Consider the following 72,089-nt stretch of genomic DNA (forward strand, 5'->3'; position numbering starts at 1 on the left):
AAATGCTCTTTTATTAGTCTGCTCTGATAATTACCCTTGGAGAGAATTCCCAGACTATAAAGGCAAGTTTGTTTTACAGAATAGTAATAGTAAAGTGTTAATAACCCTCGAACAATAGCCTGCCATGCAAACCATTTGACCACAAATCCCTTCTTTTACTTCACTGCATCGTCTCTCCTCATGTTTGATGCAGAACAGCATTTTTGATCTTTAACAAAAATATTCCTTATTTTTCAGATGTTGACAGTTCCTACATAGGTCTGTTTATTTGTGATGATGATGGTGATGATGGAAATAAGGATGGTAATCATGATAATCTCAAGTTTAAAGTTTAAAAAGAAGAAGATTAAGATGATAAAGGCGAGGCCAAAGAAAAAAGTATGAAGGTGAAAGGCGGTGAGGATGAAAATGACAATGATGAGTGTTAATGGTGACAGTGAAGATCAACATCATGTTGGAGCAGAGGATGAGAAAGAAAGAGGAGACTAACGATGATAAATGTGATGATGAATGACGATGATGATGAATGATGTATAATTGCATGTAAAGAAAGGTAAAACAAAAAAAAGATAATTATAGCGTTTATTTAAATCTGGTATGCAGGATCATGATGGTGATGATGACCATAGATAGATAGATACTGGCATGATAATGATGATGTGTGGAAATGATTACGTTGATTACAATGAGGAGGAGGATGGTGGTGAATTGCATGATCACCAGTGTTGGGTAGTAACTGATTACATCCAATTGAGATTACTTAATGATATTACAAAAAATAAGTAACACTAATCAGCCAGATTACATTTGAAAAATGAGTTATCCGTATTCAGTATCTGACTCCAAAAAATGAAAATAAGGATGATAAAGTTGAATGAGGTAAAGATAATGGTGATGGTGGTGATGATAACGCGCACAGCTGATCGAAGTGATAGTTTGAGCGCAAATAAAAATGATGATGATGATGATGATGATGATGATGATGATGATGGGTGATTATTGGAGGATTGAAGATAGCAGAGGTGATCAGGATGATTTCATCATGGATGAAGACCATTCTAACTCCGCGTGGCCGCACTTGTACCGGTGGTGGGAGTGTCCGCGAGGAGGGTAGAGCCGCTCCACTCCGTACGCGCGCGCAGACAGGAGCAGCTCTCAGATGTTTTCATTCTCAACTTAAAGGGTCGCGAGAGGAGGACGTTGACGAGCCGGACACGAGGAAGAAAAAAAAAAGTCTGCTCTTTAATTTGTATGAGATTTTTAAAAAAATTAAATAAAATCTCCTCTCGGTGTAATGTCAGCTTGTCGTGCCGCTTTGGTGCTCCTGTGCGCGGTGTTGGCGGTGACTCGCGCCCGCAGGAGTTCACCGGAGCAGGAGGATGTTCAGGAGAAAATCAACAGCGCCAGATGCTCGTCCAGGTGCCTCACTCTGCACATGACTCAACTAACCGCTGCCTTCAGACACCTCCAGGTACCTACAACCACTTTGTCCATTATTTAATAGTGTTTACCGACCTGAGGTCAAATGTGACCTCCAGTCAGCGGTCGACATGACCGCCAGAGTATACAAAATAAATTAGAAGTCATAAAATAAAAAGACAGGTAGACCATGACTGAGGATTTTGATAAAACTCTTTCTTTACGTGCATTACTGCTTTTTTTTCTGTAGTTTTACAGGCCAGTTTCAATTGTTAAAAACACTACACTGCAACTATATCATCCTTTAACTATCTATCTGGTACATATAGTTCAGTGGGATCAGTGTTGGGCTGGAAAATTGTGTGTGTCATACCTATTAGCCACTTTACAACACCCTTATTTTGCTGAATTCTTTCTGTTTTATTATTGTAACTAATATATTTGCTTCAAACAGTGGCTTATCCCCTTAAAATGTTTCACTGAAAGATACTGAAGTGTGTGAATTTACAGAAGCGGGGATAAGGATGAGCATTTGAAATCAGGTGTGGTCAATAGCCAAACTGGTAAATAAAACAGAAGGATGGAAGTTTAGAAATTACTTTCTCACGCTACACCAATATAATGATCTCTTAGTGAAATTTCAGTTTACACAAATGGTTGTGTCTGTTTGCAACGACGCATGTTACCACAGACGTTAACGTCAACTTTAAATTGCATCATTAAACTTTATTAAAACTTTCAAACATAATAAAAAAATATTCTTGTCCTCTGATTTAAAAAGTTCATCATTCATAGTTCAGTCGCCCTTGTCAATAACTGTGTCGCCTGCTGGAAAAACATAATGTGCAGTCATTCTAAATGTTTTAATAAAGCTTGCCATTCTTTCCTATTTTAGGGTCTTTACACAAACACTCGATGCAATGTTGTGAGGTGTTTCTAGATCAGCTAAGAGGTGTTGTTATGCACAAGAGGAGAAAAGCACAGTGCAATGGAGCACTTACTGCCTAAATAATTAATCAAAGGGAACTGCATGATCTCGCCTGAGAACAGTGAGTTGCTTCCAACATGGTTTTCATCAGGAAGTTTTCAGATTGGATTGCCCCGTGTCAGTACTCAGAAGGCCAAAGGTACCATGAAAGAAGTTAGATTTATAATAGTTGACAAAATTACTCATCTCAGTGAAATCGCTGGCCCATGTTCTGTGGCCTTTGTAGTGTGGAATGTGAGATTAACGGGGACATTAGGACGTTACCAAGTTCGAAAAGCCACTTATCGTTAACGGCTTCAACATGTGCATGCTGTGTAGTGGGTGGGAAAGTCATTAACCGCAGAGTTTAGCCCCAGTGGCTCTGAGGTGTGTAGAAGAAAGTGTGTGTACGTACAGTGTATGTGTGCGTGAGTGTGTATGAGTTTGCATATGTTCACGTATAAAACGAAAGGTTTGGTCTGGTCCTCGTCCATCTAGAATAGACTCCAGGCACCTGTGCATTGGGTAATGAGGGTGGCCCCTGGATGACTCTCTGGCAGTGTGTGTGTGTGTGTGTGTGTGTGTGTGTGTGTGTGTGTGTGTGGGGTTTCTGGAAAGAAGGTGTGAGAAAGGGAACATTTGGTTTAAACTTTATGAAGTGGAGTGCAGTAGTCAGATGCTGAGCATCAAACAGCAGCAATGGAAATGAGACCAACTGACTGGGAGGTAGCAAACAGGGCAGACATGCATTTCCTACGTGGGATTCATTTTTATTTAACGCAGTGTTTTTTTCGTTTATGATACAACTCTCTTCTGACTTTGTTTTCTGTTATAACTACATCATCAGTTGACGTCCATGGTGTTTTTAGACTTTCAGGATTTCATATCTTTGCTTCCTGATGTCTTCAAACATCTTTTACTGGTTTCAGAATCCAAAAGGGGGAAAAAAAAACATTTAAACATCTCACTTTATTTGGTGTACTGTACAACAAATTGTCCCTCTCAAGATTTAGTGTCATATTCCATAAAATCATGCATAATCCACTATAAGAATTTGATTGTTTCAGGAAGTTTTAACACTTTGAACATCTTGAAAGAGGCAGATACAATAAGAAGACAGTCAGTTCTTAAACAAAATGTTTAAGTAACTCACTTCATTCCTCCATTATTTTAAGAAAAATGGATGATATGAACAATGTTTCCTTTATTGTATTTAAAATGAGCATTTTCTAGTTGATTGGCAGAAAATGAATCAGTACCTAATTTGATCCTTCACTCTGTATTATATCATTGTTAAATTAATATCTATCTCGTTGGGTTCTGGAGAAGATTCCTTTGGAAAGCTGTCGTTTGTGACATTTAGTAGACAAAAACGATAGACTGAGAATTTAGTAGCTCAATCATCCTTAGTCGCAGCCCAAATCCAAATGTTTATGAGAAAAAGAACTCGGCACTGACGTCATTATTGATTAGCAGGACGGTGACAAACAGGAAAGGACAATGTTGACATGTGACTCGGGGAAACTTTTCAGGATATAAAGGGGCACTGAAAACTTTGCGTGTTACACCAAATTAAAAAGAGCCTCTAAACTTTGAGCAAACAAGGAAACAAGTTTCCTCTCAGCCACATCCTGGGGAACAGCATCACTCCCTGAACCTATTATAGGACAGTGTAGCAGAACACAGGGTGATTAACGGGTGGGGAGAGAGACTGTTAGCACATTCATTCATTTAAAGAACATTACATTTAAGACAAAAGAAAAAAGCCTTTTGATAACATCTCCAGTAACTATAACATCAGTCAGGGCAAATAGAGCTTTACTCATCCTACTCTGTCACCACACTCAGACACAAACACACACATTGCTTCCTCTGGCTTCATGTGGGTGAACCCTGTGTTTTTGGCTCTTTCTCTCTCTCAGTGTGTGTGTGGCTAGTGTGTAGCCACTAGAATGTGAGTCACCAGTTTTCTATTTACACCTCTTTTTCTGCTGCTTCTCTGGGTTTTCCACTACTTTCCCTTGTATGGTGTAATAGTGTAATTATAGCTCTTTGTGTGTGTGTGTGTGTGTGTGTGTGTGTGTGTGTGTATATATATATATATGCTGGTATGTTGTCATATTCCCAAATTCCTCCTTGATGTAAACTCCTAAAAATAAGGAAAAAACTCCCCCTCGAGAGCTGGATCTTTTTGCACATACGTAGTAGATCAGATTAGACTGTGTCTCTTAAACACTCACAGGTCTGTGGTGCTGATGAGTGGATGGTTCATGGTACGAGCCAGGTCTAAGGGCCAGTGAGATGTTGAAAGAGCCGCCTGTGCATTGATGTTTATGTGTGTGTGTCCCAGCTGCTCTGCGGTAGGTAAGTCTAATCAGCCCAAAGGTCGGTCAGCCAACCAGTCACGCTCTGAAAAAGACCAGAGACAACGGTCAGGTCAGGTTGCACAGAGACAGACAGGGGGGGGAGAGATAAAGGCAGGTAGATGGACGCGGTCAAGCTTGAAGACAGGCAGGGGGAGATGGAAAGATGGGCGAGCAGGCAAGGTAGACACACAGACAGGTGTGACAAACATACATGAAGACAGACATCCTGAAAAAACGATACACAGGCTAAAAAGTGGACTGACGTGCAGGCAGACAGGTAAGCAGGGAGACAGGCAGAGAGACAAAGGCTTGTTTGATTCAACTCAGAGATAAAGCTTCTACCTCTTTCTGCGGCTTTGTGACTGCCCTGTCATTTGATCAGTAGAACCAGGGGATAGATGGTGATAAAACTGTGGCGGTGTAGGAGTGACTCTCACCTGAAACCAGGACAAGAAATTCCAAGACAGTAAATCACAGCTGGAATGGCAATGCACTGAGCGGCATCGCTTTGTTCTCTAAGCTTGAGAAAGAGAGACCGATAGAAAGACTCTTTTGCCACATCAAAACCGTCACAGCATATTATATCTGATACTCGGGCAATTAAATCCATTCTTCTTCTCTGAACCCTGAATATGAAGCCGCTGCCACTAGCACAAACACTGGAAACATGGGAAAACAGTTCGCCTGCCTCTGTCCAAACAACTATCCAATGTGTTGTTTAATTCGTGCAAAGATCTGATATCACAAATGACAGAGTTTCGCAGAGAGTTACAGTATATCTTGGAGTATTTGTTGGTCATAGGGGTGGGCGATCAGTCCCGAAACTCATATAATACTCATATAATTGCAATCATGATCAGTGTTTCAAATTCCATAGCCAGATTTGAAACAGCCTATGAATTTCCCTATTTGCACCATTGAAACACTCTTGCATCAAAGCTGCTACACAGGTTTCAAAATAGTGATTAAGATCAAATTAAAATTAACGTTAAAGATAACATAATCACAAAATAAGTTAAATACCCACAATTCAATTACATTCTTTCCAATATGGCACCCAGGGAGGAGCCACGTGAAGTCATTTGTCCAAAGAGCATGGCCGTCTAGTTACATCACCCTATTGGTTTGTTCATACAGCATCCGCTAGTTAATGAGGTCATGTTAAGTTTGGAAACAGAAGTAAGGGCACATTAAATATCACAATCTCTACGATTTACCGGAAAAGTACATTGCAGACGCCTTAGATCACACTCTATAAATTTGTCAGATTGCCCACCACTAATTGGTCAGGCCCAGTAACTGCCCGCAGTGATTGCCGGGCAATTGGTTTACAGTCTAAGCAAAGTTAGCTGGCTCCTGCCAAGAGATTCATATTTATCATACATAGATACGTGAGTGGGATCAATTTTCTCATCTAACTCTCAGCAAGTAAACGAATGATTTTATTTCCAAAAATGTTGAACTTAGAACTCATTTAGAGTATTTTCTTATCGTTTCATTGTCGTTGCTGCTGTAACCGAACCGAAACAGAAAGACACATGCCGATGTAATAGTCGGATGAGGCAAGGTTCAGAACCGTATAACAACCACTTTGTTGTGACCCTTGTTGTTTACAGGATGTGGGGCACCACAAACACTAACGTTGACACATGTGCACAGAAACACACACACACACACACACACACACACACACACACACACACACACACACACACACACACACACACAGATACACACTAATTAGGGGCTTCTGTCGGGAATGTTCAGACCTCAACACAGGCTTTTTTGGAAGAACTTTATATTCTGTTGAGTGGAAGTTAGTCATGATACTCTCGCCACACACACACACACACGCATGCAAACAACGCATACACACATCGTAGCTGCGTTTGCTTCTGGTCATCTGGGTATGATTAGGAGAGTTAATGCCTCGTGTTAAATAGACTTTCTACTGCGCCTCACCGCAAACACTGACCACAACAAACACACACATAATATGTACACACACACACACACACACACACACACACACTCTTTTTCCCACTCTGTCTCTCTCTCACACACACTCACTTTTTATCGCTGCATCTGGCAGAAGTGTGATTTATATCTCGCTCTCTTTCAAACACTGAAGGGTGTGTGCAGCTGTGAGCGTGCGTGTTGACCGTGCACATGTTTCTGTGTGTCGGTGTGTGTTTGTGTCCGTGCTTCTTTCCTGCTGTTGCATCCAGTAATATCAGGTTGTTTTTCTTCAGCGCTGATTACTGTGGACTCAGCAGTCATCAGAGACATGTGGAAGTCCTTTAGTGCAAGTGTTTCTCACTCCCTGGGTCAGTTCTGTTTCTGACAGGTCTCTCGTGTCTCAGGCTCAGACAAATTTCTCTTGCGGATCCCAGGATAGAAAAAAGAAAGTTTAAGACCCTGTGTTAGTGTTGGTATGAAATCCAGCCATGTGGAAATCTATCATTAAAATGAAGTGGGATTTTGGCACTTTTCTTTATTCTTAGTCATATATCATAAAATCCGGTGTGATATTTCATGCATGTGAGCAATAGTGTGAGGATTTTTTGGTGCACGGACCGTAAAATGCACTAAAGCCTTTGGACCAAGATGTTTTGTACGTCTTTGATGTCGATTTTGATGCGTACAACTTCATCCATAGCCAAAAGTATAATGCCACAATAAGTGCATTTGCATTTTAACTTCCACTATAGATGAAAAGCCACATATCAAAAGTTGGCTTCCCATTAATAAAATAACTCTTATAACCGACCAAATTCCAGCCAGATGAACAGCAGTCGCCAAAATTTATTGAGTCCGGTTTTACAACTAGTATCCACCACTCCCTGCCAGTCTCCTCCCTGCACCAATTAACTAATATTTATTTCCATCTTTCACCCTCTTTTGTCTGTCTCCCTCTGCTCTTTTCAACTTCCTCCCTCCCTCCCATTTCCTCTCAGTCTCCCACATCCAACTTCTTTTCTCTTCTTCCAGCCACCTTCTTCCAATCCTCCTTTCCTTTCCCCGAATTCTTTAACATGTGCAGCTGTTTTGCCGCAGACAGACACACACACACACACACACACACACACACACACAAAATCTGAGACCCTACGAAACCCCACTTTGACCACCGTTTAATAGCCATGCGGCACACAGGCCCATCTAAACTGCCTTGATTGGCTCTGACAGCAAATATGTCCCATGAAATTGTCTTGCGTGTGCGTATGTGTACATCCTTGTGTATGTGCATTAATGTGTGTGTTGCGGAGGGATCTGAGTAGTGACAGGAAAAAGGGGGATGTTATGGCGAGGAAGACAAGAAAAAGAAAGAGAGCGTGAAAGAGATTAAGAGAGGGGATGAAGATGTGAGGCCAGCAGGGGGGAAAGAAGCTTTATATCTCCTCAGTGAAAATCTGGAGATGTTTAACTGGCCTCTACACTGTCCTTCAGTTCTTTGAATGGAGCATCTACAGTATATCATCACCATCATGTCCTCTCCTGTCATCTTTACAGGAGTAGGCAGCAATGTGGAGAAACTGAGAGGGAGACATAAAGAATGACAGAGTGGGCAAAAGAGGCTAATCTGGATTAGTAACAGCAGGAGGAGGAAGAGGAAATGTAAAAGGTGTGTGTGTCTGTATATTGTCCTCTTCTGCTCGTCTGTAAGAGACGAAAGAAAGGTCGAACGGTGGCTGGTGGCATTAACCGTCCTTCTGCTCGATGATGTTCATCCCATTGAGTATGCTGAGTGAGCAAAATTGACGGAATTAAAAATCATAATATTTTTGACTAGATACCTTGGATACTGAATAATAGATGTCAGCAATAGAATGATATATGGGAATCTTTAAGAAATAATCAGGACTTCAATGTGAATTTGATTGTGATTAATGTGGAAATGATCCATCTGGTGTCATATCACTCAGCTAAAGCAGTATAATTTGGAAAATGACCTCACTTAACTGTCACACGAGACAATATTTAAGCTATAAGAGGAATATTTAAATGACTAAACTCAATGATAACCAAGATTAACAAACATGTTTATGTATTTCTGTCACATTTTCATAATTCCTCCGTTCCACAGCTGTGCATAGCCGCAACATTTTTCAAAGAGGTAGGTGCATTGTTGTCTACTCAGAGCAGCATGAATAGACAAGATTGCAGTACAGCTGTAAGACTTTCTCACACATGCACTCGTCATTACTGGTTCACCCTGCTCACCCTCCATATAAAACCCAACCAGTTCAAGTAACTTTAGAAAGACATTCTGGTAAATGCGGGGAATTTGTAACATAATCCAAAGTACTAAAGGCAATAAATTAAATCACTCCATCACTGAAAACCTCCAGGAATTCACTGAACATCACAAATGTGTATTGAAATAGTATCTGAAGATGGAATTTGCTTCACCGCTGTGCCCCGGGGTGCCAATTCTACAGCACCAACACAGCTTAGAGGAACCCTGTGGAGGTTTTTGAGCACTACGAGTGCTATGGAGCAATTTTTTTTATGATTGGATCCCCGTTTTTATTTGTCTGCACACGCACACATGCAACCCAGCCAGTGTTTTCACCTTATTTTACTGCTATGTGCCGCAAAAAAGCAAGCAACTCTCCAACGAAGGCAGTGAAGAAGAAACTGCCTGCAAGTTAACATGGATGAAAATGATGCAAGTTTCTGGATTCCCCCGTCAGGATCAAAATAACTTATGAGAAAACATAGACACAACACATTTTTTGTGTGAAATAGGAACTAACTCCACAAGGCACCTTTAATTGTATGATGGCAGACCTTTTAAGCCCCAGGGTCCCTCAGTTGGGGGACCCTAACCCTAACCCTCTCTGCTCTATTCATTTTGGGTATGGCAGAGGCCTAAAAAAGAGGCAAGGGGCTTAAACCTGTCAAAGCTTCGCACAGAAATAAATATTTTATGTCTTTGAATGTCTGCGAAAGTTTATCTTTGGAGAAACAACAATGGATCCAGAATACAGTGAAGGATTGCCCCGGGCTACATCAACTGCTTAGAGGCGTTTAATGTTTAAGAGAGTTAGGAACCTCCTCCATTTGTGTGAGTTACACTGCTATTATAAGACCTGTATCCATGGAGACATGGTCATTTATGATGCAATCACTAGCACTACCTGGGCGGTGTCAGTTTTGCATCATCAGACAGGAGGAAAGAGAACAGAGGCGTGCAGAGGAGGAAGTTGTTTGTCTGTCTCTGCAGTGGTACCATGACACCCGTTCGTCTGTTTCACCTCCTCTGTTCCGCTCTCTATCCGTCCTTCCCTGCTGACTTGTTACCAATCTATTCATCAGAGATTCAGCCATTACTTTAATGCTCTACTGCTCTCTACTCTGTCTCATCTGTCTCCACAGGAGGCTGTATTAGCAGTAGCCTCAGCATTATCCCTTTATACAGCTAACACAGATTACTGTTAAGCCACAGGTGTCCACCCCCATAAATACTCATTCAGTCCTAAAGACATATTGGAAAGTGCAAGAAGTGCACTTGTATTTCTTCCATGATCACGTCCAACAATCATTTCACAGACAGAATTTCTGTTGTCAACTGAGTGAGTTTGTTGTGGCATTTGTTCAGAACTTGATCTGATTTTGGTTGGTCTCCTCTCTCGAAAACTAACCACCTCCTCACTGCTGCCAACAGCTGTACGACCGAGGCAATAGTAAGCAGCTGTAGCAGTGGACGTGGAGACAGGGGGTGAGAGTATGAGAGGAATGAGGCGAACAAAATTTGTGGAGAACTTGGAGCTCTGACCATTTTCACACATATGCTCAATGGCCAGTCTCTGCGGAAGTCAGGCATGACTGATGGTTTGTCAGATTTGGAAATTTACAAAGATTGTAAGGCAGCCCTCCCTAACTTACAGTCTGAAAGAAGCTTTTAACTGTACTATTCGACGAGCACTTCTTTCAAAGTACGTCACGGCCTTAATCTTGCCCCCATTTCAGTAGAAACCCCTGGCTGTTCTAGTGAAATTCTTTTAGCTTCTACGCACAGCATCTCCACAGGGTTTTAAAGGGAAATAAGTCCTCAACTTCATACTTCAAAGTCCAATTTAACTTCTTTAGCAGCTATTTCATCAAAGTTGTCATTATGCATCTGTTTTGAATGTTAAGAGTGAACAAGTCTATTCAGCATCTTCTGTACCGTGAAAGCCCTTAACCCCTAATCTCTAACCTTTAACCTCTGCACTGTTACCCCAACTCTAACCCCTTAACCCTCATTATACCAGGAGCACAAAGGCTATTTAAAAGAGTAGAAGGAGCCCTGAAAAGTGTGTGTATGTGTGTGGAAAGAGATGAGCTTGGTTCAGTCTAAATACAGCAAACTCAGGAGACGGTTTAGGAGTCGTTAAGAGGGCTTATCCCACACAGACACAGACACACACACACACACACACACACACACACACACACACACTAGAGGCTTACATACTCCCTAGAGGCACACATGTACACACACACACACACACAACAACAGAGAGATACACAAATGCACACACACCAGTATTCTAATAGTTGTTTTGATGTTGGAGGATGGCATCATGATTGTGCTGATGATGACAAAGCAGTTCAGACGGAAGAGCAGCAGTTTTGCCACACTGACTGACTGTGTTACCGAGTTGAAAACAGCTGACAGGGTTTTCCATCTATATTTAAACCATTAAAATGATCCATAATCTAAATCCAAAAACTGTGAATAAAAAATTAAATAAAAGCTTAATTACCCAAAGGTACTGTAGGGACTCAAAAAGGTGCTGCAGGGGGATTTGGGCAACAAGTGGTAACATCCACAACAGGATTTATGGGAAGGAGTGGTGAAATGACTAATCAATTAATCGATTAAAAAATAATATACCTTGTTTTCTGTCATTAATCTTGCCAAAACACTAAACTATATATATTTTCATTGTCTCAAAAGCTTTGTTTGGGTTCAACAAAACAAGCAAATTGGAGATTTTACATTTTTTAGTCAATAATCACATACATTACATCACATAATCACACACAACATAATGAAAATAATATGTTGTATCCTAATGGAAGTTGTGAACTTAATATCTTCACCACTGCCATTAGCGATGTTACTGTAATGTGACTTTAAGGTGTTTCATTTGGTTGAAAGACAAAATTCAAAAAGCTGAAGAGACCTAAGGACCAGGGGTTGGTTTGGTTAATCTGTATTTCTGTCCCTGTGGTCATGAGATGACGTCTCCCTCTGTCACAGTGGTTATAGCAGCCATGTTTACTGGTGGTCTTGAGTCACTTAGCCGTAACTGTACACACACACGCACACACACACACAAACATACATTTCACCAAGTGACGTGGTCTCTGTCTGGTTCAAGCAACCACAAACACAGTGTGCTAAGTCATTTTGCACCCTGAGGATAATTAAGTAAATAAGAGAAAGGTTGAGTGTGCCTGTCTGCAGTCAAGTTTACTCTGGTTATGCAATTTGGCCAGTGACCTTCATTAACAATATTTAGATTTCTGTCTCCTTTTTACGTTAGACAGGAGTCTCGCATGAAATGCGTCAAACGCAGGTTGTCTGTGAATGATTTATTTCTCTCTCTGTGTTTGTTTTAATCCTCATCCTCTCTGTCTTTTCCAGAGTGACCAAGTTCTGGTTTGGTGTGAAAACCACAGACGCTGCTCACAGGTAAACACACACAAACTTGGACTGCTGCACTTCCAAAGACATTATAATGACTTGCATAGAATTCCCTGAAGGCTTACCCAAACATTATTCACTTTGCGCCTCACCCCAACCCTAAACCTACCCTTAAGCCAGTCATAACCCTAATGTTAACCCTAAAACCAAGCCTTTGCTGCAGTAAATACCAGAGGTTGAACTCCTGGTTAAAGTAAATCTCACTTGGTGACTCTGGCCCATTGAATACAACATGGATGTACAAGGGTGGTGAGCCTGTGAGTGTTCTTGTACTTTTTGCTGCACTAGCAACTCCTACGGTTAGTTGTGGTGGAACTGAGGAGGATGGCATGAAACCTGCATGTTACAGCTTCTTAGTGAAAACAAAACAACAGTGAATATAGCAGTGACGAGGACTGCAGTGCACTGGTCCCCGCAAATCCACCCAAAAAAACAGGGCAAAGTCTTACAGCATGTATAAAATAAGTTGTTGATCTTGATCTTGGGGGACTAGATTTCTGCCCTCAGTAAAAGTACTCCTACCTGAATTAGTGATTTAACAAAACTTTTCCAACACTACAGCAGACTACCAGAAAAGCAAGAAGGTGTTGGAGGCAAAAACAGCAATAAAAAAAGATTAAAATATAAAAATATACAGTTATCGCATTTGCACCAAATTATCTAAGCTAGAATTCAAATATTAGCCAAGTATTATCGAAGCTAGAAGTGCACCGACCGATGCACTGTTGTTCTTTTTTCGTCGACTTGTGATTTTAATTTTATGTTGTGGCATAGAGCTCTGGTGGTGAACTAAACATCATATAATGATCATCATACAGTGTACAAGAATCATGTTTCAGCTCAGTATTATACCAGGGCTATGGAAAATATGTGTTTATTTGGCTGGCACAAAATGGTATAACAGGATACCTCAAACAATAATCAATGAAGCAACGTAATTTTCTGCACTCTGCTACTTTATCAGCTAATTGTCACTGATGTATTGGTCCAAATTGCAGCTCAAACTGACAACAAGTTAAAAAGTGCAATAACATACAACAAAGTATCCTGCTGAAACAACAACAGTGCAATAAAAAGAAGAACATCACTCTCGCAGAGAGTCTTTCGCTTGCTTTCCTTGTGTATGGAATCTTTACACCCACCGCACGGCTTGTAATAGCTAAGGTTGTGTTTTTAGTTAAAATAACGTCCTCCCCTATATCCCCATTATCCATCCACCCTGGAGCAAAAATTATCCCCTGTTTATTCACTTAACACTCCCTGCCAGGAGGCTTCACTGTGTGTGTGTGTGTGTGTGTGTGTGCACTAATTCATTGTTTGATTGAAGAGGAGTTTCCATGTGGTGTATTTTTAGCTGCCAGTCTGTCCACTCTGCAGCAGTTCAGGCTTGTTCCAGCGTCCTGGACGGTACTGTGGGTGTTTTAGACGGCTGGGCCCATCTGAGACACACAGACAGTGGGTGGATTAGACAAAAAAAAAAAGGTCTCCATATTTTTATGCAAATTATCGTGTTTTGAACCACTAAGGCCAAAAAGCGGAAATGTGATTTGAGGAAAATATCTTTAGAATTGAGAAAAAAAGAAAAGGGGAAAAAGAAGGAAATTCATATTTAGATCACTAAACAGTGAAGCTGTGCTAAAAACTGGTCTGTAAAATATCTGTCCACCACGACCTTTTACTTATTGACCTTAACTTACTCAATATTAATGACTTCTTGAAAGATTCTGTCTGGTTTCTTATTGATGGTTTTTCTGAACTCTCTGTTCAGGTTCAGACTTATTTAAAAGCTCCATCCCAGCTGAAAGCACACCTGAATCGTATTTTACTTCTTGCAGCATTTCCAAGCTTTGCCACAAATTCACATGTCAGTCGGATAAAAGAAAAGCAAGAAACCGGCATGAGAGTGAGAGCTTTTTTTCTGTATAGCACATATATCAGTAATGTGTGCATGTTGAGGTCAGCCAGGGTTAATGTCAACAACAGCCAAGGGCATGCCCCCCCCTAAAACTCCCACCGACAGACTGTTGCAGGGGATACCACACTGAGCAAAACATCAGACATCAACTTTCAGCTTTATCTAACCCCCCTCACCACCTCGAACTAAAACACAAACACACACAGCTCCTTTGACCTTCCCCAAACTTATCTATATCCTTCTTTCCTCCCCCTCTCCCTCCCTTTGTTTCTATTCCTGATGTTTAAAGTTCAACAGAGAAACAGAGGGAAAGAGAACAGAAAATATTTTCAAGTTTAATACCATGTCTAAACTATACTACCCTGGCATTGTCTCTTTGCTGTTGTACATATGTGAATGCAGTGTGGCACTATGCTGTAACCGACATCCAACAACAGTCTCTGAAAGTGGCCAGTGGGGGCTGACGCTGTGTAAACCACAATTTTCCTCTCAGACAGCCTGATACTGCGCAGACATGCACAGTGTCTCTTCATGCTTGTTTGAATTGCAAAGTTATTAATTCTTACCGTTTTACAGTCTGTTGAAAGTGGCTACAGCCCAATTTGTAAAAGTCACCACGGCAGGCCAACAACAATAAATTAGAACATAGAGGCACATATCCCAGTCCTGAGCAATAATTGCCAAGATTAATCAAAATAATGAATTATACAGCGGAGGAAGTCCAACACTGTTTAATGCTCCCAAGGTGTGTATATTTGTTAAGAGGATATGTGGGAGATGTTTAAGCAATTTTTTTTTTTTATTGATTATGCACTTCGGGAGCATTAAACAATGAGCACAGTCCACTTTATTATTGTTTCATTAGGCTAACAAATATTCCCAGGTTCTCTTCTGTGTTCTATTAAATCTACATTTGTTCTAGTAACACATTCTTTTATCTGGAGCACAGCTCCCAACAACAGGTTATAATGAACTGCAGAGAGCTAGATGGGGATATTGTTTGAAATATTTTAGCAGCTCTGGGAAATATCAGTCAGCTTTGTTCACCATATTAAAATATCTCAACAGCTCTTAAATGGATTGCCATCAAACTGTCTTAAGATATTCACTTTTCACAGAAGATATATCCAACACCTGTTTGTTAGATTGCCATGAAATTTTGTATTCATATTCACGTTCCCCTCAGGATGGATCGCAGTAGTTTAAGTGTTCTCCTGACTTTTCATCGTGGTCATCGTCAGGTCAAAATATAATTTTTTTCTTTGGTTTATGATACTTGTCATATGTGCCTTGTATTTTGTGCTAATTGGCAAATGTGCTAAATTAAGATGGTGAACATAGTAAACATTATACATGCTAAACATAAGCATCTTAGCGTAGATATTGATGACATTGGTGTTGTATCTCGTGCGTCAGTACAGCCTCACAGCATGGCTGTAGACTCCTGATACGTTTTTAGAAATATAAACAAAAGCAAGAGTTCTCCATGTTTTATAATATTAAATATTGTCTAATCAGAAGCAGTCAAAAAAATTACCTTTGTATAAAAGACTGACTGTCTAAGACTGACTTTGATTTAGATTTAATCTGATTAATAATGAATGAATGAATAAACAAATCTGGCCAGACGTTCAATGTCAGCTGTGAGTGCTTGACAGTTTTGTGAATTGGTGCACCAGGTACCATTAGTTTGAAATATTTTTAAGGTGTAATACCCAACTCTTTTCTCCGCAGAGAGAAAAAGAACGAGATAGTCAGTGGGTCATCTGTTGAAGGAAAAACAGTCGTCTGCACAGTTTGATTTTCAGACTTTTTCTCTGGGGAGCTACATTCTTCTTATGTTTATAAACCCAATTTTAGAGCTATTAGTAAGGCAAATCTAACAAAATGTGACTTGGTCTCGATCTACATTCCACTGCAGGATCTCATAAAGCCTTTTGGCAGTAAAACATACTCAATAACTTTTGACTCTTTGCAGAATAATTTGGGGACTGATATTACTTTTCCCTTAAACTTCTTTTTGGGTCCTTACACAGACTTGGAGCAGTGATGAACTAGGTTGTTCTCGCTGAATTTTAACATGTGTAACACAGTTAATCTGTCCGCTCGCAGTCACACACCCACACACAAAGTGGTGCGCTGTGAAACGAGGGAATTCGTTTAATTTCCCATGTCATCTGTAAGTGGTAGGAAACACAAGTATGTATTGTAGTTTTTGTTTAGAAATGTCATTCCCTATTCTTTAATCATCTTCAGTCTCAGAGTCCCAGGAGCATTAAATAAAAGCATACAAGCAACCAAACAAACATAAAATTATAAATGTATAGGGGGCGGTAAAGTGCATCTGGAGGACACTTGTGAAATCTTTGATTGCAGGATATTCTGGCTTGTCTCACTGACTGTGGTGCTTTATCTGTGCTTTTCTTACATCAGGGCCGGGAATTTCTCCATTAAAGACACACACACACACACACACACACACACACACACACACGCACGCATCAAGCAGATGTTGCCCCAACACATATGGTTTGGGTCACATCATCAGTGGACTCTCTCTCTTGTGGAAACACACATGGGAGTTCACTAAAACTGAACTACAGCCCTCACTCAATTCCTCCATCTGTCCATCTCCTCCTTCTTTTATCTCTTTCCGTCCCTCTCGCTCTCTCACACACACATGCAGAGGAGACATAATAATGTGTACCAGGTGTGTGTGCGTCAGCGGGATGTCCACCAACAAACAGGTCTGATGCAGAACAAAAGAGCAGAGCTATCAAGTCACTGTTACTCTTCCTCTTATCATCCCCTCTTTCATGCATCATTCCTCATAACTTGCTCTTAAGAGGTTCAAATGACTTGTAATAGTTGTAATAGTTCTGTATACTTAGGCTGTGGCTCAGGAGGTAGAGTGGGTTGTCCACTAATTGCAGGCTTGGTGGTTCGATCCTTGACTCTTCCTGTCCACATGTGAATTTTATCCTGATGAGTTATTACTGTTTGATGCATGCAACGTAGAGGCTGTGTGTGCATAATGGGCACAGGGATAATTGTTTTTCCCACTTCCCCTTAATCCTCTTTATAAATATCTGTATAAAAATATTTATTTTTTTTAGACATCTCCTCCATCAATTTTCCATCACTTAGATGTTTCGTAGCAGCACAAGGCTAAGCACAGTAATGCAAATGTCCTCATGTCCTCCCCACTCCAGCTTCTCCTGGTGGTAAAGCAATCTCAGGCCAGGTAGGAAATGTAGTCCCTCCATCAACCTCCTTGTGCACATGCTTGGTATATATCCACAGGGGTACAGGTGGTGTCTTTAAGCACGAGGGCGGATAAGCTGTAAAGAAAACTTCTTTTTAGCTGCTTGTATCCACAATCTCATTCTTTCAATCTCTACATAGGTGGGGTCGGAGCATATATCAGCGGGTAAATTAAGAACTTTGTCTTCGGGCTCAGTTCTACCTCCACCGCAACATCACACCAACCCTCCTTTGAACACATGCTCCATCATACACACATTTTCCACTGCGTCATGATCTCAACTTGAAGGTGCTGACTCTCACCTCATTTGTTTCTAAAAAAATCAAGCAGTTTAAACAATCAGGCAGTCATCTCTGTGTGCCAGTCTGAAGCCCCCTCACTCTCCTCCTTCGATTTTAAAGCATCTCAGTCACTATCGCTCCATTTGGACAACCCAGTGCAACAGCTGCAAACAACAGCTTGCTAGACATACATATCAGTTTTAATTTGTTTTATTTCGTCTCCTTTTCCCACACTCATTTCTATTCCTTCTGCTGTTCATTTTTATTTTGATGTGTGGTTTAGATGTCTCATTTGCTTAAGATTAAGTGCCAATTCTGTTAAAATATTGTTAGAAATGTCAGATAATGCAGAATTATTTCAGGTTTTCAAATCTGTACCTGATTGAGCGTTTGGTTTTTGGGTTCCACCTTCTAGAAAGTTAATGAACCAGCTTATCCTACAAAACCTTTGCCTGTTTCTCGCAATAAATCTCATGTAGGTGAGGTAGTTTGAACGATTCCTGCCACCATCACATACATTTCTTTATTTCTTTATTCCTTCAGTTCTCCGTCCAAAATAAAGTCATCAGTCTAGCATCTTTTATTAATTTTATTTTAGACGGAACGAAAGCACAGAAAGAAAATGATTAGAGGAAACACAGAGAGAGAGAGAGAGAAGGAGGAGAGAGGGAGCTCTGACAGGATTTTGTCTGAGGCCGTTGTGGGCACATGTGGTTTGAGAGGTGAGGAAGCTAACCACTGAACTATCTCAAAGCATTTGTCTTTTTGACCGTCGTCCGTTCTCTTTTTCTTTTTCCTCTGTTCTCTTTCCTCCCGCCTTTCCTCTCCTCCCACAAGCTGCCACCTTAAGTTAGCTCTGGTTGTTCTACATGTTTTTCCAAAGGTCTGGCAAAAGTCTAACATGCTTTTCAAAGGGATATTTGGAATTTGTTCCGCTACTTTTCACTTAAGTACCACAAAGCCTGAAATGTGTGTTTCTGTGTGAGTGTGTACATACAGTGTATATTGGTGTGTGCGCGAGTATTCCAAATGTAAAACAAGCATGTTCATGCCCTCTGAAATGTTCTGTTACACCTCATTTAGCATTACAAGTACAGTTGCATATAGTTTAGGCTGTAAAAATGTAATAATATTAAAATATAATTTGAAGAAAATCAACTAATTGTAATCCCATATGTGTAGATTTAAAAAAAAAAAGATTTCTACAAAGTCAGTGCTTGTCTTCTTTGCTCTCTCTCTCTCTCTGTATGTACTGTATTTTAGACAGTATTACAGTAAATGTGGCAAATTACAACTACTGAATAATCAATAAATCATCACTTATAATATACCTTTAACCTTGAGTCAGTATGTGACATTAACCTCTGAACCACGTGTTACAGTGTGAGCCACTGTTAGATTTTGCAGGAAATCTGCTCGATTACTTTCCAGGAGAAAACATCAAGAGGATGTGATTTTTCATTTTAAACACGTGTTTCAGGTTCTTAAATTAGCTAATGGAAGATGAGAAATGCTGATGGAGAATCACTTCTAAGTTTTTTTCTTTGTGTGTGTGTGTGTGTTTAAGAAAGTGAATATGAGAATATCTTAGTGAAGAAACTTCCTTTAGTGCAGCAAAATTTACTTGAAATTCAGTCTCAACACGAGAGCCGCTTACTATTGCCACACAGTAATACCAGTATTCTGAGACTGAGGCGTGACTGAGTCATAGCTATAATTTTACAACTCATATTTTCCACAATTAATAATAGTAATATATAATACATCAGGGAATCTAACTGATAGAAAAATGTTTAAAATGCTACTAGGGCTGGGTGTTTTACCAGAATAGCTTTTTGGTGCTGACTGAAATATGTCTAAAATCTTCAAGCACAGAAGGCTCAGATAGTTTTTGATATATCTACACACAGTTTCACAATTATTGCACTATTTTTATTGTGGCACCTTGTGTATACCCGGTAATTTACTTTGACTTCCTTTGTTAAATAGACACAGGATTATGAAGAAAAACAGTATTGCTAAATAAAAAAGTATTGTTTTAATATTGGTACTGGCACTGGGGTTGATTTTGGCCACAAAACTAAAGCAATAGTACAAACCCAGTCCTAATACCTAATCCTAACCGCTACACATATGTACTGTGGGGTATAGAAAATAAAATAAACCCTGAACAACTGATGACAAGCTGAACACATAAATTAACATAAATACTTTTTCACATTGCACCCACTGAACTGATGACCGTGTATGGAGAGTGAGCACATCTGGTCTGTTGCTCTCTTTCTTTGTCTCTCTACCTTTTCTCTGGACCTGTTTCACTATTTGTCTTTCATCTCTTCTCTCCTTTTCAACTGACACTCACTTCTTTCCCCCCTCTATCCACTCCGAAACCACATCTCTCCTCCCCTCCCTCTCCCATTTCCTCTCCTCCCTCTCGCTGAGTGTGGCTGTCATCCCTCTATTGTGGCAGGTGAGGCCATAAAACAGCAGGAGAGTCCAGAGGAGGGCTGAGAGACAAGGTGTGTGTGTGCGTGCATGTGTGCATGTGTGTGCGTGTGTATGTGTGTGTGTGTGTGTGTGTGTGTGTGTGTGATTAATTATTATACAGATATCTGAGGAGCTCCTATGCAAACTGTGCGCTCACACACACACACACACACACACACACATACATGGTCATTAATCTAGGATCTGTTGTTACAGTGTGTTAAACAGTAACATCTCTGACCTCTGACCTCTGCTGTGTCTACTGCTCTCTCTCTCACACACATAACTCATCATGTCACCTTCAAGGCCAAAAGTGTCTGTTAGTCTCTCAGCTCCTCTTACACAAATAAAGTACAGTGGATGTACTTTTCAGTGATTTACAACAGCCAAGTGATATTTGAGAGTGTAAGGTGTGTACCACGTACATACCACAAGCATTTTCAGCTTAAATCCATTAGCCTCCCTTTTTCGCCCCTGTCTTCTCTTTCCCTATGTAAAATAATAAATACTCACATTTATTACTGGAGATGAACAGTGTGTAGGATTTAGTGGGATCTAGTGGTATAGTTGCAGATTGCAACCTCCTTAGGTCACCCTTGTCTTTTTTTGGCGTGAAGGAGAAACTACAGCTGTCTAATGTGTGAAAAACGTCAGTCCAACATTTGTTTTTGGACTTGTGGCATCTGTAGATGTAAAAGGCTCACTTGAAGGTAATAAAACACTTTCCATTTCTACCATAATCCATAAATAGAGCCCAAAAATCTTACACACTGGACCTTGAAATAGTAAAAATACTGTCACATAGTAAAAGTTTTACATAAAAAAATGTAGTAAGTAAAAGTATGAATTATTTGACTATTACTAGCAAATATACTCAAAACATCAAACTTTAATAAAGTACATTTTATTTCAATGTTGTAGCTGCCCAAGGTGGAGCTCATTTTAATTCATTAATAATGCAATCTTTTGCATTGTATGTAAATAATGCCTAACTATAGCTGTCACATAAATGTGGTGTAAAAAGCGTAAAAAGACTTTCCCCCTAAAATATGGTGAAAAACAGTATAAAGTAGCAGAAAAGAGTAATAGTAAATAGTAAATGTGCTTATTTACTTTCCACCACTGATGTGTAATACAATAAAATCAAACTTTATTGTCCACCATGGTGGAAATCTGTCTGTGACTTCAGCCACAACTAGTCTGTAAAAGCAGCATAAAAATGTAATAAGCAGACACAGAGACTGAGACGGCATGTAAAATGTAAAACATTAACTTCATCCAAACATAGATAACATCTGTGTGCACCTACACTGACTGTAGACTAAAGAGAAAGTGCAGTTTCAAGATTAAAAACTGTAGTGGAGAAATACGTCTTCTGTAAAATAGTACAGGAAGAAGAATTATATCATTGCTAGGATTCATTGTTATTTCAAATACGATGGAGGTTATCTAGTATCCAGTAGAGACTGACGGGAAAAGGACCCAGACCGGTGACAATGCGATTACATGGTCAGCATCCTAAATCTCTATCTCAGAGCGATACCGCACATGCTTTTTATTAAAATACATCTCAGTCCTAATGGAGTACAACTCTCTCACCTGATTATGATTATGTTGACCCCCTGAGCTACACTGCTTTTATGTTTACAGATAAGATGCACATACCAGGACGTTAAATTTAATGTTAGCACAGTTTCTACTATTGCTTTTAACCTTGAAATACCTCTGGACTGCAGCCAACAATAAACTTCAATGGCTATGGAAGTTTTAGCCTTAGAGGAGTGGAAGATAAGTCAGGGAGAGCAGGTGAAGAAGAAGGAGAGGTATTGAGCTGAGGCAAGGAAGGAGGTAGAGGAAGATAGTACATAGATGAGAGGTCACGGAGGTGAAGAAGAGGAGTGATAATGTGAAGACAGGAGGCAAAAAGAACAGAGGATTATGGAACAGGATGGGAGGGGGAGAAAGGAGTAAGGGAGGATGAAGGACGAGCAAGAGGAGAGGAATGAAAAATTAAACATGTCTGTAACTGATCAAAGTGGCAGAAAAGGAGGAGAAGGGGGGAGTACAAGAGAAGGCCGGGTTTGGATGTAAGATGCAGTGTGTGTGTGTGTGTGTGTGTGTGAGGTGTTTTTGGGGAGATTTTGACAACCCGAACAGCACGTGGTCGAGTGAAGAGACCCACGAGCGCTCCTTGAAAAAACACATCACACTTCAAGATCTGGTTACAATACTATGAGTGTATGTGTATGTGTGTCTTGTATTATCTCCGTGTCTCCTCATACCCAGACTCCTTGAGGAATGCATAATTAACAGAGGAGAAAAATGGGGAGGGGGGGAGAAAGGGAAAATAACTTAAAGTACTTCACTCAAATTGGATCTTTTATGGGCCAAAGCTTCAAAGGTGGCTGTAAAATGGCTTATTCATGGAGAACAATGTTTGTGGTCAGCTTGGCAGTTTTAATGGATTCAAATGTCGTATGGATTAGAAGTCCAAAGAAATTTCTAATCCATGTGCTACGGGTGTTCCAAACAGTTGCTAAAATATTCGTGTTGATCAATGAGCTGGGGATAAGCAGTTTAACATGCGTGGAGTGGTCATTTTAACAGTATTGTAAATACCAGGGCCACCCAGACTTGTGGGGATGCCTAAACAGGCATGTGTCAAAACACCTGCAATTATTTTTTCCAATGAAAGACCACACACTCACAGACTTGACACATTGATGTGCATCAGCTCTCCTGAAAAGCAGCAATTGCGGAAAAAAACAGACTGACACATTTCATCTTCAGACTTCTTCCTCTGCCTGTATGACATGTCCTGTCATCTGGTGTGCTACTCTTGACAAATGATACGATGTGTGGGGGCTGCAGCTGATGATTGTTTTCATCATGATTATTTTCTCAATTAGAGGTCCAGTGTGTCCAGATTGAGGTGGCTCTTTTTATAGAATGTGGCGGAAATTGAACAGAAAATGAATAACTATGTCTTCATTAGTGTATAATCAATTCAAAAATAAGCATCCTCATGTGTTTGTTACCATAAAATTAGCTTTTTATATCTAGAGTCACGGAGTCCAACATGTTGAACCACCATGTTTCTACAGGAGCTCAGAACAGACTTTTTAAAGATTTCTTTTTGGCCTTTTTGAGCTTTATTTGACAGAGACAGCTTAAAGAGTGACAGGGACACCCAGAACAGACATTTTTAAAGAAAAAATGATTATAGGGATTATCAAAATAGTTGCTAATTAATTTTCTGTAGATTGACCAATCAATGAATCAATTGTTGTGGCTCTAGATGTGTGCTGCACTTCCATTTAACTCCTAAATATGGGCATCATTTAAGCATAATCTACTAATAATTCACTAATTAAAACAATACTCCACATGAAACTGTTGTATGCACTTCTATGTCATTAGCACATTTCTAACTTATGACATTAACATGTTACAGAACATAAATGTATCACTGAGTGGCTTTTACAATGTGCAGATTAATGCATTGTCCTGCTCGCAAACACAATTAAGATATGCCTGGAAAAGTAAAAAAAAAAAAAAAAAAACTTGAGATCATAGAAAATAATTGCTCATGTCATGACTGTTTGGAGCATAGTGAACATATGGACGATCTTTTATACAGTCACCATTGGAATCCATAGTAACCTAAGTCAATCTAAGCTGACCACAGCCTTTGTTCCCTGTGGAGAGGCAAACTGCAACCTTTTTACAGCCACATTTCAGGCCTAAAGAGCAGGTTTTAATACTCAGTGGAGAGGTTTGGGGTGTGGAGTATCACTTTAAGTTAACCCAAACTTTTTCTTCCATGACTTAAATGAAATGAACCGACTGCACAACATTAAACAGCTATCATGCTCAGAGGTTAAGAAACCAGCACATGTGGCTTCACCGGCTTTGGTTTGGTTTGCTGTATGATTCCGGATGAGAATTTACTGTGTCGTATTTGTCCTATTTTCTACATGGAATGAAAGTTTACGTAGTGTTAAATGCAGTGCTCAAGTGTGACCATAACGCTAAAAGCCCACACATTTGAAATAGTCACAGTCATCAGTCTGCTAATGAGCTTCCTTAAAACAGATTTCATCCAACAGTAGCCATTTATTTGTACAAAGATGACGTTTTTATGGCTTTCTGTTGATTCTGTTTGTTCCCCTGGAATCAGTGAGATGGAATAAATTGGGGAAATGATTGAGGCCAGGCACGCTGGGGAGCTGAGGAAGACAGACAGACAGACAGACAGACAGAGGGAGTGAGAGAGGAAGGGGGAGGAGGTTGGGGGTGAAACCGCAGTTTTTATATGTTGTCTGGTTTTAATTTGGTAAGAGCCATCATTCACCAGTTCACTGAGGTGGCAAACCAGATGAGTGTGAGCATGTGTGCTTGAGGAGTGTGCGTTTCCTTTGTGTTCCCTACCTGCTAAAACACTGAGAGCTCCATCTCTGCAAAAGCTGAAATGCTCTGACATTTTGTCAGTCATGCATGTTTGTACTATTTTTCTTCAAACTGAGGCTATTTGAAGGAATACTCAGACATTTTGGGAAATACGCTTATTTTCACTTCTGGCTTCAAGTTTAAAACAGTGGTTCTAAGTTTTATGCCTTTATACTCCCCAATATACATTTTATTTATCAGTCATTAACAATGATAGGGGAAGCAACTAATAAAAAGGATCCAAGTTTAATTTTAGTAAAAATAAAGGTCAGCAAATAGTATTAAAAATCAGTTTTTCTTACGCAAGTCATATTCAACTTAATGTCACTTCATATTTTTCCCATGGTCATCCATGGTCCCCCTGCAGCAGCGATATGTCCCACCAGTGGGGCTGGTTTAGAAGATCGACACCGCTCTTGTAAATTAATTAACTAATTAACATTTTATATCTTGTTTGTTTAAAAGTGTACAAAGTGAAGAAGAGACTTCAGGAAGTTTTTGCTTTCAGCCAAGAAAAAACGGCAAACAACTTTTTTTTTTGTACGTATTAAACAAACACGGTATAAAGTGTTAATTTTTCAGCTTAGTTTTCTCCTGTTTCCAGTCTTTATGCTAAGCTAAGCTAACCAGCTGCAGGCTTTAGCTTCATGTTGAACAGACAAACATGAGAGTGGTATTGATCATCTCATCTATTTAACTCTCCACCAAAGAAAGTAAATAAACATATGTATATCCCAAAAATCTTATGTTGGTGTGCCTAAAGCTTCATATTCTGTTTATTTCTCTTTGTTTATGTGTAGTGTCTTCAACCATGCAAGGATCTGTGGGAAACCAGGAAGGTGCTTTCTCAAAAGTCCTGTGAGGTAAGACAGAAGGAGAGTGTATATGATGTGTGTGTGTGTGTGTGTGTGTGTGTGTGTGTGTGTGTGTGTAGGTCACAACACCCTCGGTGGCAGTGTCACTCCTGCACCAGAAACTTGCTTTTGTTGGCAGCATGAAGCAGTTTCTTTTTTTTTTTTTTGACTGTGTATACCCCGAATGAGCATTCCTGTGTGTATTTATGCAAGCTATATGTGTGTGATATGAATAACATGTTTGTGAGCTTTTTTTCATGTATACACACGAATAAGCGCATCAGTTATGTGTGTATTTTGTGTGTGTGGCCCTAAATGATTATTTGTAAAGCCAGTCGCTGTGGCCTTCAGATTAGTTTTTCATCACAATAGCTGAAGCATGTTACTGGCTGGATGGATGACTGGCTGGCTGGTTAGGAACACAGGGTAATTCAGAGCTATTAGCTAAAGCTCGTGTTTACATTTTGCTGATCCGCAGCCGTGTGCACAGACACACACGGAGACACGCACATATATAGTTATGCACCCCCCCGATCACAGCGGCTGCCTTCAAAGATTCAGCAGGAGTTTACCAAAGGAAACACTTTCACCTCTGCTGTGTGTTTTCCTGCCCTCATGTGTGTGTTTCTAAATTACATATTATTTCCGCTGTGTGTCATCTGCAGTAATAACACTTCCCTCCTTGTTCTTTCTCTCAGAAGCAGACAGAGTGTGTGACGAGCAGGGAGTTTCTGACCTCTCTGAGGTCGTCTCGTCAGGGTGACTGCCCTCCGCCTCAACGAGCCACCGGGTTTGCTGCAGCCTGCGTGGAGAGCTGCTCGTCAGACCAGCATTGTCCCTCCCCTAGGAAATGCTGCTCTAATGGCTGTGGACACACTTGCCAAGCCCCAGCCAATCTATATAAAGGTAAAGCTGTTTGGGACTTGTTTGTGGGCTCTATTATAAGTGGCTGCTACACTTATGGAAGGCGTGTTTGATTGTTTCACTCAGCATAACACTGTGTTGATTAAAAGTATTGGTGCTGTTGTCATTGGCCACCCCTGCTTATTACACATAACTCTGAACATGCTTTTAGTTGCTCTTTTGGGAGGGATGCAGTTCCAATATTTGATGACATCTAGCTCTTGTTCCTTTGGTGTTCAAATGTACTTATTGTGAGTCTGTTTGCTTAAAAGTGTCTGCCAGATGAAATGTAATTTAATGTAATAAAGATCCTTAAATACTGCCTGCTTGACTGCATCTGAAGTCTCAGGCGGCCCCGCCGTGGTTAAAAGCTCCAGCTCAAGTCTGTGTGGATCCAGTCAGGAGTACAAACTGTCTCAGACGCCTGTGTGGTGAAGATTCGGCAGCCATGATAATTAAACACAAAGATAATATTGTTTGAGTGATTTATATTTTTGCATGAGCAAGTTTTGGTATTTTTTCCATATATAATAGAAAAATGCAAACCTTAAATCATGTCATCTTTAGTCAGTAACGATTGCTGCCTGGTTATTGTCATCATCCTGATCAACTGATTTAACAAATATAAAAGCAATATAACTATATACGTATGGTATGACTACTTACTATATGGTGGTAGACAGGTGAAATCATGTTTACTTATATATGCCCAAATCACAAATTACAAAACTGCAGTCAAGTTACAATAAATACCCTTCTATACGCAGACCATCAATCTATCAATAATCTATAATAATTTCATAATAATAATCCAATAATCTTGTTTCCTTCCAGGTGTTCCTCTGAAGCCTCGCAGAGAGATGAGCTTCGTGGAGGATTCAGAGGGCAATGTGAAGGTGGCGTGGGTGTCGAAGTTCAATGTCAGCGTGGAGCCCATCGTTTACATGCTCCAGTCCCGCTGGAATGTTGGGATTCATCCCAGTGAAGACCACGCCTCCCCTTGGACTACTGTCGCCATGGTAACTACAGTAACCTGCAGCTGCTCACTGTCTTTATTGGAGGTTAAGAAAGTTTGAGATATTGAAACATTATTAGGGGATAATAGCTGTGGAGATGTAGGGAACTGATATGAAAAAAATGGAACAACATTGCATATATATTCTGTCTAACTAACAACTTTGAGTCACTGCTGAAGCCATAAAAATGGCTCCCTGTGCCTTTAACAGTGGAACAACGCCACAAAGTTTGTAACATATCTTTACCTCATAACTCTCAATTTGCCTCGAATGATGAAACTTCTCAGCTATGGAGATGGATGTTAGACTCTGTTTCCACCTCATCCGTCTGCTGCCTTGCTGTCTAAACCTCTCCACCCCAGCCAGTCTCCCATTCTGCCAGGGTAAACCGTATGTCTGTGTGTGTGTGTGTGTGTGTGTGTGTGTGTGTGTGTGTGTGTGTGTGTGTGTGTGTGTGTGTGTGACAGAGCGAGTGTGTGTGTGTGTCAGAGCGAGTGTGTGTGCACACTGTACGTCCGTGTGTGTGTGTGTGTGTGTGCCTGTGTGAGGTTAGGTAAATAAGCAGAGCTTAAAAAGGAACCACAGGCAGCCACAGTCGTTCCACAGGCTGACTCTGAATGACTGAACGCTCATTATAGACTTAAATAGATGGCAGCTCGTGTCTGTGAGTGTGTGCATGTGTGTGTGTGTGTGTGTGTGTGTGTGTGTGTGTGTGTGTGTGTGTGTGTGTGTGTGTGTGTGTGTGTGTGTGTGTGTGTGTGTGTGTGTGTGTGTGTGCCTGTGGATGAGTAGATTTTAAGCAGTGATTACATTTGCACTGTCAGGGAGACAAAACATATGAATCTTTAGCAATTTTAACCATAATTTTGGCAAATCGTTTAATTTCACTATTATCAGATGGAATTCCAATCCGACTGTGCTCATCTGGCTTTCCAGCTCATTAACTTGTGAAACTTATATGTGTAAAAGTACACGGGACTTTATGTCATGCTTTTGAAAGAAGATATAGTATGGATTTGTGAGAGATGACAGAACAATTGTGCCCAAAGTTAGCTTAGTTTGAAGTTTCTATTTTGAATAAGACAAAAAAAAACCATAATAACCGATTTTAGTATTGAGAACTTAATATTAGTCTTAAAAGAACAGTTTGACATTTTGGGAAGCATTACATGAGAAGATTAAGAACACTCTCATATCTGTACACTAAGTATGAAGCTACCATCAGCCTGTTAGCTTAGGTTTGCACAAAGACAGGAAACACAGCATGGCTGTTGAAACAGTCCAGCACACAACCCGACATAAAACCACAACATGTCGTTTTTACATTTCTGTTCTTGTACAGTCGAAATAAATAGGGTTAGAACTCAGTCAGCTTTAGAGATGTAATTGGATTTAGTTCCTGCTGGACAGAGCCAGGCTAATTGTTTCCCCCTGTTTCCAGTTTTTATGCTAAGCTAAGCTAATCAGCTCCTGGCTGTAGCCAGGACAGATAACAGGCATGAGAGTAGTATCAAAGTGAATATGTGTACGTCCTATATTCCTTGAAATATTAGGATAGATAAACGATGATAGGGGGAAAAAAAACCCTGTATATTCTGTTTATATTCATCTTTGTAGCTCAGTAAGGATGAGTATCAGTTTGTTTTTAAAATGGGAAACATTATTTAAAATCTGTTTCACCTGTGACCACACCAGCTTCACTGATAGGTGTGGTTGGGTGTGGTCAGAAGCATGCTTTGTTGCATATGTAACCCCAGTCACCTGTGCATCAGTAAACTGAGAAGTTAAATCACTGTGGGTCAACAAAAAAAAAACATTTCAAAGCTTGTCTTTCTTTGTTTCCAACATGTAAAAGAAATTAACGCTAAACCTATATACAAACTCAGTGGTTAAGTAACAACACAAATGAAATTGTGAAAGGACGTATATACTTATTTATTCCTAGACTCCATAGATTTAATTTACTACGAATATATCTCATAACCATCATCATGGTCCTTCCTTTTTAGTATAAAGTTACTCTTTTGTTACTCTATTATCAGTCGTATATAATAATATCTGTGATTTTAAAACTCCTTCTCTGTCTGTCATGTGTTTGTGCTTTTAGACCCTTTCTGAAGATGTTGTACTGTCCGATTTGAGACCTCAGCGCTGGTACCAGTTCAGAGTAGCAGCCATCAACAGCCACGGCAGCAGAGGCTTCACCACACCCAGCAAACACTACATCTCCAGTAAAGGTAGTGCAAACACAGCCTAAACACACACTCTCATTTTCTTTAGAGAACTGTTATGACTGTCCCGCAGAGACTGATGAGTCCTCCTGCATGTTTCCGTAACCTGTGAATTTTGATATTCTGTCATGAGACACTGAGCAAAACACGGAGTCTTGCGTTCCATTTGTGTCATTTTATGAGAGATATTACACCACTCTGAGGAAAAGTCAGAAACTCGGGAACTTCCTGTGCTTCCCTGTTCTTTCTCTCTCCTTCACTCAGAGTTGATGGATAAGGTACACACGGCAGGAAAAGTATCAGGCAGTCCATAAAACACAGACAGGAAAGGAAAATAGGAAAATACACTACTACACATGCACATATTCACGCATACTGTACAGACACACACATGTACTGTACGCATACTCAGTTGGTTTAGTGCCAGAGTGAAATCCCTGGAGTGGGTCAGTGAGACAGGGTGAGAGTAAGACAGTCTCACACACACACACACACACTGTAGGAGGTCCTCGCGCTAATGCTTAGCAGACTTAGGTCATATTGGTGTTGTGCCAGGATTGGCTAGTGATATGAGTCCCCTGCCAGGATTGGCTAGACATGTTTGTATGTGAATAATGACTTTGGGTTGGACTGAGCTTTGGAAAAGGGTTCTTTATCAATTGAGCACTTATGGGAGATTATGAAGAGGTGTCTGAGATAGCATTTTCCACCTCCTTCAAAATAGTTGAATTCCTCATGCCTCCAACCTGTTAAAGGAATATTTGGATCCATTATATATGAAGCTGTAATTATACATGTACAAATTTATGTATGACCAAACTCTGCTGAAGCAGTCAGCTTTCTTGACACACAAGCACCAACATTTTTGACATTTGGGAGGTGTCCACATCTGTGACATAAAGTTCATAACTTATGCAGAAATTCTGCAAAAGCATAATCCAGTTTAAGGCTATAGCCAGCAAAGTGTGAAAATTACAATTTTACAAGGGATTACATGGGTAATTTGATGCCTGGAAGCAGTAACTTCCTGAATTCTCCTCTGGTTGCTTGTTTTGTATGGATTGAGTTTCCTGTCAGCGGATTTTGATCGATTCGTTGTGCTAAACTAAGATAACTAGCTCCTGGCTACCAAATAAGCAACTGCACAAAAATCTCAAAATGAAGCATTTACACTTCAGTTTTATTTATGCTGGAGAGAAATGGCATTGGTATTGATCTAATCATCTCACTAATCTGCAAGAAAGCAAAATGTCGCTGAAGATGTATGCGCACCCATTTGTATGTGTAGCTATGTATTTTAGGGCCCGGGTTAAAGAGGTTAAAGGTTAAAGACATACTTAAAACATTATGTATACCATGTGATCGGAGTCAGACTCTTGTGTTTTCAGTTCACTGCTCTGATTAGTCAGGGGCTGGAGGTTAGGGGTCACAAATCAGGAAGCTGGCAGATGTCAGGATGGTTGAAGTTCCTCCACTGTGACCTGATGCTAACCAGAGAGAGAATTTGAATTTGAAAATATCCTTTTCCTGTTCATTTATATGTTAGGTTTGCACAGGACGTGCCAGCAGTAATTACAAGGGAATGTCTGGAACAGAAATCTCGGTGTCTTCATCTCATGAAACAATGGACTGAAATCAGCTGATTGAGAGAGACACACAGAGTGAAAGGGGGCCTCAGAGAAGAACGTGTATTTTGGTTCTGAGCTGACAATTACCGCTGGCAATGAAAAACACACTGCTTATTCCAAAGAAAAACCACACATGCACACATAAACAGGCCAGGTCCTGTAGCCCTAATGTGCTGTCCTAACTTTGATCTCTGCATTTGGGTCAGCCAAGCACAGCCCGGGGCCTGTGGGAGGCCTGCCATGGGGGATGTAGTTCTAATCAGATGCATTTTGTAGTTTTAATCAAATACAGGGTTGGGGTTTGTGGTTCTAATGAGATACAGAACCAGTGTTGAAAGACCAGTAACCTCGGGATTTAATCTAGGAGGCAAACAGTGACTTAGTGGTGGTCGCCTTTGGTCTGTGTTGTGGTAGCTACTGAAATGGAGGCTTCAAGCTTCTCCAGTATCACTCACCTTTGATGCTGTGAATCTAATTGGCTTTTGTAGACTTGAATGAGACTAAGAGGAAATTAGCCTTTCCCCCCCAGAATGGCTTCTATATTTTCTCCCCTGCAGCACATTAAAATCAAGTGTAATGTGACAATTCGGTCAAGCTGGTGAATGGCCTCTACTTTATGGGATTTATGATCTTAAGTTCAATGCTCTGTTACTACTGGGATAGTACATAAGCAACAACATGATCTTCAGACGGGTTTTGCCACTCTGGTTACAGTATTGTTTTGGTGGAGGATGTTGCCTAAGAGGAAGACATGCAGGTACCACTTAGGGCTGAAAAAGTACCCACACCTCTTATTTTAATGCAATTTCTTGCTTGACAGCATGTTTCTCTGACCCTCTCTCTCTGCAGACCCCTCACCTCCAGAACCTCCGATGAATGTGAGAGTGAGCAACCAGACTCTAGACTGGATGAGTTCGCAACTCTCGACCCAATTCACAGAAAGGTATCCCAATAGATGAAAGATAATTAAATAGATGAATTTGCTATTTTCCTTGCTGGGTTTGTTGCTATGCACCCTTTCAGGACTACAGAATGCCAATGTGGGCAATCAGTCATAAAATGTGGTCAAGTGGATAGTCATTGCCTGTCTGATGCAAATTACAGTTCATCGTTGTTCAATCATATATTCCAGCGTGTTTTCTATTTGCGTCCTGCAATGCTAAACAAGGTCATATAAAGTTCAGACCGTGTCTTGGATCAGCAGCAATATTCCAATGAAACTTTTAATAACAGAGGTGAGGATTTAAATTGTAGCTTCTGTTTAACATGATGATAGAAATATCTGAGGCTATACTTCAAATACATGAAGCATTTAAGCCAGCATTTAAAGAAGATGACAAACAAGTATTGCATCTATTTAAATGCCACTCAAGTCAAAAAACATTTACTGCTAAACTTGACATATAAGGAAGTAGCTTTCTTTCTAGTTTATTATCAGAAATGTGTTGACATCCATGTTGTAAGGTTGTTTGACCTGTTGTTTTGTCTCCTTAGGTCGAGGGGAAATGGCTTCACAGTGGCGGTCTTATTAAGCTGGGAGCCCCCCAGAGAGGGAGACCTGCCGGTCCACAACTACAGAGTTACCTGGATGTCTCGACGTTCACACACAGCACACAAACAGACACACACACCACTGCATGCACACACACATACAGTGCAGAGTAACCTGCACACACGTACTACACACTCACGCACGGCAGAACAGGGTAAAAAGGAGAGCAACAGCAGAGTGACTCAAGGGGTAAGGAAACATTTTTAAACTTAATTTAGATTAAATTAATTAAATTGATCCTGTCCTCAAATGATGATCATTGCATACTGTATAAAATGATGGATAAAAAAAGGTATTTTCTTGAGTGAATGACTAAAATTGCTAAATTTTTAATTCATCCTTTTTTCTTTCTTTTTTTTTTTACCTATTTGTGTAGTGTTTGTACATCAAACATCAAATGCAAACATTAACACATTTACTATATGCACATACTGTCCCATTCATCACGTTGTCACGTTAAATGTCACGTTTAGTTCATGAAAACCTAAATGCAGATGTGAATGTGAACTAAAGGAAACTTTAATAACTTTCTGATCTGGTAAACGCAAAATAACAAAAGACGGCTGATGAGTTCAGGCAAAAAACAAACAAAATCCAACAATCCAAGATCCAAATCCAAACAACGGAAGTCCAACAAACAAATATCCAGAACTGAGACTGGGAGCAGAAGTAGGAACATGAGGAGAAGCACCAAGACAGAACAAAGGACTGGGGAAACAGACATAGAACTGGCAAAAAAGCACCAAGGAACCCAGAGACTAAAAACACAAGTCAAGATAGGACAACAAGACACAGCGGAAAACTAATCAGGGAGGAACAGATAACCAGAACTGGTGGGAAATACAAAGGCAGGAAGCAACACAAAACATGGAGATGGTGAATTGCAAAATAAAACAGCACACACTAAACAAGAAACTCAAAACCATGACACTAAATTGTACTGTGATCTTTGCACATTATTTTTTTTGTTTCATTTTAAAATAAGGGTCCCTGCTCTTGCCCCCTCACTGTGGGGCATTCTTGCTGACAGTGTGCTTAGTCTTAACAGTTCAGGGCATCAGGGCTGTTTTTGCAGTGCCTGGGCTTGTCCTGAAGTCAGTTCTGGTTTTAAAGTTCCAATTGATGGCGTTACTGGTGGCTGCTTGCTTTTGCTCCCTTTGCTTTTGAAACTGGGGAGAGAGCAGGGATGACATGCTGCAACTGAGCACTGAACCTTTGTACATGGGGCACATGCTCTGCTAGAGCTACAAGGGTGGCTCCTGTAAATTAAGTTTTAACCTAAAAGTAACAGTTCAACCCTCTGGGAAATGTGCTGAATGTTTTTCTTGCTGAGTTAAATTGATGGCACTATCATGTCTGTATGATAAATATGAAGCTACATCCAGGAGACAGCTTATCTTAAAGACTGGCTGCAAGAAAATTTATCTGGCTCTGTCAAAAACCAAAGAAATCACCATAACATGACCTCTAAAGCTTACTAATTAAGAAATTGTATCTCATTTCTAAATATGTACAAAAACTGAAGTGTAAAAATGACATGTTGTGGTTTTACGGGGGATTATGTGCAGGACTATTTCTTGGCCAGGAGCAGTGACTTTGTGGAGTCTCCACTAATTTCCTGGCAACCTCACCGCAACAACAAGACTTAAGGCCAAGAACAAAAAAAATCTCATCTAATTCTTGGCAAGAAAGTTGATAAGTGAATAATATTTAACAAAATGTTGAACTGATTCTTTGACCTTTAAAACCAACTTTTAACCTTAAAGCAGTCCCTTGAAGTGAATATCAGAAAAAAAAGGTCTATGAAACAAACACCTCAGTTTCTAGGTTTAAACACCACACACACCACTTGCATAAGATCTATTGCTGCACCTGAGAGATTTTACTAGGTCTGTAAACCTATTCACCACACACACACAGATGCGTATACATTCCTCATTGTACCCTGGTTGTGATTACTGCAGTCATTTTTACAGGCCTCTGTAGTTCTCAAACAAAACAGGTTCCTGTAAACAGCTACTGTATGCAGATAAGGGTGTAGACTCATAACTCATTTAATATCTTAATGGCAAGTTGTGTGTGTTTGAGGTACAGCGTTGCAGAAGTGAAGAGGAAACAACACAACCCATAGGCAATCATTCATAATATTAGATGTTAAATGATAACTTTAAATTAAAGAATGCCCTGTAATTAGGGAAGTAGGAGGAGACGTACTAGAACTAATCAGACATCTCAGTTAGGGTTGTGGATTTATCTAATGAGTAAATAAGGCTCTTTCCTGCATACGTGTTAAACTTGGCTACTTAAAACTTACACCAACTAAAGTTGATGACGCTTTTTAAAGATAACTCAGGTTTTCTAGGTTTGGTTTTTTGATGTTACAGATTAGGTTTTAGATTAGGTTTAGACACATTCACCCTGAGAAAAACCCTGACTGTTTGGCATGCTTTCCCATTACTTCTGCAGACATGTTGTGCACATGCTCCTCAGACAGACGTACCATTATCTTCATGGGACATAACTTTGTTAGAGTGCAGGCTTTACAGCGGTGAAATCACATGACAACTTAGCCATATAGATTGATTGACAACAGAAAGAAGTGGCTTTCCTGCATTCGGATAACGTGTTTAACTCAAGTCAAAGCATGTGGGAATGTACTGACAACATGCCAGTCACTACAGCGCAGGGGCATTAGTGAGAGAGCATATCAGCTATCATAGAAGTAAAGCACAAGAGTTATATACGACTGATGTTTAGATGGTTGGTCATTACTGTGGCTGCAAGCAGAACATCTAAATGTGATACAGGCATTAGACATTATTTTAAAGAGTAATAAAGTGAACCATTGCTGTATTTTTGTTGCTCAATTCAAAGAGGATCTTCTTAAGAAATACAGCCGGTTTCTTACTGTATTATATTTAATGCAGCAACAACAGTCAAAGGGTGGATTTTACTATTATGATTATAGGTGTGATGATGATGCAATATGTTCACAAAGCAACTAAGTCCAGTCAGCAGCACCGAAATACCCATAATCACAGTAAACAACACCGATATTACAGCTTTGACGCAACAGTTATGATTGCGTGTGTAGTGACTGAACATTTCTTCTTCAAATTAGGAAGTCACTCTTTGCACAGGATCCTTCAGCTTTAGATGTCCAACTCTAATGTGACATCCATTTCAAAAAAAGAGACAAAATAATTAAAAACATAAACACAAGAGATCCAAGGTTTTAATTTAAGTGGACTCATATGGACTTAGCTACCCTAAGTAGTGATGGCGATCCCAGACTGAGCCTGGTGGAGCCATTTATCTGTAGTCTGGTCCTCTGTTCTGCTTGGTTGGGATGCCTGGAATTTAAATGAGGCCCCCTAACTAGTGTTTCCTACTTGCAGCTGCATCTAGACACACACAGAGACAGCAGCATCACAACAGGTAGGTAGGAACCAGAATAGCATTTCTACACTGGGTAAAATAGTTTTCATAACATGGAACGCATTGATATTTTATTGGTCTCCATTAGCACACCATAATATATTCCCTAGTTAGGTATAAAGCGCATATACTGTCAATCAGGAATGTATGAGGGACTGGAGGGAATTAGCCTTAAACCTGACGTAAAAGTAGAAATTGGAGGAAGTATTCAAACATGGAAGAAACCTCTGCTGAATCAGTGCTTTTAAATATACATTAACTTCTTACATATAATGTCCATTGACATTATACACCAAAATAGAAATCCAGGCTTCTCTCGCTGTCTGTTTCACAAATGCGCACACACGCATGCACACACACATGTACAGCTGTACAGGCCATATGTTTTGTCTATCTTGAGCGTAATGGAAATACTTCAACCCCATTTTGTCTGCAGGTCACAAAGAAACTGCTTTTAACTTGCTTTTGTCTCATTCTGTCTATACACACAGAACTACACACATGCACATACACACACGTGTTCACACACTTACACACACACACGCACACGCACACACACACACACACACACAGAGTTGTTATCATTCAAGCATCTTTTTGTTGTGACTAGCTCAAATCCACACAGACAGACAGACCTGATTGACTAAGAGCCTGTTAATGAGCTGTCAGTCAAACATTGGGCTAATGCAGAACAGGACTGTCAGTCACAAAGCAAGGCACACAACACTCAAACAGGATGATGAGGATTATGATGACAGTAAGGATGATGAAGATGGTGGCAGTAACTATGCTGTGATCCAGTGTTGGTGATGAATTTAAGGACTTTTATACACAAGTTTAGAAGATTTGTCTGGTTTTCTTTCGATACTATTTCTATAAGACCGCAGTCAAATTCCAGCAGGTGAAAGTGAATGAGGATAGACTGAGAAGAACCAGTGTTCAAAAGCACTAAAAAAACATCTCTTTCCATGTTCCTATTTATTCAGGCGCAGTGTGAGCTCTGGCTGCAGGGTCTGCAGCCTGCTACTTCCTACTTCCTGTCTGTCCAGACTGTGGCCTACTGGGGTCAGAAGAGACTCAAAAGTCCCAGAGCCCAAATTGTGTTCACTACAATAACTCATACAGGTAAATAAACATCTTTCTCATAGGGTTGAGTGGTAGAATTTACTATCTTTACTTTATCATGGTATAGCCTCTATATTTAACAGTAACATTGTTTTCCACAATATGCAATTTTATGTGCATGCTTTCAGTAGAATGTGATTGAAATGCATTAAGGACTTTCAGTTAGTCATTTTTGTATTAATATGCTTTACAGTTGTCTTAAAGATATGCAGCTTAATATTGCATACCACGAATCCAGTGTTTTCATCATCTCCTTTCTCAGCAGTTTGAATGAGCATCCTGGCTTTAGACGCTAATTCCAGAAAAAAAGTTTGGACACTGGAAAAACTCAATTAAAACTCAATTAAAACCAATCTTTTTGACCTATATTGAGTTGAGAGTACAAAGACATATAATTTACATATGATTTTCTTATATTTAATGTTCAAACTGATTTGTTTTTTGTAAATATACACTTTATATGAGTTTTGATGCATATAACACGGTACAAAAAAGTTGAGACAGGAGCAACAACAAGCTAGAAAAGTTGTGTAATTCTCACAGATCACCTGTTTGTAGCATTCAGAAGAGGTTCATTAATAACAGGTGATAGTATCATCATTAGGTATAAAAGGGGCATCCTCTAAGGCTCAGCTGTTCACAAGCAAGGATGAGGGGAGGTTTGTGTGGGCAAATAGTCCCACAATTGCATTTCTCATCACACTATTGTAATAAATCTAGGGATTTAAATGATCATCCAGATTGTTATCAGAGCAAAGTACAAAAGCCGGTATGTGTGTGGCATTGGGGTGTGTTAGTGCCTATGGCACGATGAGTAGTTCTTTTAAGGCACCAAAAGTCACAGCAGCGTATGGTGCCATCCAGATGACGACCTTTTCAGACATTTTATGCTTCCAGCAAGATAATGCCAAGCCACATTCTGCATGTGTTATAACAGCGTGGGTTCATGGCAAAAGAGCACGGGTACTACAGTCTCCTGTTGAAAATGTGTGGCGCATTAAGAGGCACCAAATACAACAACAGAGACTGTTGAGCAACTGAAGTCGTATATCTAGAAAGAATAGGAAAGAATTTCACTTTCGAGACTTCAACAAGTCAACCATGTCCACAGTTCCCAAACTCTTACTGAGAGTTCTGAACAGAAAAGCTAATGTAGCATGTTGCAGGCAGAATGAGTTTATATTAATAAAGAACAATACAGTATATCAGTCTGAACATTAAATATCATGTCTTTGTACTGTACTATACAACCTTTTTTTTAAATCTAGGTTTTAGATGCATAAATGGAGCCAGTTGTAAAGTCCCTTAAAGTCACAGTAAAGGACTATAAATAAAGCTAAGCGTTGCTCAGTAGACTCAGGTTTATTGCACAAGTAGTGTAAACTGTATCTGTACTGTTTGTGTTACTGTGTTTCAACAATACAGCAACCTAACCTCACTCACGTACACATTTATGAACATTTTATTGTCATGCCATTTATAAATACTGTATGTACAGCCTACCATTTGTTAACAGAGCCATATATTTATAGTTAGTTAGTCCAGAGCTGCTGCATGTGCTGACTGTCAGCATATTTTGTCTCCCTACAGCTGCACCGTTTAAACACGCACATTCAGTGGAAAGTGGTGATGTTAATGGTCGTCCAGGCAACAGTGGTATTTATAGGTGACCTGTTGGTCAGCCCAGCGGAGGATTATAGCCAGCTGCAGCTCAATTATCAAACCACATACCAACAACTTTATATGGAACATATTGCCATTTATAATTTATCTGCATTAATATTTGACACAGTCCATGTACTGGGCTGGTTTCTCTCAATGCTAATGAGGGTCAGTTAGGCCAGATATAGTCAATTAGTGCTTCTGAATGAATGAATTAACAGGAAAGCTTGCTACCAGCTGCACTCTCTTCCGCGGTTTATGATATTCCTGGCACAGTATAATACATTTATAAATTCCATGTGCTCTATAACATGTTTCATACATTGTTGATTAGGTGTGCTTTTGCATCATGCATGCAATGTTTTAAGTTTTAAGTTGTAATTTTGTTATGAAAATGTGCAAAAAATAACCACTTACTATTTATGAGCAACATCTTACTGCCTGTTTGTTTTCAATCCAAAGAAAGACCTTACAATAAATTGTATTTTATTTATTTATTATGTAGTAAATTGTAATGAAACCTCCTCTCCTTTTCAGAACTGTCGCGTCTCGTCGCTCTCCTCTCCTCCACTACAGGCGAAGACTTTTCCAATGAGCTCCCCTCTTCCTCTTCTTCATCATCTCTTCCCTCCTCTCCTTCCCTTTCATCCTCCCCTTCTTCCTCTGACCTGCCCCACTCCTCCTCTCTGCCTCACCCTGAATCCCCCCTTAACCCCGTCACCACTGGCAACCTCCGCCTGGAGGTCGCTGCACCTCATTACCATGATGACCAGCTGCAGGTCAAGGTGTTCTGGAAGTGGCCTAACCATGGTGAGTGAAACACTGAACTGAAAGGAAAGAAAAGGAAAGAAAAGAGAAACGAAAAGACTGGAAAACAAAAAATAAATGCAATAGATGACTATGGAATGTATTACCCCACTTAAAGAACAAAATGCCATATGTAATCAAAAATAAATAAATAAAACCACTAGAGAAAGAGATAATGTACAAAATGTTCCTTCCATGGCAGCTGTCCTTCAGATGACAAACAACAGTTTTGCTGCAGTTAACATTATTTTAAAGGTCTTCTCTTTCCTCCTCTAACCAATATTTTAGGCGTCCAGATTCATGCAAAGATCAAACGCATTTTTAAATTAAATTGGCACAGTTCGTCTGAGAAACTATTTATCCTACCAAATACAAATAAGCCTACCTAATTTAGAACTGCATTTACAATCTGCTTAGTCCGGTTATCCACAATGACCAGTCAGGATCCAGAATCTTCATCGGCCAATATGCTGCATAACTGATATTTGAGATGCAGACTATAACAAAACAATGAAACAATAGACTTTTTACTGGCAGAAGTCAGCTTTTAAACAGCTTGATTTTGTGATGAATTTGTAATGAGTGACTCCACACACAAAGGAATCCAAATGTAAACTACATATGGAGATTTGATGGAGATTGATTTGACATAAGCAGGTAGGCAGCCACATGGAAGAAAGAAGGTGACTGACACTTTCTTTTAGTCTCTGATTCTGATTCTTTTGTACCTGATGAAAGATACTGCAAGAGATTCAGCAGCCACAGATAGCTCTTATAATCTACTGTGAAAAAAGAGAGAGAATGCAGGTTTCAAACAGTGTAATTCACAGTGACAAAGATAAACACAAACACATGTCCATTTATGCATTGCATTGTTTTTTTGTTTTTTTTTGGCTTTACAGGCAGACAGAGACACCCCGGTCCATACATTTTGCGGTGGCGTCCACATACCTGCAGCACTAATGCTACAGGCACAGAGAGGACAACAACTGTGCAGGTATAACTACTCTGGCTGGATTCTACATCTCTCTCTGTGCTTGGGAAATTGTGTATAGATGTCTTGTTTCTACGTGAACATTGTTGTTGGGTCTTTTCATGTGTATCAGAGATCGGATTTCATCATTATAACTCAGATCAGTCTGGAATGCTCTCATCCTCTGTCTGTGTGTTCGTTTCTCTGCCTAATATTATTTTTTACCATAAATCTCTTGCTGAAATATCTTAGAATTCTGTCTTTGTATGCGTCATAGGGACAGAAATATGGGATAATTTAACTGATCTATGGGATTGCAGAATCATCTCAGAATAAAGAAGAATAAAAAAATACTAACTATTAAATGTGATACCATAATTAAAATATACAAACAAAATCTACTTTAAATTCATATTTAAAGCCTCTTCTCCCTAAAGAATTTTTGAATTGAGGCTGCAATACAGTGTAGATCTTTACCCACTGTTGTCCCAGTTGTAACCTCTCATCTAAACTGATCACAGACCCAGAGGGTTGATAAATATCAAAGTGCTGTGTGCAATTTGCTGAGGTCACAGAGTATGATTTCTCTTCATTGAAGTTCAGCCTTTTTTAAACAGTTATGCCATTTTTTCGCCATTTCAAGCTGCCAACCTAAAAAGCTGCCAAATGGTGCTTCAAACTATGTTTATTTTATCATGGAGTGAACGTGCTGCTTATATGAAACAGGTTCTCAAACAAAAATAGAGGTAATATGTGTATTTTAAGGAATTTTGTAATGTGTCAGTTTTAACAACCAGCTGTGTACAGTATACACTGTAATGTTTCTTTAAACACTCTTTTTATCCCTAACATAACCCTGACTTAATTTTCTCTCTCCAGGGCACACATCACACCATTACAGGCCTTTTGTTTGCCTGTAAGTACCAGGTCGCCGTGGCAATGAAGGCTGACCCAGGGTCAGAGGCTGTTGCCTGGGTTACGACCCCAACTTGCTCCTCCATCAGGGTCAGAGGAAGCAAAGCTTTGCCCTGCAACACTGATGGTAAGAGTAAATAAATATAAATGCACACCTACACCGTCAGTTGTGTTCACTTCACAAGACATTACATTGACTTTATTTCCTGGAGACTTACTCTAACTCTACCCACCACCATTTGCTAAGCTTAAGCTAAATATAACTTTAGTCTAACCTTAAACCAAGTGTTCCCCCTAAAGTTTCATGATTCACATGACTGGAACCTGCATTCTGTCCCCAAAAGGAAGATGAGTCCCCACCATGTGACTGTGTAAACAGATGTATGTCCCCACAACATGAGTAATACATGTCCACGCACGTACACACACACAATTAATTAAAGGACCAACATGTAAGATTTAGAGTGCCATCTAGCAGTGTTGTTGCTGATTGCATCCCCTTTGGCTCACCCCTCATCCTTGAGTAAAGGAGAAACTACGAAACTATGGTGGCCATGAAAAATGTTGGCCCTATCTAGAGCCAGTGTTTAGTTTACATGTTCCCGTCTGTAGATATAAAAGGCTCATTCTGTAGTGAAAAAAAACATAATTTGATATACACTAATGAAAACAGAGTTCTACGTATTATATTCATGTCAGTGATATTCTGTAAATAAAGCCCCCTTAATCTTACACACTAAACCTTTTATCCTGCAACGACTAAATGTATATTTTAAAAAATAGATGTGTAAAGTGATTCTCTTGTCTGAATATACACTTACACACAGTATATTATAGTTTCAGTAGTCCAAACAACCACATTTATATGCAGACAGCTACTTTAATGCAAATCCCTTATAATTACATAATCAAACTCTGAATAATCATGTTAAATAAGTTCTTAAACACAAGTGTGTTCTGTGATACGTGAAAGAAATGTTTTTGTTTGTGTCAGAGCGCCTCCTGTCAGGCAGGAAGGTGGTACTGCGTCCAGAACGACTGACTGCAGACTTCAAAGAAGTCAATGGCACCCTGCTCACAACGCTTCGCTGGAGGATGTCCCAGAATGCACTGGACCCGGCAGCTGTGGAGGGGTTCCAGTTCACCTGGACACTGCAATCGGGAGTCACCACAGCAACAGAAGGGCTGGAAGACACACTTATCTCCCAGACGCAGACAATTGCACCGGTGAGACACAGGGAGAGGTCTACACTGACAGCATTGTACTTTGCTAGCAGCAGGTGGAGAATACCCTCGAATATGAGAGGGATATGAGCGTGTGTGTGTGTGTGTGTCTTTTCAGTAGGAATGATAAGTGAGTATTTTTTATAAAGTCAGGCAGTATCAATGGGGGAAATAACAAAAAAAAATTACAAGGTCATTTTATAAAAGCGGTAAAAAAGGAACATCTTGACAAAGTATTTACCTTTTGTCCAGTTAAAGTCTCATGATATTCTTTATGTTTGTTTTTTGTCAACATATAGTCGCTAGAATCAAATATATGGGTGAACACTCAAATAATTTACTTAGATAATTTGACCTATTTTGAAAATAAATGTATATAATTGTCACTCATTTACATTTACACACAAACACATTTGGGAAGATAATATGATATAAGAGACTGTCTCTTATATAAGAGATAATATAAGAGACAGACACATTTGTTGATTGTTCAAATATTTGTGAAAGAAGAAGGAAAGCGCATGTATTTGACTGTGATCATACCCTGCTTCACCTCCACAGACTCAGCGGTCAGTGTCAGTTCATGGTCTTCAGGCTGACAGTGTTTATCAGTTGCAGCTCCAGGTGTTAACAACAGGGGGAAGCACCGGTGCCGCAGTCTCCAGGACCATTCATACTCCAGCCATCAAAGCCACACTTTCATAGGTAATGGTGGTTTTTTAGTAACACACTACATTTTTATGCCTTTTAAATGATAAAATAGCATACATTACTATGTCTTGCATGTTTTTCACCTTTAGTCCACTTAATCCTATTAATCTTCTCTTCTAGGTCCAAACCCCACAGCTTTCACCATCTGCTGCACCACGGTCATCCTTACCATCATGACTTCTCCACTATCTTTCACTGTGTAACATGATTTTATTGCAGAAAAACAGAAAAAAGAAAACATGACCAAAGCCACAAAGTAAAATAAAGTTCCTCTATGTAAATTAGATCACGGTCTCATATGAAAGGTATCTCATACTCTGACTGTGTTCCTTCAGTTTCACTTTATCACTTATCACCTTTACAACATCAGAAAGGCTGTGAGCTCCCTTTAATGAAAAAACAAAACAAAACCCCAAACATTAATCATTCATCTAATCAATCATTAATCTGTCAGCTGATCTAAAGGTTATTGCCTAAGTCGATAATGTTTTGTACAAAATGTAAAAAAAAAACAACTTCCTGTACTTGCATCTAGTCTTGGCAGTGAAATGCGTATCTTTAAGCCATATTCTCTTTTATTTTTTTATGCAGCATTTTCCAAATGATTCCTCTTGGCATTAGTGCTGCAGCATTGCAAGACATGTATGTGAAAAGTGAGACTCCTTGCACGGCTGCATCTGTACATGTTTGGTGTTTAGATGTGACTAATAAGGTCATTTCTAATCACCTCACATCACTGGAGCCAAATGACACTTGTAAAGAGACATATTATATATTGTTTTTGATCACGCAAGTAGAGAATAATATAGCACTGACCTTATGTACAAATAGAAATGTATAGCAACAGACTGACTGTGTTTATTTCAATGCATAATCTGCTGCATTATCTTTGGGGTCTGAGTTGGTGTGCTGAAGCCTTGAAGTAAGCTCAAATATATTTTAATATTTTGTTCATATGTTTAAAAAAAAGAAGCTAATTTTTCACATCTGTATGAAGTTACATGTTTGATACATTTCGGGCCTTGTGCAACTTTCATTTGCATTATGGTCCACCCATTTCATTTAACAATATGTGACTTTACATAGTTAATATAGCTATACCTGTGGTAGATTTCTTTATTCTACAAAAATCATGGCATTACTTTGAAAACGTTGAAACTACTGGTATCAAGTAACCAGTAATCATTATGTTAATATTCTCTCTATGTACCCTTTGTTTTATTTTTTTGACATTTTACTGTTGATAATTTTGTACTTCCTTTGCTGTTTGACTGTCAGTTTTATTTATTGTTTTCCTGTCTTTGTTTTTTTTTTTTTGTAATTAAAGATGATATAGTGATAGTGTGTGTTGTGTCAGTAATTTATGGTGGTTAGAAATGATAAAAAAAAACAGGGATAAATTCCTAATACCAGTTTGTTTTATATGAGTCATTAGATGGCAAAACAGATTCATTTACATATACTACTACTACTAATAACTTTATTTATAAAGCACCTTTGAAAACGGTTTACAAAGTGGTTTGACATGATAAGTTGAAGACAATGAAAGATAAGGACCTTGAGATCCATTCAGAAACATTTAAAAATAATAAGAGAAAGAAAAATAGATATAGATACTATATATAATATAAAAACTGAAACGGGATGTATATAGTCTGTAGAATTTTCGTTCGTGTTGGGTCTCTTATAAAATCCATGTGATGTTGTGTTGATGTGTGTGATGTTGTGTTGATATGTGATGTTGTGTTTATATGTGATGTTGTGTTTATATGTGATGTTGTGATTATATATTGTTATATTGTGTTGATATGTGTGATGTTGTGTTTATATATGTGATGTTGTGTTGATATGTGATGTTGTGTTGATATGTGTGATGTTGTGTTTATGTGTGATGTTGTGTTTATATGTGATGTTGTGTTGATATGTGTGATGTTGTGTTTATATGTGATGTTGTGTTTATATGTGTGATGTTGTGTTTATATGTGATGTTGTGTTGATATGTGTGATGTTGTGTTGATATGTGTGATGTTGTGTTTATATGTGTGGTGTTGTGTTTATATGTGATGTTGTGTTTATATGTGTGATGTTGTGTTTTTATATGTGATGTTGTGTTTATATGTGATGTTGTGTTGATATATGTGGTGTTGTGCTGATGTGTGATGTTGTGTTTATATGTGTGATGTTGTGTTTATGTGTGATGTTGTGTTGATATGTGATGTTGTGTTTATATGTGTGATGTTGTGTTGATATATGTGGTGTTGTGCTGATGTGTGTGATGTTGTGTTGATATGTGTGATGTTGTGTTGATATGTGATGTTGTGTTGATATGTGTGATGTTGTGTTGATATGTGATGTTGTGTTTATATATTGTTATATTGTGTTTATATGTGATGTTGTGTTGATGTGTGTGATGTTGTGTTGATATGTGATGTTGTGTTTATATGTGATGTTGTGTTTATATGTGATGTTGTGATTATATATTGTTATATTGTGTTGATGTGTGTGATGTTGTCTTTATATATGTGATGTTGTGTTGATATGTGATGTTGTGTTGATATGTGTGATGTTGTGTTGATGTGTGTGATGTTGTGATACATTGATTGATGACGGACCGGGCAGCACATTAAAAACTATCCGGACGCAACCGACGCTGAGACAAACGCCGTGACGTAATCAACGAGCGACGACGACTTGGATTGTTGTTTCTTCAAATCGTGCTTTGACCAAACTCGGTTTGTTATTTCACAGACAAGGTAGAGTATAACGATGTTTATGTCCGCTCCTCGTCTTGCTTCTGGCTTGTGCTCCACGTCACATCAAATACAGACTCGCAGCTCCTGTTTTTGCCTTTAAACGGCTCCAACTTCCTCCTGAAAATGGAGGAAATGTGTCGCTGCTTTGTGTTTTCTGTTTTGGCTGCGGCTAGCTAACTCAGCTAGCTCCAGTGGAATGACTAACTTATGCAAAACTTTGTGAAACGTGACATTTGACTCGGTTAAACGACCTGACCGTGTGTTATATCGTGTCAGCACGCATGCATGTCACAGTAGCACTGAGCCCAGAGTTATATTATCGCGACTAACGCAGGTTTAAATGAACTAAATCACTTAATTGGTCGCTTCACTTCCAGCAGACACTGCTGAGGATGCTAATGACTCGCGGAGCTGCTAGTGTCTAATTAACGCGCGCGCACCGACAGGCTGCCGCTCGGTGTCCGGTAAATGTGGCCGTTATGGCCGTTATGTCGGTAACGGCAGCTCACCGAAAAGGAGACGTTAACGTGAAGAACAGCACGCGCTCTTAGACACGTACTTGTCCTCGTGAGAAGGTGAGTTCGTTACAGGTCTCATTTTGAACCTGAACACCTGTTACCTGACGGAAACATCAGTGTTGTTCGCTCAGCTCTGCACTCGTCCCCAGAAAAATGAGGAAGAGATGAAAAGGACACGTCGTTTTAGTTCATACACATGTGTGTTATTTTTATATATATATATTTTTTGCTTCACAACGGATCTGTCCTCTAGGTGAACAGGAGACAAATGGACCACTGTCATCTAAAGACAAATCCTCGACCTGTTGGGGAGGAATAGTTTGAATCATTTTCAGATTCTTTGATTTATAACAAATTAATTGTGACATGTTATTCTGTCTGTAAAATCTGTTTGTGCTCGTGCCGAAATGACGTCGCTCCACTGTCATCAAGGACAGCGGTTTAGAGATATTAGAATCAAAACAGATCATCTGAGAAAAGAGATATATACACGAGGCCTGAGTCACGCTTTCATACATTTCTTTCTTCCCCTCTCTCTCTGTCTCCTCGCCACATTTCCCACTTGCTCTAATTAGGAGACCATGGTGGCGTTACTATTCCACGCAGAGTCTACCCGTCACTGAGGAACACTCCTGCCATGTTCTAGCCTGCTCTTGTACCAAAAGCCTCTATGGTGGGAAAGGGTTGAGAACAATTTCTTTTCTACACAGTGAAGGTACTTCAGGACGAAGAATACCTGGAAGGAAGTGTCAGGATATAACCTAAGAAAATAACAAACCACAACGCCTAAAAGTCAGAGGACCAAAGGGGGAGGAGAGGACAGGAGTGTGGCAGAGTGGGTGTTGGGGATGGGGTTGAAGAGCCAAAGGAGGGCGTCATGGTTCACAGCGGCTCTGCATCCCCAATGACAACAACGCCATCAGCTTCACCTCAATTAACTGTTCCCGCTACAACACCTCCTCTGCAAGCAGCCCCTGACGTGCCCCCTCCTGGAGACATTACAGACCAGGACCTAACCCAGACCCCTGCCAATATCCAAAGCCACACCACAGACCTTACCTCCAACTCAGAGCTGACCCAAGCCTCCACTCTAAGTCCTGCTGATGCCGAACCACATGTTATAACTCCAGGAAAAGCACTTGCTACTAATTCCGATCCAGCATCAGCCTGGTCCTCTACACAGGCATCAGCCCTTGCTCAGGGCTCAGTCAATGGCCGTACGTCAGGCAGGAAGAGGACTCCTAAGGCCTGTGACTGCTGTGGCCCCAACAGTACAGGGCACAATGTCAGAACCTCGGGCAGAGGGAGGGGTAGGGGCAGAGCAAGAGGTAGGGGAGCTGGTAGTGACCTCTGGGACACCCCAAAACGGAAAGTGGGTGGACAGCTGACGCATATCAAGTGTTTTGATTTGACCAAGGAGATGGTAGAAGAAGCAGAGGATGAAGATGACAGCTATGAGAAGGTGCAAACGACTGTTGTAGTGGCTGATACTCAGGCACGAACACCCGTTTCCCTCCCTGTCTCTGTCTCCCTGCAGTATGGACCAATAAGGAATTCTGTTGCTCCAGAGAAATGGGATGCACAGAAAATGGAGGACGTGTTGATAGAGGGGTCAGGGGTTGATGGTGCAGGAGGAAAAGGAGATGATGATAGCAAGGACGTGGAGATGAGATTATCAGGAATGGCAGTTCGAGGGAAAGGAGGAAGGGGAATGGTGGGAGCATCTTCTGCATCAAACATGGAAGTAGAAGGTGGATTCAGGAGGGGAGGTTTTGGTAGCGGCGTTATCGGTCTTAAAACGTATGCCCGACCTCGATTAATGTTTATGCAGAGGCAGGGACCAAACAAAGATGCACAGGTGGACCTTGAAGAGCAGCCTGATCCCAGCTCAGTTAAATCTGCATTTGGAAATGGAGACACTGTTAACCTGTCTGACACCGAACCTGAAGAGGAGGCGAAGGAGGACAACATGACCTTGAGCGAAATGGAAAATGGACTACTCTCTTGCTCACGACAGTCACGTCCTGCTTCAAGGTCAGGATCTTCCCAGGACCTTGACTCTGAGATGCAGGTGGACCAAACTCCTGACGGAACAGACTCTGTGTCTTTACCAGTAGCTCTGTCCAATGGAAACATCACATCAACGAATGAGGACCACTGTTCCACACTTATGGAGGTGGAAACTTCTCATCCACCTACGGTGGTTCTTTCATCCCAGGGACCTATTACAGTATCGAGCATGGAGCACCACGGGGCATTAAGAGACCACAGGCTGTACTGTCAGCCTGGAACCTGGGGGAAGAAGGAGATGGAAGAAGTGTCGGGCAAAGATGGAGAGATGGATGAAAAGACAGAGGATGAAGAAAATCTGGAGCAGCTCACTGATCTGATCCACGGTAAGATGTGTTTGTCAGCACACGACACTTGTGTATTCCCCCTACGAATATAGCCATCATAATGTGAGTTCAAATGAAGCATGGTAAATCATTAATCTTTATACACACAAACTGACAGAAGTAAGTGCTCAAGATATCATCATTCTGTCATATGATGTTCATAAAACACGTGGCCTCGTCCATGAAATGTTTATACACAGATTTGATCTAAAGTCATGTCTATGCAAGAACTTTTATGGACTGTTTTCTTATTTATTGGAACTGAATTTCCTGCATAAGACCTAAATGTGTGTGTAGTTCAGATCATTTCTTTTCATGTTTCGTTGTAACTTCTTGGTCACAAGGGAAAATGCTTAATTGTGAGAAGAAGTATTTTCAAAACGAATGTTTCAACAGTTCCAGGTTCATCTAGCACAAAACAACACGTACTTCAGAAAGCCAATGCATACTTCAGTGTTCTGGACAGATATCAAACTTAAGGTCAACTCTAATCCAGCAAGACTTTCACATTGGTGTGAATAAGTCTTTTATCTGCAAGTTTCTTTAATTAGAATTGCCGATTTATTATTTTTGTCATTAATAATTCCAAGAGTCATTAACAGACGACAAATACTTTCTGTCCTCTAGAATATAGTTTTGTGTTTCTTGTTCTGTAACAGGATCCATCTTGTTTGAATAAACAAAACTACAGGCTTGGCACGAACAGGCAAAAACTAAGCAGGAAAGGATGTGAGACAGGATTTCAGTAGTGTGTGTATTCTTGAGATAAAGATAAAAATCCACAAAAATATAAACACTGCAATGGATTCAGTGTGTGTGTTTGGGTTTTAACATCAGAGAAAACTACTCATCTTAAAAAAACAAAACCTGTTCCTGTTATTCAGCTCAAAAGATTCAGCTCATATTGACTTCTTGTCTTCCAGAGTTTCTGGAGAGCTTCTACATAAAGTATGGTGGGTTCATTCCTCTCAGTGAGACTGATGTCCTGGAATACCTGAAGAAGAAGAAGGGCAACTCTGACCTCAGCAACAGGTTAGTATGCATATAAAACACACAAACAGACAGTTTGCCTGAATGCTTGAAGGTTAACCTTTATGTGTCCAGTCTTTAACATGAATCCAGTAAAACATGGAACAGTAAAAAACAGAATATCATGTTGTATACAAAGTTGTATACAGTATTTTTCCAAACAGGTCACAGAGGGACAACAAAAGTACATCAGTTACTGCGCTTTTTTGTATTATTTCCTCAATAGAAAGTAGAAACATAGATTACTACTTGATGGTGTTTTGTATTATATATCAGATCACGCTGGTTGTCAGATTATTCTGTTGGAGCAACAGTAAGAAAGATCTGTTGGGAAGTACACTCTAGTTTGATTTCTGTGAAAGACTTCTGTGAAAGAAGTCTTTTCTGTCTTTCTGTGAAAGACTTCTTCCTTTTTTTAGAATGTTATTTTATCTGAGCTCATCATCATAAATAATTTAAATGTCCTTCAAGATATAATAAACATTTCCCAAGTTTTTATAAAATCTCTACTGCTTTTCTCCACTTGTTTTTGTATTAGGGGACTGGATATCAAACGAGAGATGTCCCGGTATAGGGCGGGGCTGGCCTCTGCTCCTGTTGCAGGTTTCATGGTGACATATAACAAACATAACCTGGGCCTGGAGGACCTTGGTACACTAGAGGAACAGAACTGGCTTAATGACCAGGTAAAGAGCTACAGAAAATCATCCTTGCCTCCATCACACATTTCCTCACTCTGTCCAGTCACTTTAAAAACTCAATCCTAAAGAAGGAGAAATATCATGACTGTTGTTTTAGTGGTCAGTCTTACATCGAAACTTCTTTCTTTGTCTGTCAGATTATCAACATGTATGGAGAACTCATCATGGAAGCAACACAACACAAGGTACGTGAGGCTGTTTGTAGCTTTAAAATGGGGATTTTTCATATAAAACGGAAAAGATATTGAAAGGACTTTCTAAAATATTTAAAGGGCTCATTTTAGGAGTTTATTCTTTCAAGACTTTCGAGATAATATGAGAAATCCTGACTTAGTAATCTGTTAATGTGTTTTATTATTCCTCTCTCTCAGGTTCATTTTTTCAACAGTTTTTTCCACAAGCAGCTGGTTGCCAAGGGTTATGATGGAGTGAAGAGATGGACTAAAAAAGTAAGGAGGAAGTTGGAACACTTTGGAGTTTTGCCATTTTTCAGTTATTTTGATAGTATCGCTAATAGCTGAACCGTAATTACACTTTTATATCTGGCTTTTTTTGTGAGGTCCCACAGTTGACCTACAAACTACATACAGTATGTGTCATGTGAAATGTGTTTCGGTAAACTACTATTTCCAACCAGTTGTACAAGTAAAGGTAAAAGGTCAAAATATATCTAGTGAATGTAGAAATGCTCATAAACCTGTTTGTCTTCTAGTTGGTGACTTTTGGAAGGTCTTGTCACACATAAAGCAATTGTTTCTTGAAAATCGGATTTGGATTCTGTACACACCAATGGATTATGGGTTATTGTGTATAACTTGTTGTAGACACCTGCAGCATTTCATATTTTAGATACGTAATATCTACGTATGTTTAATTTGTGGGATTATTTCAGGTTGACCTGTTCTCCAAGTGGCTGTTGCTAATTCCCATCCATTTAGAAATCCACTGGTCTCTTGTCACGGTCACCATGGCAACCAAAACCATCAGTTACTACGACAGCCAAGGCATTGTCTTCAGACACACCACAGATGTGAGTACCTGGGGTTGTATTTTGGATGTTTTTGAATCTTTGCAGAACTAACAAGTGCCGATCAGACGAGATTGTCTGTAATGTCTGTAGCTTTTCTGCTAATCATCTCCATGAGATGATGAAATCTTTTCTCAGTGTGATGTCAGTAACAGTAGATATTCAGAATGTGCCAGTGGTTTCTGTACAAATCCATATTTTTCATCATACATGAGCCAGTATGTGCTTTGATAGTAAATAAGTAGATTAATGTTTCAAAGACAAATGTCTTGTCGGTTTGTTGTTTTATTAACATTGTTTGGAAGACTTTCAATACAAGTGTAAGAAATTCAGTCCTAATGCTGTTACTGTGCTAAAAAATATCTTACAACTGCTTTCAAATTAAAGCAGTGAGCAGTCTTGAGTTCAAGTTCCACACCATCAGAATAATTAGACACTTATGTAGCATTTTGGAAAATGGTTCTTATTCTCAAAGGGGCAAGTTTTGAAAAGTCTAAGTGTAAAGCAGTGTGTTGCTGCAATTTAGCTAAACAACTTTATAGAAAATGGTGCACAGTGTTTTAAAGGTCCTGTTGTCACCTTTCGTAAAGCAAATGGCATTCAGTTCAAGAATAGTGATGAATGATGAAAACATTGAAGCACTGAAATGTGTGCTGCCGGTCCAATGCTAGACTGTAACTTTGTCCTCTGTGTGTGTTCTGGCCTATCAGAACATTATGAAGTACCTTCTGTCTGAAGCCAGAGAGAAGAAACAGACTGCTTTCCAGAAAGGCTGGAAGATAACCATCATTAAGGTAACCCTCACTGTAATGCTCATGCTGTGTTCACCTTGTGTCCTGAAAACTTTTCTATTGCCTGGCACAGTGGATGTTAGATAAATGCAAAAAAAGTTGAAGCCTCTTTCTTATTGCCAAGTTTCTTGTGACAAACGGAGGACTCAGCCAAAAGTGGAAAAATAATTCTAAAACAAAAGTTTAGCTTGTTATTTTCTACATTGTAGATTAGTACTGAATACATAAAAACAACAAAAGTGGAAACAAAATAAATGTTTTAGATTTTTCTAAGAAGCCTCCTTTTGCTTTGATGACAGCATTTGGCATTTTCTTAATCAGATTAATGAGGTAGTCACTAATAATGAGCACTCACTGTTTTTCCTTCACCCTGTGGTCCTCATTCCACCATATCAATTGGTACGGGATGGCATGTCGCTGCAGAATACTATGGTAGCCATGCTGCCTAGGTGTGCCTTGATTTTTAAATCAATCGGCCTTTTCCTCAATCGGCTTTGTGATGGGAACCACACATGCAGACACCATCTGTCCACCCTGTCTGCGGCGTACAAAATTTGTGCTCATTAGACCAAAGCACAGATTTCTCCTGGTGTGAAGCTTTTTTTAGGCTCTTAAAAAGTTATGGATTGTCTGACCTTCATGTCTTGAAGTAAGGATGGACTGTTGCTTCTCTTTACTTAGTTGAGTGGTTGCTAACACTACATCTGAACACAACTGATGGTCTCGAATGCGTAATTCTGTGTTATTTTTATAGTTTTGATGTCTTTAGTCTTAATCTACAATATAGAAAATAATGAAATGACATTATTGTAGTACTTAATTCTGTTGCTGGACTCCTCGTGGCTTGACTGTGACTTGTTGACTCCTCAGGGTATTCCTCAGCAGAAAAACGACAGCGACTGCGGAGTATTTGTCCTTGAGGTGAGACATTATTTCTTTCCCTCCTCCTGTCCTTTGTTCATCAACCATTTCTTTTATTTCTGTTCGTCGTCTTCTGCCTCTGTTTGCCAACTCTTTTTCTTTAATCTGTCTTGTCCCATGCAGAAAATAAAAGAAAGCAAAGCTGTGTCTCCAATGTCTTTTCTGTCTCAGTCCCACATTTGGTCTTTGCTCAGGTCTCCGAGGGGGCGAAAAACACTGGAGAGAAGCTTCTGTCATTGTCCACATTTAATATGGCAACCTAGCTGTGGTTGTGGATTATTTTCCCTCACTGCTTGTCTTTCTGTCTTGGTCTGTTAGTACTGCCGCTGTCTCTCTGTGAAGCAGCCTCTGCTGTTCAGTCAGGAGGACATGCCTCGCATCCGCAAGAGAATCTACAAGGAGCTGTGTGACTGTCGCCTCAACGATTGAACGACTGAATAATGGTCACCCTCACTCACTGATTGCTTGCCTGGTTACATAAGATGGTCTGTCCAAATCTGTCAGACAGCCTGTTTCACTGACAGCCTGTTACATAAGCTAACACATGTTCCAGGGAGTCCTAACTGACACTCTGCCTGTTTGACTGACAGCAGAGTAGCTGGTCACTTTGGACTTCTGGTGACTTTTGGAACTCAATAACAGTCTGTAGCTAAGCAGATTTCTACTTGCAAACTTGCAAAGAACTACTGATGTGGCCCCCCTACTGACCCACAAAAAATGCTGGACCCGTACCCATCAGGTGGTTCTTCCATTCTATATTTACCAACCCCAATGGATTTCAACCAAATGGCCAAACGGCTGCCTTTAAGGACACAAAGGAGCTCTGACTTGAACTGAGGACAGGCGTTGGACCAGCCTGGACCAATGGGAAGGACTTTCCATCCCACATAGAGTGGCCTTACCTCCTGCATGGCCATTTTAACCTGAATGACATTTTTAACTGTTTATTTTATGCTGGACTTTACAGCAGTATCATTACAGTTGTATGCGTGTCTTTTTTTTCTAACATGTTCATGAAGCTAGGATGTGAGATTCAGTGGACCAACCGTTCACTTTAAACTTGAAGGTTTGAGTTGGTTATGTTCTGCTGGACTACAGATATTTGCACGGTTAGAGGCCTATCCATTGAAGAGTCGAGAATATCAACTGAATGTACTGATCACCGTACAGGCTAATGGCACATTTTGGCTATAGCTTGAAACAGGGACATAATTTTTCAAGGTAGTTTTTGTTTAAAGTGTCAGATTTTTGACACCTTACTCCAAATAATTTAGTACTAAAATTCCAATTTTTCCACCACATAATTTCTCGCTTTTTTGTTTTGCTGTGATCACTTCCGTACAGTAGGTTTTGCACAAGCTTTTTTCAGCCATTTCAGCTGAAAGCCATTGTATGATAGTACTTTACATTTGAATTCGTCAAATTAAGTCAAACGGTCTGCTGGTTTGTAAATTTCATGTTAAGCTGTACAGCCAGCTGTTCATTTGAGGACCACAGTTTTTTATTTTTTTATTTTAGCGAAGCAGGTTCTCCATGTTGACTTTATATTGTCATGGCCTACTGCTTCACATCGACGCATTAACACAAGTGAAGAAAGTCACGGTTACAGAGCGGCCTCTTTAGCAGAGAAACAAGTAGACCTCATTTTGTTCAAATCTACAGTCCAATCTGGATTTTGTTGTTCTATTAATTGGCTTATATGTATTTACAGATTGTATTGTACTTTACCTGGCCTACTACTGTACATGCTTGCTTTGGCTAAAAACCACAATTGTTTCTGAACCGTTTTTATTGTTGTTATTAAAAGGCCAATACTGCTGGGAAATTTGTTGCAGCTTTTCCCTTAATTGGTTCTGAATGCATAATGAACTGGTGTGATAAAGAAAATCACAAAAATCTCTTCTCACCAAGTCCCATGTACAGATAGACACATTGTTTCAGCAGTGCCTGTGTCAAACGTTTCTCCTCTAAGAGATGTCCTTGAGATCCATTACCGATTTTTAAATAAATAAATAAATAAATGCCCTTGCCAAAAGTAAGGAGAGGAGTTCTGATATCGATACAATTTGTGGAAAAAATACAGTAACATTTCTTTTTATATCCCTGTTTTCAGTAAGTAAATGACAGCTGGAGACATTAATCTGTTCTTCCACCAATGATAGTGACTTCAAAGATCACCATATCTTCTTAGCGATCTTGTCTTGGCATCAGAGTCTTTAGAAATCAGAAGGATGAGATTTCTGCATTAGAGAATGAAAAGCCTCAAGCATGTATTATAAAAATGTGTTCATATAATACCCATGTGTTGTAGCCAAGGTCTCATGTAATACAGCATTACTACATAATTACCAGAAGAGGGGGCCCTATATCAGCAATTATCATCCTGCCATGGTCTTTACTTTTTCAGAGCACAAGGTCAGAAACATGTCAGTGGCCCTGGAGCTAGTTTGAGGTTCAGTGTGTTCATCAAGGGCACCAGCGGGGACGCCTACTGACATGGGTGGTTGACCGATGCCTACGGGATCATGGGTGGTATTCTAATCATTATGCAAGTGTCGTGACCTTAGTGTTGCATACTTGAATGTCATAATTAGCATTACACTGTCCTGTAAATAAGTTGACATTTAAGTACAGCTTTATGCTAATTATGTGCTTTATATAAAGGCAGGTTCCATGCCTTCATCCTCTTAGCCTGCGGGGAGTGTTCTCTGAAGATATGCACGATTACAGGCAGCCTGCTTTGCACTTGATTCTTTGATTGGGCTCGGCTCTGTCGGAGTATTGTGTGGTTGTGAACAGAGACACTGATGAGCTACGAACTTTGTGGTCAATTAAATATGATAAATCATATTTAACAGCACTGGGTCAACCAGTTTAATGGTGGATGAGCTGTGCCAGTAGGGGGTTGCTCGTAGCAACAGAATGTTGAACTGAAACTAACTGCTGGTGGTATCTTCCACGGGACAGGTGCATCTCTCAGACCTCAGAGAGTCAATATAATAATACATTAATCAAACAAAACTACTTTCCAGCAATGCTAGAAGCTTGTTAAATGCCATAGTGGTGCTTTGAGCTTTACTAACAGCAGGAAGCTAACACAATGACAAGTGTGGGACACTTGCTCAAGTGATTGCAGTCATAGACAGTACAAACATGGATGCTGTGATGTCACCCATAATTTTCTGAAGAGTCATTGTATAGCTGAATGTGTTGTGGCTCTGGCCACCACCATTTTTGCAGCCTTGCCTCTGCCACCTCTTGGCTAATTTAACAACGTGGACCTGAGGCGGGCTGAGTGACGCATGACGAGCCTCCTGTAAACGGCACAAGCATCATCACAGATGTCAGTAGCCTTGAAATCAGAGGCATTTCATTTGTGAATTAGTCTGATGAAGCCATTTCTAGGAGGTTGGCTGTGAAAGCAGTTTAGACATACAGCGGTAGGGTGCCTACATCTCCCACCAAATCTAATTCAGCTCTACACTGGCAGGTTAAGTGCTGCTAAGCCCTGCTCTATCTTTCTGATGTGGGGGAACTATAATAGGATAAGCTGATAAGAGGCAGGAGGAAACTGCTCTTCCTGTGTGAGAGTAGGGTAAATGTTTAAAAAAATATATATATCAGTGGTGTGTCTGACGCCTTTCTGTCTGGAGCCCCCAACTTCAACTTCAGCTGTATTTTCCCAAGGGAAATCTTGTTTGTAACCAGGGCTTAAAAATACATATAAAGCACATAAAACAAAATTTATTAAAGACGCCCCACAAATAGGACAATGAAGCCGCAATATAACTCATATAAATTAGAGCAAAAAAAAACAAACAACTACTGATAAATGAAACCTCTAAACACAGATAACTCAGAGTTCCTCCTGCTTCATTGATGTTTTAAAAGCAGGGCATTATGAACCAATCCAAGTAAAGTGCTACAGTATAAAGTGCCATCTGATTGGAGCCAGATCTCATTTAGTCTATTGGCATGCCTTGCAAGCATTTTGGGCACCATGAATCTGTATACAGTATAGTTTTGACAGGTTTGTAGTCCTTTTGATGACCATATAGTAAGCCTATATGCTGAGGGAATTTCAAAGAATTTAATGAAGCAGTTCTGGTCTGTTTCTCTTATAACCGAGATTAGATATGTCAAGTTCCTCAGGGATGCTGTGCAGTACAGACTATATATGGAAAGAAGTTTGAATGGAGGCACACTACTTACAGTAACCAATAAAATTGAGATGCAACGGAAAATCTTTTTAGCAAACGTATCAAGTGGAAAATTCAATAAACAGTAACTATGCTAGGTTTTTAGGAGGGGTGTACAAATAAAAAGTAATCAATGTTGGACCTTCAATGACTCCTTGTAATATTTTTTGACCCTCTCATCTGACATTATTTAGAGCGTAGGGGTTCTTATTTTTTGGAACAATAACAAAAAGGTGGACACTGTTACTAAATAAACGAAAGCAGGCTACAGCATCCTGCCACTGATACCCTCTAACCCTGAACTTTCAGTGGCCTGTCTATAAAGTGCTGCAGCACTTTTCGTAGCACAATTATAGGAACAGATCAGGAAAAATCACACAAATTACAATGTCTGAAATTACAAAAAAAAGTGAGTATAATAGTAGTATTAACTCTTGGATAAAAGCGATTCAGATAATCTGGCAGCTGTTTCAAAGTAAAACCATCCAGTGTGATTATGTTATTACCCCTATCATGAGTGCCTGTCATGCATTTCATTCCATCTGAGGTTATTACAGCTGAATTTAGACTAAATTGTTTGCCTCCCCATGTCTTTTCTGGTTTCTCTGACAGCAGCTTTGTTCTCCACCAAAACCAGAGTTACTTTTTGTTTGGAAACCCACACAGCTGCATGGTGGCAGTCGATGGTTCGCAAAGAGAAGTCTGTACAGTCAGTGAAGCCCTGTAGGACATCCTGACTCAAACGTTTCTACAGAAGGACTGGAAAAGGGAGGGGAGCATGGACAGAAAGAGTGAGATGGACTGAAGTTGGCATGAAAAGAAGGATTTATTTTAGAAAAATTGAGAGAGTCTGAAATAGAGGATAAAGCTCAGAGTAGGAAGAGAAAAAAAAAAGAGCTTGGATTTTAAAATGACATTCAGATGGATATGGTAAGTAGTAAAGGAGCCGGATTAAGGGATGAGAGAGGGAGGTGGATGGTTTGGAAGATCTGAGGAGGTCAGTGCTGCCGGAAATATCCAGTAATCACAGATATTATTCAGGAAGCGTAATGTGGATAAGAGACTTTGCAAGTAGTTATGTAAAACATGGTTGAGGCTTTAACAGACCAGTGTGTGCAGCATTTAGTGACATTTAGTGGTGTAGTTGCTCACACTCTCCTTCCTATTAAGAAAAAAAAACTACGGTGGCGTACAAAAAGGCTTTATTGTGTGTCTGTACTGTAGAAACATGGTGGTGCAACATGGCAGACTGTGTGGAAGACAACCAATGGCAACAACCCTTACTTGCATGTCTATGAACCCTGGTCCGTAGAAGAAAAGTGAAAAATGAATTGACCCATTGAGAGATTAATAAAGTAAACCTTCTTTTTCTTATTTTTAATTAGCTTCACTTCTAGTAAGTTAAGTTTGACCTTCATTTAGTCACTGATCATCATTAGGCAAACAACTACACCATGCACACAAATGAATTCTCATTTTCTTAAACACTTCTTAGCAATGCCTGGCCCAACACAGGCATAAAGGAAATGAGACATGTAATATTATAATCACTAAATCATGTAAAAGGACTGAACGGTTATATATGTACATATAGTGATCATTCCATGTATACAGTATACATAAAATATACTGTAGCTCCTTGCAGGATTCAGATAAATCCATTCAATCATATTCATCACAAGGACAATGAAATATGTTTATATTTATTGACAAGATAAACTTAAAAGACTTGATGTAAAGGTCTTTTATATATGTGTTTTTACTGAATTTTGCTTTTCTAAAGGTCTTTTTCAGATTCAATAAACCTCAGGAGTCGAAAAGTTCACTTACTTCACTGATTCATTCACTCAGTCATCCGGTTACTTCTGTTATTCAGTTATTCATTAATTCATTCAGTCAGTCAGTCAAGATTACACCATCTGTGAACAACACACTGACCCAGCAGTATTTACTCAGCCTCTGTCGGCTGAATATTGCTGAACTCTGTTGAACTCTGTTGGCTTTGATTCACACTTATCACACTGTGTGTTGGTATTCATACATAAGTTGAAATTTTTCTCTTTTCATTAGAGAGGCGTGCATCTGCCATTTTACAATGATTTCCCGCTTAAACATCACACCATTCAGTAGCTTCACATGCTGATCCGAGCTGACAGCTCTACAACAGATGGACATCTTAATCTTCCTCATCATCCCTTCCTCCAACAACACTTCTATCATAGTGTTATAGTGCCTGTGCTGTTTATCAGAGACAGCAGATTGATGCAGATCTTCATAACATAAACACTAATTGGGTTAATATTGCAGCAGAATTATTTAACGGCTTGATTACACATTTGTGCATACTATAGACCCCCCCCCACACACACACACACCCACACACACATGCACACACTCTTTAAACCACTTCTTCCTGTCCACAGGGCGCTCGATAACCTTCCCGCTTCCTTCCTCATCGCCATGACACTGCCCTTTAGGTAAATCAAAACAAAAAGAAATGTCTCTGCCATCATAGCCATTCAGGATACACTCTACATGTAACGATTTTGTCTTTACTGAAACAGGAAGAAATGACAAACTGAAGAATGGGTATTTTTTTCATAGCAGCTGTGGTGATCCATTACTATCACTTTGGTTTGATGGATTTTTCTTCTGCTGTTTCATTTATTTTGCAGCCTGATTAAACAATATAATTTTATGTATTGTGTGCGGGTTTACACACAGTACACACACAAACACACTTATGAGTAACTTTATTGACATCATGTATTTTCCAACTTTAACTTTAAAGGACTTGTTTGCCTGCTTTCTGAAAGATAGATGACACCACTCTGATATTTATGCAACAAATATGTAGCTTTGAAAAAAGCAGCAAGTTAGCTTAGCTTAGCATAAAGACTGAAAACAGGGGGGAACAGTTAGCTTGGCTTTGCCCAAACGTAACAAAATCCTCTGAGCTGTGCCTTCCAGCGCCTCTAATTAACATGCTGTTTTGTTTAAGCCATACAAAAATAAGTAAAAATACAAAATGTTGAGATTTTATAATAAAAAGTGAGTAACTATTTGACTGGGAGCAATCACTTCCATGAGTCTTCTTCTTATAACTGCAAATTCATTTTTAGACTTAGATTTTTTCATGGATTAAATGCCATATAAGATGTTTCTGATATTTTCACCCACAATTTAGGACTTTGTGCTAATCTAAGACTAAACGTCTACTGGCTGTAACTTCAAATTTACCAAACAAACGTGAGGGGTATTGATTATCTCATCTAATTCTCAGCAAGCAAGAGTATTTCCTAAAATGTCAAACTATTTCTTTGAAATGAAGTCAAACCAACCCTTAAACAATGAAGACCTAGAAACTGGGCAATGTGTCCTCACTTATGTCCTCTAAACTCAGATTGGTCCTCACAAATATAGAAGTATAAAAGAGCACACACATTTCAAGCCTTCTTGTATGGAAACTGCAGAGTGATTGCTCTCCAAACACTCATTACAAGGAAGATTCAACACAGCACTGTCACTCCACCAAGGGAAATTTTAGGAACAGAGTTTTTTGGGGACATGCAACCCCCAACTGATTTACAAAGTAGCCTGTTAATCTTTTATCTCACAAGGTTTATTTGCATTGTAACAGCCCTGAGAAAAAGAAGAAAACACTAATGTTACGATGTTGTCTTTCTGAAAAGAGAAAGAGTCTCATAAATAGCACTAAAATAACCAGGTAGTGTTTCAAGACAGGGAAACAGCTGTTGTGTTGGTAGTGCAAAACGGACCCTGGTTGATTATGAGATTTTCTGCCAAGTGGGGAATAGGGGGGGGGGCTCACTCTTTTGTCCTTCAGATTAAAGGGAAATCACAAGCTTCTATTTCATGGCTCAGTGAAAGACAAAGACACTGAACGATAGAGAGAATTTTCCTCTCCTCCTCTGCTCTTGGTGCATTTGCAGTGTTAGAGGATAAGATTGTTCTTGTATTACAACCAACAAAACCCATTAAACTATTAAAACTAAACTTAAACTATTTTACTATTACATGTTTTTATTATACATATTGCTTGTGTAGCAGCTGCCTGCTTTGCCATAAAACTCATCATTACCAAAAACATGACCAGTGTAGTTTATTTCACCCAGCATGTCAAACTAGCTAAGTAGAGTAAACAAGCAACCTAAGCATGCTCTGTGAATTTGTACTCCCCAGAGATCGAAAATGCAATCTCAGGGCTGTCCACAATAAACTACACCAACCATGTTCATTATAATGAATACATATACTGTACTTCATGAACACTGATAATAGTTGTTCGATGGATAAATTCAGTGTGTTTTGGTCTTTTCAGGAAAACGTATTCAAGTAAATGATAAGATAGCACCTGCGACAAATAACTGCAGCAGAAAAAGCTTTTCCAAACCATAACTTTTAAAATCAATAAATTGCAATGAACTCAATCTACTGTATGCAACTGTTTTTCACTGGACCTTGTGCTCTCTCTATTTCTTTGTGAAGTCTTTTCCTGCAGATAAAAACAAAGACAGCACCAGCTCCATCAGTTTTCCCTGTGTCTCTATGTCCCAGTGGTGTCTGCCATTAAAAAAAATGTCCCACAGAGTATCCTCAGTGGGACAGTGACATTTATGGAGACAAACTTATATGGACATTAATACAGAGAAACTCTGCTGTAAATATTTCATCACTGTATTTCCCTAGCTGAGTCCCCTAATGGCCCTTCCAGACTGAAACATGGGATCTGTATGACATTATGAGTGTGTACATATAGAGTTTGTGTGCGTGTATGTGTGTGCGCGCGCTTGATACCAGTAAAAGCATGTTGGCGTGAGAGAATGTATAAAGGTTAATGCAAGCATGTGTGCATAAATGTTTCTTGTTTCTATAGGAAGTTAGTGCAGGCGTGTCTGTAAGTGTGTGTGTTTGTGGTTTAGTTTTGTGTTCGCTTCAGACTGGTCTTAGCAGACTCAGGTTTTTTGTGTTAAAAGAAGTGAAAAGGACAGAAGAATTTCTCCTTGTGTTCAGAGAGAAAGCCATCATTTGACGCATGGAGTCTGGCTGTTTTCCTGTTCCACTGAACTGTTTGTGTGTCACTGTGTTTGCCCAGACCTGTCAACCAATTGCCCAATGATTGAAATAATAACCCAATCTCCCTCCAGGATGCTCTCTCTCTCTCTCTCTCTCTTGCTCTGATTGCAGGTCTGTGAAACCAAATTGGCACAAACAATGCTGCAGATCAAATCTTCTTCGTGTGTCTGTTTATGTTCATTTATATAAATGCACATGTTTGTTTATGCTTTTTAAATGAGTCTCTCTGACTGTATGCATACATCCATCTGTGCATTTTAGCATTTACGTGTGTACATTTATGCACAGTATGGATGGATGGATAGACGTGTGTTTGCTGGCTGGGCAAGCCTACAGAACTCGCGTGTAAGGTTGTATTCCTATATTTAGATGGAGCGCCAGGAGACGTGGAGGAAAAGCACTTGAAGCAAAGACTGACCCTGAAACCAAACACATATGTTTTCCTCTTTTTGTTTACATATAGACTGGACAGAGTGCTGAATGCATGTTTCATGATATGAATATCATAGCTGTGTTGTGTTAGATAGATTCATAGTGACAATATTGTGTGCAATTTAACTGAATTCATTATGATAGCACTGCAACAAACACTACACTTGTGAAATGAATTTGGTATAAAGCTGCTTCACAAGTTAGTAGTAGCACTTTGGATGCACATCGATGTTTAGCATTCTGTCATGTAGTACATGTAGTATTTTTTTCTGACACAGATCATTAATATTTGGAAAACAGGATGTGCAGTGTGTTTCTACTGGTCTTTCGTATGTGTGTGTCTACTTCTGCATTTGCCGAGGTATGTGCAAAGACTGTGGAGCAAACCAATTGATTTAAAAAATATATAGCTACAGTACATATTGAGTCACTTGAGACTTAGAGTGAGTGAGTAATTATTTATCAGTCAGTCACTCCACAACACTAAAATTCTTGAATGACAGTTCGGTTCACATACAGGCTGTGTCTGCACTGTTAGTTCTATTGGTCAGCAGTATGTTCAGTGTGTTTAAAGTGTTTTGGATTTCTTGCACTCAAGATTTGTTTTTCAGAACAGGTGAGCCAAGTGTGGAGGAGGTCTATTTTTAATGATGAAACAAAACTGTAAAATATCCACAGTGCCCATCATCCTCTAATGTGATACCAGATATGCAGCTCTTTTTTTTTTTGTTTCTCTCGTGATAAAAAGAGTCGCATGTCCATACTGTGCGGCTCAATACATCTGCAGTGCAGTTATATTAACACCAGTCAGTGATGGTTTACAGTAAAGTAACTTAAACATTGTGAACTTTGACCCAGAAACACATTTTTACAATGTTCACCATGAAGCTGAGACTTTCCTCTTTACACACATACCAAAACCCCAAAATGATGAACCAGGTCTTCCACCGGTAGTAATACAAATGCAAACCAAGTCAAACTTAAGCAGTGACAGTTCAGTTGTATAAAGACAATATAGCAGCAACATTTCCTTTAATATAATCAATGGTGTTAAATAAGATCTGGTTTGCAATGAATTGAACCAAGCATGTTTGCAGGATGACAGCTGGTGCAGATGACGTCGTACTGGAGCTCATGGTGAGTACATCAGACGAGGTTGTGGATACAGGATGTGGGTGAAAGTTATGGTTCTCTGTGTGCGTCGAGTCATCTGATCCTTAATTGAATATCAAGTGAAAATGAATCAACTGTACAAAATTATGCCTCCACATTTCCTTGTATAACTTGAATGCATGCTGATGGTGGCAGTTGCTTGTGTGTGTGTGTGTGTGTGTGTGTGTGTGTGTGTGTGTGTGTGTGTGTGTGTACAAACGCTGTGTTATGCTAGTGAGTCATGTCTGGAGAACATGCTGTGAGGACTGACAGGTTAAATTAACCGTGAGGAAAGTGAGATACCACAGTGTGTAGGCAAAAGCACTCAGCACGCCTCGCTCACTGTACACAAGATGAGCAAAGTGAGCAGCAGAAGCTTTCTAAATTAGTGATCTGTGTGTGTGTGTGTGTGTGAGAGAGTCAGCCAGAAGGGTGTAAAATGATTTTGTCCATATATGTTGATGTACAGTATAACTGTGCAATATGTGATGTCCACAGAGGACAGACCAAGGATCTGTAAATGGGACAAAATGTGTCCAGTACCAATGAACTGACTTCATCAGTCGGACATTTGGGGGGACCCACTGGTGGAGGCTGGCTGCATGGCCTGCTTTACAATAATGTGACAAGTAATAAGGACCAATACATACTGTATATTGATGTGATTTTTTTTTCTACAGCACATTCTCAGAATAGCCTCTTCATCATACGACAAAAATGTAGAAATAATTTCCTCTTCGGGCAGTGTTTAGCTCAGGTGGTAGAGTGGGCGTCCCATTTACGAAGGCTTAGTCCATGCTGCAGTAGTCCACGGTTCGACTCTGACATGTGGCCCCTTGCTGCATCTCATCCCCCTCTCTCATTCCCTGCTTTCCTGTCACTCTTCAGCTACCTCTACCAAATAAAGCTAGAACAGTCTATCCACCTATTTTAATCCTTACTTTCATGATTTTGAACATTTTTCTGAAGCTTGTTATTGTGTTATAGTTATGTCATTAAAGTTTTAGTGAAGCAAGTAACCCAGAGAGACAGAGGGACCTGAGAACAACACTCAACATGCTGCCAACCACATTGTTAGTGTGTGTGAATGTGACACAATGTGTGGAACCTGCATCCCCCTCACTCATCAGTCAACCTCCGCTGTCTCTTCTGATATGGCAGGTGTTATGTTTTTATTGCGAGCGGCACAGTGGTGCAGTAGTTAGCACTGTCACCTCATAGCAAGGAGGTGAATCCCCCAGTCGAAGACAGCTGTTTGAATCTGCATGTTCTCCCCATGTCTGCGTGGGTTCCCTCCAGGTACTCCGGCTTCCTCCCACAGTCCAACGACATGCAGCTTAACTGGTGTCTCTGAATTGCCTGTAGGTAGGTGAATGGTCGTTTGTCTCTATGTGTCAGCCCTGTGATGAACCGGCAACTTGTCCAGGATGTACCCCACCTCTTGCCCAATGTCAGCTGTGCTGGCTCCAACCACACCGTGACCCTGATAAGGTTAAGATATCATGGAAAATGAATGAATGGATGTTTTATTGCCTTAGACTGAGTCTACAGATGCTGTGGGTCCACTTTCTGTTGAACTGTTTCTACAGTAGCCCAGAATGCACAAAGTAAACGTTGGCTCTAGATAGAGCCTTTCACAGTTTCATAGTTTTCCTTCACGCTTCAGAGAGGGGGGTTGTGATCCACAGCTACACCACTAGATACCACTGAATCCTACACGCCGGTCCTTTAAAATGCCTAAGTAAATTACATGTTACCTTTCCATGTTTGTATTTTCTGTGCCACAACTGAATCAATCACACATGCTAAAAGGACAATTATGTGCCTTTCTGCTTTTATAATGTTTCTCAATGTGACATGAATTTCCCATACTGTCCCTAAGAATAAGAGCCAGCTGAAAGCCAACACTCCAGAGAGTGATTTGTTGGATTTGAAAGGAGAAAGACTGAATAGCACAAGATAAATGCAAGACATGTTTCAGATAAGTTCATGACTGTTACCTCTGTTTACTCCCTACCAACATAAGCTGCAGTTTCTTGAAATTCTTGATCTCAGTCAAAGTGCGTCTGACACCACGCAGAGGGAATTATTATTATAATCCTGCATGAACACAGCCCTCACCTACCACAGAAGCTCGCAAGTGCGCTCTGATGCATCAGCTTGGCTCGGTGGCTTTCAAGGTCAAACTAATCTTAACTGCTGTGCACATAAACAATGGGATAAAGTTGCTTTTGTGTGTCTGTGGGAAAGCAGAAGATGTTTGACTGGATGAGGTGTAATTCAATACAGAAAAAGGTACACGTGTTGCCTAGAAACATTCTTTTTTCTTTTTTCTCGCAGACTTGACGTTTTATCCTCACTTGAGTCGACAGATGGTGAATTTGTTTTCCCACCAGAAAGAAAATGAAAGCAGCATCTAGCGGAAGTGTAAGGAACTTAACTTGAAAGTAAATCCGCAGTGTCTGGTAAGAATAAGAGAGACCACTGTATGATATTCATTGGACAATTTGACCTGAGTTTCTCTGCAATCAGACATGAGTAGAGAGAACTCACAGTGAAACAGAAACACAATCAGTCACAGTATGGGGTGGTAATAGTTTTATTTATTTGTGCTATGTGTGATTGCCTGATATAGCTGGGTAGACACGGAAGAACATTTTTTGAATTATTTATTACATGCTGATATTAGTGTGTGTGTATGTGTGTGTGTGTGTGTGTGTCTGTGTACTTGTTTGATTATGTGCATCCTTGTGTGTGTGTGCACATGCCCATGTGCATGTGTCTCAGCACCCCTTTCAAACGACCAGATGGCAATGCTTCCTAATCAGGGTTGTGTTACTTAAGTGGTAAATCCCCCTGTACACATACACTTTGCATAGACATACAAACACCAAGACACACATACACACACCTTGTTAATGTACTAACCTCACTGTATCGTGCACATGTTTCACACACATCATTAATTATACACCATAACAAACAGACCTCTTGGGATTTGTGGATTGCAGTAAATGGGTCGAGTGGGAATCAACAAAAAGTGGCAAGTATCTGCGTTCAATTAGAATTACAAAATGTACTGTGTCATAGCTCAAATAAATACGATTGGTCACCCACAGTGGCATCATCTCTCATCAATATGGAACAGTCCAATTCTCATCTGTCTTGGTGCCCAGTGACAGCTTTTCACAGTGAGGAGAGGGAATTATGTCAGTGAAAAGAGAGATCAGCGAGGAAGTATCATGAAAAAATATTCGTATAATAGCAGCTGTAGTATTTTAATCTCTGTAGTAGAGTCTACACAGCCTTCAGATCTGTTTTGCATATTATGATTTAGAGATTTTTTAGTTCAACTCAATACACGGATGTCTAAATGTGAGATTGAGTCAATCCACTGAGATGCAGGGGAAGGGATTGAATTGATTTGTATTCAGAAACGTCACTTCAGTTTTGTTCCCTTTTCAGTTCAGCGTAATCCTTTTCTTCCCTCTTTGGTTACAAATGAAACGCAGCTCCACTTTGGAATATGAATAGATTCATTTCATCTCAATCTATTGTCACATAGAGGTGATGTTTACATCCCGGCAGATAAATGTTTATCTCCTGTAAACATATCTATTCAGCCTATGACTTATTCATAGCAATATGACAAATGAGCATCTTTGCAGTGGAGGTGGTGCTGCATATCTCATCAGTGTGTATGTTTGGGACAGGTGAAACTAATCTGTGTGTGTGTGTGTGTGTGTGTGTGTGTGTGTGTGTGTGTTTGCAATCCTCGTCTCCACAAAGGGTAGAGTAATCATGTGTCCGTACTCAGACAGGAGGGCCTCTCCCTGTTCCTCTCCTCAATTACCGTGACCTGGATGGGACAGACTCAGACTGCTATACAATGTCTGTAAAGCCTGAGCCAGCAGGAAGCAAGTGGTTTAAATAGCTTTGTGCGTGCAGCTGTGTGTGGAAACGCAGAAGAAGAATATGTGTTGTATTTTTTCAAAAGAGTGCCCGCAGGCTCAGATAGGAGAGTAAAAAGATTGCAATTCCTCAGGGTTTCTAGACTAGAAAGAAAGAGACACCTCAGATTTATTGGCTTCAAACTGTTTTTTCACTTTGGTACACTTGTTTTTCAAAATAAGTTCTGTTTGCTGCTGTCAGTACCAGCCGCTGCTGTGAGCACAACATTCAACTTTAAATTTCATTTGAAAAGTCACTCTTATAGACAAAGAAAAGATGGATTCTAAAAACTGATTTCCAATTTGTTTTGAGGGTTTCCTGTTTGAAGGAGTAGTTTGTCTTTTTACACTTAAAAACATCACAAGAGTTTGATGAAAAGACGGATAATACTCCAGAAAATATTGAACTAGAGTTAGCCGGTGATTTGCTTAGCTTAACTCAGTTTACCGTAGCTTATCTCAAAGTTTGAGAGCAGGAAGAAAAAGCTGTCAAGATCCTGTCCTGAATTTAAAAAACAATCTGCTCACCAACACCTTGCATTATAGTCTGAATAGTGTTGACTGAACACTTTTTGGTTGCGTGCATGTAAACAGTGCAAGAGGGGCAGGGTGTGATTTTTTTTTCATTAGGGATGTGATGATGGAACAAAATACAGTCTCACTTTTCAAAAAAGTATCTACATTCAAATGCATAAACAATCTGGTCATAGACCTTGTTTCTCATATCCAACTTGATTCTGACGTCTCAAGTTGTTCATACTACTGTAAAAACAATAAGCGGCACACAGAAGAGAAAGTGTTGGCCTGCACATGTGGATGTACGCTGGCTACACCACAAGTCCTAAAACATTGGACATTGTCTCCAAGATGTTCCAAGATTGCATGCCTAAACTATTTCTTAATAGCTAACTAGCTAGCCAACTGTTAATTATGTGTTATAATTTAGCTTCTTTTAATTCACATTTATGACATAACACTTTTTATTTAATTCTTGGTGGGGTAAATAAGTTGATTTTCATGTCAGACTATTCCTTTAATTGGACAAAAACTTTATTCATTGTGTCAAGGTGTTTTCACTCACGGTGGGGCTGTTATTTTACCCTACCCAATTAGTAGCAAGTAATGTATCCATCCTGAGGTGTGATTTTTAGTCAACATGGAAGCTGCACAAATCAGGAGAAAGAGTTGTTCTAAATCAACTTCAAACAAAGTTTGTAGCTGTGTCGACGTCAAGGTTACAATTCTTAGCGGTGTAACAGGAATATGACGTCTTGACTCCAACATACTTATCACATACTTATTGGATCAGTTGTTTTTGCAGACACAAGACCTGTCACAGTCTGCTCCTCTCTCACCTGCCTCTCCATTCACTCTCCACTCACCTGCCAGCCGCACCCCCCTCATCAGACCAACTCCCCTCACCTGCTTGTCTCACCTGGTTCCTATCACCAGTCAAGCCAGTATTTAAGCCCTCTCTGCTCACTCACTCACTGCCAGATTGTTCTACATGCTCACGTTAGACTCTCCAGCACGTTTCTCCAGACTGATCTTTCGTTGCCGATTCTTCCTGCCTTGGACCGACCTGTTTCCCTGTAATCCCAGAAACCCTCCCTGCCTTCTGTTCCTGACCACGAGCAGCCTCTGGCCCTTTTGGATTCAGTTGGTGACGGCTCAACTACCGGTGGCTCGTTCCTGGTTAGTCTGCTTCATCGCCTGTTTACCTGCTTGCCGGACTGGTTTCCCCAGCCAGAGCCCCTGGACTTTCCCCGTGCCCAGAGAGATTATTTCAGCTGTTGCCTTGAACTGTGCTACTTCTAGTCTACCAGCCAAGTGTAATAAAAGTGACTTTCATTTATTACCTTCGTTCAGTGTGCTGCATTTGGGTTCTTACTACACCTGTTACAAGACCTATATAATATAATTGAAAATCAAAGATCCAGGAGCTGTGAGCCAGGCTATGAAAACAGCCTGTTATCAATAGCAGATCCCAAAAGACAACTAGCTGGTAGACTTTAGTTATGGTAAAGTGAAAGTATTCTGCTGATGCCAAATATAAATTTGATCCAAACTCATTTATATTCTGTGTTTATGACACCGTTCCACTGTGACTGAATGAAATATTCTAACCTGAGGCCTTTAATAGCTCATTCGGACTAATAAGCTGCGGACAGTTTGAGGCGTCGATGGTGTACTCATGTGAATCTTCCAGTAAATATAACTGCTGACTGATCAGACCTTGGTGTGCTGCTGAACTGTGCATTAAGGATGTAATGGCTGACTCTGTGTGCCTTCAAATCACAATATGTTTATGAGCCCTGGAAAAAACTAACGGCAGTAATGACAGGCAACAGTGCACCAGATGCACTATTACACATGCACACAGAAAATCGCCCTGTAAACGGCAGCACAATTTAAACCTGGTTCTCTACTGCCTGTAATGTCTTACCACCTCATTTCATGTAATGCTAAGCCTTAAATACTTTATTTCCATAACTCCGCCTTGATGATCAGCACATGTGTGTGTGTGATCCTTTTGTCCCAAATAAAAACAGACTTGATACTTGACACAAGAGGTTGAAAGGGTCAATGATGTGTTTGCTGGAAGTAATATTTGTAGTCAATAGGCTGCTGCATTGTTTCTAAATCCTCATCCGCTTGAGGAGATTAGAAATGCTTTGTGTTGGCTGAGAGGCAAAGGTTTTAAAATAAAAATGGAAAAACCCAAATCTCTCTCTGAGGAAGGAAAAAAAGTGCCATAATGAGCTCTAATATATTCCAGTCCGTCACAATCTCTAAATTCAACTCAAGACTGAATTGAAAGTGAAAAGTGTCCAAAGTAAGCGATATGTTCATATAAGCTTTAGATATGCTTTGTGTTGCGAAGATCTGTCATTTCTGTTGAACTGAAATGTCACTACTTTCTACTTTAATCTACTTGGATTAAAGTAGAAATTGATTACACGACTATAAAGGTCTTCAGCCAGAAATAGAAGAAGAATAATTGAGACTATCCTTCCAGAAATAACAGCCTCAGTCCTGAGGCTATTATTTATATTCAACAGCAAATCCACCCAAACTACCTATATTTAGAAATCATTACTTATTTGTTGGTAGCAAAGAAGAAAGTACAACAGGACCTGTGGCTTGTTGTCCTGTCTTGTATTTAGTCCTTGTATTGTGTTCCTTGGTGTCATTTGCCAGGTTGTCTGTTTCACAAGTTCTGTTTTAGTTCC

At 39.8% G+C, this 72,089-nt stretch overlaps 2 protein-coding genes across 3 annotated transcripts; both read left to right on the forward strand.

Annotated features, from left to right (window-relative positions):
- The first annotated feature begins 1,139 nt into the window (after positions 1-1,139).
- anos1b (anosmin 1b) lies at positions 1,140-45,192 on the forward strand. The gene is made up of 15 exons (XM_027289884.1): positions 1,140-1,471; positions 12,395-12,442; positions 25,652-25,714; positions 26,404-26,611; positions 27,443-27,627; positions 29,732-29,861; positions 32,333-32,426; positions 32,978-33,224; positions 37,460-37,598; positions 39,837-40,070; positions 40,970-41,064; positions 41,920-42,082; positions 42,950-43,182; positions 43,741-43,884; positions 44,011-45,192. Exons 1-14 carry the CDS (start codon positions 1,295-1,297, stop codon positions 43,882-43,884), a joined length of 2,160 nt encoding a protein of 719 aa, XP_027145685.1. The 5' UTR covers positions 1,140-1,294; the 3' UTR covers positions 44,011-45,192.
- Positions 45,193-46,521: 1,329 nt separating this feature from the next.
- Positions 46,522-56,078, forward strand: LOC104925855 (sentrin-specific protease 5). 2 transcript variants are annotated; one of them, XM_010739574.3, is made up of 10 exons: positions 46,522-46,643; positions 47,737-49,557; positions 50,481-50,589; positions 51,125-51,272; positions 51,425-51,472; positions 51,659-51,736; positions 52,180-52,317; positions 53,025-53,108; positions 53,976-54,026; positions 54,345-56,078. In XM_010739574.3, exons 2-10 carry the CDS (start codon positions 48,039-48,041, stop codon positions 54,453-54,455), a joined length of 2,286 nt encoding a protein of 761 aa, XP_010737876.3. In that variant the 5' UTR covers positions 46,522-46,643; positions 47,737-48,038; the 3' UTR covers positions 54,456-56,078. The 2 variants fall into 2 exon arrangements, with proteins under 2 accessions (XP_010737876.3, XP_027146177.1); XM_027290376.1 differs by lacking the exon at positions 46,522-46,643 and adding an exon at positions 46,710-47,218.
- The last annotated feature ends 16,011 nt before the right edge of the window (positions 56,079-72,089 follow it).

This window comes from Larimichthys crocea, chromosome XVII (assembly GCF_000972845.2).
Source record: "Larimichthys crocea isolate SSNF chromosome XVII, L_crocea_2.0, whole genome shotgun sequence".
NCBI lineage: Eukaryota > Metazoa > Chordata > Actinopteri > Sciaenidae > Larimichthys > Larimichthys crocea.

Coding starts and splice junctions, on each gene's coding strand:
- anos1b (XM_027289884.1), top strand. CDS start 1,295: ATGTCAGCTTGTCGTGCCGCTTTGGTGCTCCTGTGCGCGGTGTTGGCG. Junction 25,715..26,403: donor TTTCTCAAAAGTCCTGTGAG/GTAAGACAGAAG, acceptor TCTTTCTCTCAG/AAGCAGACAGAGTGTGTGAC. Junction 29,862..32,332: donor ACACTACATCTCCAGTAAAG/GTAGTGCAAACA, acceptor CTCTCTCTGCAG/ACCCCTCACCTCCAGAACCT.
- LOC104925855 (XM_010739574.3), top strand. CDS start 48,039: ATGGTTCACAGCGGCTCTGCATCCCCAATGACAACAACGCCATCAGCT. Junction 51,273..51,424: donor AGAACTGGCTTAATGACCAG/GTAAAGAGCTAC, acceptor TTTGTCTGTCAG/ATTATCAACATGTATGGAGA. Junction 53,109..53,975: donor GGAAGATAACCATCATTAAG/GTAACCCTCACT, acceptor TTGACTCCTCAG/GGTATTCCTCAGCAGAAAAA.